Source organism: Lactuca saligna, chromosome 6, assembly GCF_052625555.1.
Source record: "Lactuca saligna cultivar CGN05327 chromosome 6, ASM5262555v1, whole genome shotgun sequence".
In the NCBI taxonomy this organism is placed as follows: domain Eukaryota; kingdom Viridiplantae; phylum Streptophyta; class Magnoliopsida; order Asterales; family Asteraceae; genus Lactuca; species Lactuca saligna.
The window spans coordinates 65,324,819-65,396,907 of record NC_136422.1 but is presented as its reverse complement, the minus strand read 5'-3'; the positions used below and the strand labels follow the sequence as shown (position 1 = coordinate 65,396,907).

Here is a 72,089-nt window from a genome sequence, read left to right as displayed (position 1 = left end):
GATAAGGCCAGACAAAGTGAAGGGGGGGGGGGGGGGAGAGATGAATATATATATATATATATATATATATATATATATATATATATATATATATATATATATATAGAGAGAGAGAGAGAGAGAGAGAAAGAGAGAGAGGGAGAGAGAGAAAGAAGAAGGATGTATGCGTCCATTTAGGGATGAGCATCAGAACCGACCCGAGAACCGAACTTGGTGGAAAATAGGAACCAAACTGGACCGCCAGCTCTACCGGTTTCGGTTCCTACCAGTTCTTGTCAGGTCTTCAATGTTGGAACCGGTCCTCGAGAGATAACAACATATTTTGAGAAATATTTCGGTTACGGTTTCGGTTTTTGCCGGTTCTACCGGTTCCAAAAATCCACAAGAATACCTTCTTGGTCCCGGTCCGATCGGTTCTATCCGGTTTCGGTTTTGGTACCGGTTCCAGTTTTGGTACCTGTTATGGCCGGTTCCCTGGTCCAAATGCTCATACATACGTCCATTTGTATATTATTTAATAAGATAAAAAAAACAAATTACTTAATGGCGCAATAGTCAATTTAGGTCAAATTTATAACAAAGTAAAACTATTGGGACCACAACCGTAATAACACCCATGTCCAAGGAACATAAGGTTAATTTTTTTTGGAAGTATGCAACTTTTGGACACAGACCATTTCTTTAGTTTCTTCTATAAAACTAAAATTGGATTTTGGATAGGGAATGTCTAAAGAGTAAGGAGTCGAACTGTAAATTATAAAGATCGAGGACTAGAATTTAAACATAGCTATTACTTGAGAGACTATTTTGTAATCATCACCTCATTCTCTTGCGGGCAGCTTTCTCTACCATGGCTTCCATGTATACACCGCCACCAAAACCCTAACAACGCCGCCGCCGGCTCTACTAAGGCGTTAAACCACCGCCGGCTACTATTGAGGCCGATAAAAATCGCCACACTCTCGTGTGGACATCTTATCACTCTACAATGGATCCTACATCCACACACAACCACAAAAACCCTAGCACATCCGACGCCTCCCTGAAATCTGCTCCGGAGGACGAATACCTCGCGTGTTCTACTTATCTATCTCGTCAACAAATTCTGCGACGACGATCGCACCACCTGAAGCAACTGACGAAATGTTACCGTGACCAATATTGGGGACTTATGGAGGAACTTAGAGTTAAGCACAGGGAATACGTGTGGAAATTCGGTAGGAATCCGTTCCAAGAGGAGCCTAATCAAGACGACAAAGATAATGTCAAAGAGGAGGAACTCAAAGACGCAATTGACGACGGAATTGTCGAATCCGGCGATGGAGACGGCAAAAGCAATGGCTTCATCTGTACTTCCAGTGGATGTACTCTGAAGGCCATGATTTTGACCAAATTTTGTCGTCTCCATATTCTATCAGACCCGAAGCAACAACTCTACAAACCTTGCGAGTATGTCTCTAAAAGGTACGTTTCCTTCTCTTTTTCAATGCCCATCAGGCTTCAATCTTATGGAGTTTGAGTAGATTGAGGAATTAGTGTTCTTAATTCTAATTTCGTTACCAATTTCTTTGTATTTTAGCGGACAAGATGCAAATGGGATATGTGGGAAGCCTGCACTACGCTCAATGGTGCCTTCTCTATGCAGTGGTCACTTCCAGCTTGCTCAAGAACATGTTATTCGTGCCTTGAGGAAGGCAGGGCTTGACATTACTTCTACAACGAATATTGCTCCAAAATTACATGTTGTTGTGGCTGAATATGTTCGAGAGATTCAGGAAAGAAGGAGGATTGCTTCAAGGGTGAATAGGAAAAAGATCATGCCTAAGGTTGAAACTGAGAGCTGACTGCAGGTAGGTAATCAATCAATTATCATACACAGGTTTTGCAGTGTTTTGGACTTTGGTAGTGTACAGAAGTTTAAAGCATAGTTGTAAATCAGATCTTATTGGTGGGTAAATGTTGAATGAAAAAATGATTTGGCAATCGGTAGATGAAAGTTGCAAATTTGATGAAAAAGTGTCAGGTTTTAACTCTACTCTCTTTGCACATATTATAATTGGTTGAGTATGTTTTATTGATTGTGTGGTTATTATCTACTGATAACCTATGGAATCAAGTGTCGAATTAGTGATGATGAATGACCAAGTTTTAGGTATTTTTTGGTATGGTAGAATTAATGTAATGATTCGTTCTATTAGATTGATAGAAAAGTTGTTTGTTTGTGTGAGATGTAATGGGATGGAGGTGAAAACACTATCTCAAGGAAGAGGAAAGGATCACCTCTACGATGATGGGATTGGTGTTGTGAATTGTGAGCCTATTGGAGAATATAATTGGAAGTTTTAAGTGTAATTTTGTTTCTTTTTTTACTTAAAAACTGTCTATTTCTTCCTAATGATATAATTGTCTGTCTTTTTAAAAAAAGAGTTTCAAATTTTCATTTTCATTAAAACCCAATTTAATTTGCTTTTGGTCTTAAATGGTGCGTACACTTATTTCTATGCATTATGGACCACCGAAGTCTTTTTTTTTTTTTTTTTTTGTTAAATAAGGTAATTTGGAAAATGCGACTTGGTGAGCCGGTAAGAGGTAAGTTTCATATTTCGCTTTGTATATGTGGGAGCACGGTGCCCATAAAGGTGCCAGAAAAATTTTATATGTTAAAAAATATTTTAGAGTACTACTAATCATGGTTGGAGAACTCGCTATTCGTACTTGTTCGGCGGACTGGCCGACTACTGCATAACAAGTATTCGAGAGTGCTTAGGAGTATTTGGGAAGTACTCGGATTCGGTAATTTATAGAGAAATATTTTTAGAGAAATTATATATGTCAAAATCATAAGTTAAAATCATAAATTAATTGAAATATATAACATAACAAAATTAGATATATGTGAATATACAAAACTTGAAAATTACAATGGTCTCACTTCGTGAATAAATATTGAAAATTTAATATATATATATATATATATATATATATATATATATATATATATATATATATATATATATGTGTGTGTGTGTGTGTGTTAAATAATAAATCATAAAGTATATTATACATAGTAATCATTGAGTTTGCTGAGTTTTACAATATTGTTCGTTTCAGTAAGGGGCCGATCGGAGAGTACTCGAATTCTGTAACTAACCTCGGTAAGGGGATGAGTAGGGAGTACTCAGCCGAGTAATCGGCCAACTCGGTAAGTTTTACAACATTGATACTAATAATAACTAATGTTCTAAATTAAGTTAGACATGACTCGGTGAGTTTCACAAAAACTAATTTTTAATTAATTCTTGATTAATATTAATTAAACAATATGATTTCTCCTTTAATATATTATTCATATAATATATTAATAAATCATAATTAATCCTCTTTCTCCATAAATCATCCTATCAAGTTGCTTTGGTGAAGGCAATCCAAAAGGACCATGCACAACCGGGTCAAGTACTTACCAAATATAGTTATGGGCTTAGACACTAATCAAACAGTCACCCACTTGGATAAGTCTAGTAACTATAATGTAAGTACAATCCGATTAGCAATCATAGCTCTCAAAAACGCTATCGAACTCTGATCTTATTAGCAACCTGTCGTTTAGATAAGGAATCATATATTCCTCCATTCTCGATATCGTATGAACTGATACATGGATTTTAATCATACTCTCTGTTCACGTGTTGTTTTCCGATTTTCGATTTATGACAACCGACAACAGACTACAATTGAACACATCAAATTAGTCCCGGCTTGGCCAAGCGCTTAGGGTGTCATCACTAAATCATCGAGGGCCCACATATATCGTTTTTATCCCACTTTGGGTAAAAAGAACGGATAAACTTCGACTCAATGCTCGCTTGTACTCACTCACCGAATCACACACAACAATACGTTTTATAACACCAAGTTACTAGTGTGTTTACATATTATCAATGTGTAACCGACTCGCAAGATACAACTCACTCGTGATAAAATCCATGAAGCGATCCAAGTGAGCTTGAGTTTAATCCAATACCCTAATCTTATAGCAACACTCATGAACCCTTCAGGAAACTTTTGTTATGTCTAAAACACTTTAGACAATCTACAATCAGATTCATGACAGTCTTCTTTCATTCCTACTTCCAAAGAATGAACGACTGTGGAGGGTTTGAATAATCTTATTATTCGGGAAGTCAAAACATGCAAAGTGAAACACAAGAATAATACTAATTGTATATGACCCCAAACTTTTGAGTAAATACATTTTATTTAATCACCATATTGATTACTCATTATTTGTTGTTTCGGGTAATCAACTTCTTACTTGAATTATAACAACAATTGTCCAATGTTGTTAGCATGCATACTATGTTTACCTATGGTCCTTACTTTGTGAAATAGTATAATTGAATAACATTTTCAATCACCCACATTTCACAATTCTCAATCCTTATCACAAGTGTGAGAATACCAAATTCTTGCCACTTATAGAATATGTTAGATTCTAACATTTTATGCAACGGTCCTTTCGTAATATCATAGCGCCAAAGTCACCAAGACTTTGCCAATGAAATTACAAAGTGCTCTATTGGAGATTGTTACAAGACAATTCCATAGTCATGAAGTTTCACATTCAAAGTACATTCCTTTCACATTCAAAATACATTCCTTTGAACATCCTTCTTGCATAGAAGTTTCTAATCTAGACATTGATTATTGATATCCAACTCCTAATATGGAAACATTTCCATATTTGTCATATGACAACTCATTCTAAATAGAGTCTTATCTACTCATAATAAAGTCAATATGGTCCATCAATTAGTATACTTCTAACTGTACACAAGCGACCAATCTTTGGCGAACCTTAGATTGTTATTGACAATTGTTTAATTATTTTAGTCAAATCCGGTTCTATTCCCTTTTTCCCTCTAAATTCGCTATGCATTTGGAAAATTTTAGAACGGTCGAATATTACAGCATATGCTATCGATCCTATAGCCGAAACATGTGAGATACGATTCATAATGAAAAATGTGATGCTTTACCAGCTTCTTGCTATAATATTGCCATACTATTTTTATTTGTCGTGTTCTCAAAATCCGAACTATGAAGAGGGATGCTGTAATCATAATCAAACTTTGAGAATTCAAATAATAAATATATGCTTGACTAAATTTAATTAAAATTTCTCGATCTAAGCTTTTTGATTGAAAATGAAGTATAACATTCTCTCCCTTAGTTATAGCAAAAACAACTTTTCAACCCCTGCAACTTTGCAAAGTGAAACTTTTGCTTTTCTATAATTAATATTGTCAACTTGCAATACTTAGAATACTAATCATGCTCCCACTAACATGATGATTATATTTATCCCAACATAACATTTATGCTCTCACTAGCTTTGACACGTATTCAGAAAACAATTGGACTTCTAAAAGACAATACTTATTGACTTCCAAAGTTCATATTTCCAATACGATGTGCTTCGGTAAGCCTTTATCTAAGCTTCTTAAACTCACACACCTTTCCTTAGACAGCTCACATGTGTGTCTAAACTAATTCAGAACTTATATTACTAAGTCCCAAATGTTCAGACTAATTGCTAAATCTCACAATTTGAACTATGAAGAGGGATGACGTAATCATAATCGAATTTGAGAATGCAATTTACATAATTGCTATCTCCTTAAAATCTCTCTTAGTGAAAGCGTTTCCTCACAATCATTTTTATGAAGGAAAGAAACCTTATAACACTTAGATTTTATGGTGCATGTGTTCCTATCCATGTGAATTTTCATAACCATAATCATAAGATAATGTTCGTGACAAATTCAAACTCTTATGGACAGAACTTGTTCATTCTTAATTTCTGGCCATTAAGGGTCCCACCATTGCTTCCAAGTTATTTAGCCGCTCATCTATGCCAGTCAATATAATTTTCATTGAACAAGGTGTTTGCCTTATGCAGTCAATTGAGAACTCGTAGAACTCATATGCATAATCACTCAACTGGATTGGCATAGAAATAAAATTTGTCAGCACGATAGATTACAATCCTCAAGTCGTGTGCTAGTGTTTAATAGGTTTACTTCTTGATTTGTTCTTGAAACTTTTCAAGATCTTTAGACTCCCACTGATCTCTTGACATATTAGATTCTCTTATCAAGAAACATTTCTTGACAAAAACAAATATCCAAGAGTTAGTGTGTGTCTATATCAAGACAAAATTACGCGTAATTTGGTACTAGTTGGTCTTTATCTTATTTAAGACATCACAACTTACCAAAATGTGCAAGTGTAAGAACATTCCTACTTAAGACTATTTTACTCAAGTCACAATCTTGGAATATTACTCTAAGACTTGATTTTGGAACGAAGTACGATACTTCTTATTGACTTAACCATTTCAACAATTCTCCATTCCTCTTCTTAGCCAAACCAGTGCACTAAGGTATCCTTAGAGGATGAACTGTAATATGGTTCTTAATCATCAAGATGATCATAAAACACGATACAAAAGTACTCTCCCTTCTTCTTAGATTGGAGAAACTTTTTATCTTTCTACCTTCATTGATTCTACTTATTCGTTCTGCCATTCATTGAAACTTTTCAATGATTTAGAATTACACTTAATCTTGTAAGTATAACCACATTTACTAGACCTTTAGTAAATTATGACGAATAGTCCTATTGTTATTTGTGGCGGATTTGACTAGTGCACAACATTGTGTTCTAGTCCTTTAGTCCTTCACTTGACTCACATACTTGTGTGATCAAGGAATTAGTCTTAATTACTTAAGTACCAAGATTTCCATACATCACACAATACAAGTTGTATGATTCCAAGCTTCTGTCCAACTGAAACTTGGGCGATGAGAATCTTTCCTTAGAGAAATTTGACACTTTCATAAATAACATAACTAAGAATCACATCCATTTATAGAAATACACAAACATCAATTTTTTCACAACGATTTCACTGCAAGGATATATATATATATATATATATATATATATATATATATATATATATATATATATATATATATATATATATATATATATATAACATCCCGAAATCCAAGTATTCTTCTTTTGGCCTTGCATCTTGGTTAAGTTGTTAATTTAGGGTTTTCATGGTAGGCGAGTACGCTGGGCGTACAAGGTGTACGCTGCGCGTACTCGCGCGCCTCATTTTGGATGCGTTTACCCTCAGGACGCAGGGCGTACCCACGGTTACGCCCGGCGTAACTTATCCAGATCTAAAACCCTAATTTCCTTTGGAGGGCTATAAAGGGAATGTGTGGCTGGACTTCTCAGCCACCATCCCTCAGAGTGAAACCCTAAGAAGTGTGTGCATTCGTTCTTTATCCATTATGTGTATATTCTAAGCTTGGTGGTGCCATTCCAAGGTTGCAAAGGAGAAGAAGAGCTCATTGGAAAGGCTAGAAGTGGTGCTCAAGTGTAGATCTGAGCTTTGCAAGGGTTAAAGCTTCATTATCAGGTAAAAAGTTCGAATCTTGTCACTTGGTTCATTTTATATGCTTAAGGTATCATTTTCTAGGGTTTAAGTCCCAAAGGTGGAGACTTTTGTGCAAATGGCCTCCAAAAGCTTAGATACTTCATATTTCTGATCTATTGGAGTTGTAGACTCATAAAAATGGCATCTTGGACGTGGATATTGCACCATGCATGAGATCTAGGTCCTTGAGTTGGAATAGAATGTTATTATGTGATGTTGGAGCCTTTACAGCCATGCCAAGGCTTAAAGGTCTCGACTTTATGGGTTTAGACGCACTAAAAGAGTCGGATCTACAAGTTGGAGTAATGGCTTAATCGATTAAGACCAGAAATGAAGAGTGTTGGACTCTGATGGTTACGCTGGGCGTAACTTCCAGTACGCACAGTGTACTGGGTGGAGACCCCGATCCAGGGGGTTGGCGATGTACTCCCCGCGTACATCTAGCAGTACACCCCGCGTACTCTCAGGGTTGACTTTTGTTGACTTTTAGGGTTTTGGTCAACATGAGGACTTTAGGTCAAGGAAGGGTAAAATAGTCTTTTACACTATGAGGAATGATGATAAGGGGTAAAGTTTTAGTGGTGGAAGTCTTTGAGTATTGAATGATATTTTTATGTTTAGGCGAGGTAGAGTCGTCGTTGGGATTCGGTGATAGCGAGGACGCGAGATCTTAGACTGTCCACGAGGTGAGTTTTCTCACTATACTGTACCCGGAAGGGTTTGACTGTGTGACCGGAAGGTCGGATATGTTATGAGATATATGTATTATGTGTGATAAGTTAATCGTTATATGTGTCATGTATGATATGCTTGATATGGGCCGGAAGGCATTATGTTATGGGCCGGAAGGCGAATATGTTATGGGCCGGAAGGCATTGTGATGTGGACAATAAGGTTAACGTGGGTAGGACCGGAAGGCTTACCTAGTCGGGACGGAAGTCCCCTGAGACACATGGACCAGAAGGTCAGGGCCTGGAAAGGCGTATGTGCGTAAGTTGTATTTTGGGGAACTCACTAAGCATTTATGCTTACAGTCGTTGTGTTATGTGTTTCAGGTACTAGCGAGGACCGTGGGAAGGCGCCAACGTGATCGTACACATTGTCGGGGAAAAACTATTTTACGATCATTGGGATGTATTTTGTTGTGATAGTATTGTTCACGTTTGAATTTGAAATATTAATCGATGTTTTTGATGTTTATAAAAATGAAAAATTAGTTTTAAAATTTACGTCGTTACAAGTTGGTATCAGAGCCTTGGTTTGAGGGATTCGGATACACCTTCGGGCGTAACTGAACTCAAACCGAGGATTTGAGAAAATCTTTTTATTAATAAAATCAATAAAAATTTGATAAGAGGTTTCGAAACAACCAAAGGAGAAGAAATGTGTACGGTCAGCTAGTGCCCGAACGGTAACATCCCCAAAATACTCTTACAATATGTGTTATGAGATGTGATATGATATGATACGCATGCTAGTAGACTAGGTATTCATATTAGGACTAGAGTGGCCTGATTTGTGATGCCTTAGTCTAGGGAAATCTGCTTCTATGAGGTGCTTTGAGAGCGATTGGGTAGCTAGTGCATGGCAAGAATAGAGTACTCATGATCCGGGGTTTGGGGAGGAGGACTTGGGGTGAATGTTGATGTCACACCCCCCAAACCAGAATGGCGGAAACATTCGGGGGTGGATGACTTCACGTAGTACCATAACAATTGAATATCGTAACGAAAGTACACAACCATCATATATATAATAAAAATGTATATTGTTGCGTTATACATATTTCCAAAAGAATATTACAATATGATGATATAAATGTTTAATGATAAACGTCCTTAGCGTTCCTTCTTCCAAAAGTTGGTGGTTACCTGTATTACTGGTTCCCTGAGAAATACAAGTGGTTTTGAAATAGTGTTAACCATTAAGTTGATGAGTTCATGAGTGTTTTGAGTTAAAAAGTATATCCTGTTTGGCAGTAAATCGGTAAATGAAGTTTTCAGAAAATCCAATATTTTCTATAAATGATTCGAAAAGTTTCCAGAGTTGGAATGCGTTAGTATTTTTCGTACTTGAATGATAAAGGTAATCTTTGTGCTCAAAATAATGTAGAAAACTGAATGCATATATGAATCTCGTAAATCAAGCTTGTTTTTATACTTTCATGTGAGTTTTATAACCATGCTATTGACACTGAATGCCTGTAACAACCTTCTTCAGGTGTTGTAGTGTTATGACATTTGTCACCCCATACCTGCCGGTCTAACTATAGCTAATAGTTTAGGTGCGGGATTGTCAATCCCGTATAGATCTATACACAAGTATCACGCCTCCCTCCAAGAGATTATGGTATATAATACAGGACTTGAAATGCATACATAAGTGTACATTGAAGTTTGAATACCTCACATTGCTTAGTGTAAATAGATTTACAATAAGAATGACTTTACTTCTTTTGAAAGTGTTTCGTTTTTCAAGATGTATATGCAAAATGTACGATTGACTCATTAACTATACCCATTATAGTTTTTTCAGAAAGTATGTTCCATTTGGTGAAAATAACTTGGTGATATAATAGCCCTTTATACATAAAGATGTTTGTATCGATATTCAAAGATAGACATTACATTTATGTTTATAAAATGATATTTTAACGTGTAATGTACTTATATTCACCCCCTAAAACATGAAAAGAATTGAAAGGTAGGGGTATGAACTCACTCGTTTGGTTCGAAGAGAGAGAGGCTAGAGTTGAGCAGAACTTCGACCGCGGAAAGCTGCGTCTTCGGGCTCTTCGGGGATCTCGGTAGCGTAGATCTTTCGTTGGGGGCTCGGGTACGGAAACCGAGGTTTCGGGATGGTCTCTGGAGCTCTAGGGTGTGTAAAAGTGAGAGAGGATCTGAGAATTGTGTGCAAAAACCCAAGGTTCAACCTCTCTATTTATAGGCTGGAGGATCCTCATACGCGGGGCGTACTACCGAAGTACGCTGGGCGTACTCGGTACGCGGGGCGTAAAAATGCATCACGGCTTACGACTCCGACCTAGCTAGCGTAGAGCACTCGAGCCGATGGGACTTGACACTGGGCCTAGTACGCGGGGCGTACTCTTGGATTACGCAGGGCGTAATCCAATCTTCCATCTTCTAAATTCCGTAACTTTCGCGTACGGGTTCCGTTTTTCGCGTTCTTTATATCCACACGTAGGTGAGATTATGCTCTACAACTTTCATTTAGACTCCGTCGGCTAGTTTTGACTTTATTTTTAATGATATATTGTTAATAGGCCGGGACTACTAAAGTCCGTTAAAAATTCATAGTTTCTTTATTCGACGTCGGTTTTTGTTTGTCTTTTTATCATTTTATTATTATTGTGGAGATCTTCAACTTCCGTTTAGGTGGCGATAGCTAAATAACACTCAATCTTCAATTCGAGTTTTTAGCCCTCTACTACCGTTACAAAACTTAGGAAATTCGTAACTTCTTCATACGAGGTCCAATTTGGGCGATCTTTTTATGTATGTTTACAGTCTAACGAACTCTACATCTTTTGTTTAGATACTTAAGGCTAAAATGCATTTTATTGAAATTTCACTTTTTACGTTAAATAGCGTTTTAACGGTGTGTCGTAAATATACAAGTGGTTATAATTTCTTCAATATAACCCGGTTTTGAACGCTCTTTATGTTTTTGGAAACCTTGGCACGATATCTAACATTTGATGTATCCCAACTTAGATATTTGAACACTTTATTTTTTAGGTTAATTTGATTAACTCCAAATAATTTTCGTTGTATTTGACTTTTGAGTGTTACATGCTTTTGGAAAAATATCGGGTTGTCACATCATCCCCCCGTTAGGGGAATTTCGTCTCGAAATTTAATCTAAGATAGAGTTTACAGGTTTAGGAAAAAGGTGCAGATACTTTTGTTTTATCTGATCCTCGCGTTCCCAGGTGTATTCAAGTCCTCGCTTGGCGTTCCAGCGGACCTTTACAATAGGTATGCGACTTTGTTTAGTCCTTTTTATTTCCCGGTCCATGATTTCTACTGGTTCTTCCACGAGTTGGAGATTATCATTTATTGCAATTTCGTCTAGCGGGATGACAAGGGTCTCATCGGACAAGCACTTCTTTAGGTTTGATACGTGAAAGGTAGGGTGTACGTTGTGGAGCTCCTGAGGTAATCGAAGTTTGTACACCACTGGACCGATCCTGGTAAGGATCTCGAATGGTCCGATGTATCTTGGATTTAGTTTCCCACGCTTACCGAAGCGTATTAACCCCTTCCATGGCGAGACTTTTAGTAGAACTCGATCTCCAACCTGGAATTCCAAGGGTTTCTGTCTTTTATCTGCGTAACTCTTTTGTCTGTCCCTTGACGCCTTCAGACGTTCCCGGATCTGAACAATCTTCTCCGTAGTTTCCCTTATGATTTCTGCTCTAGTAAGCGTGTGGTCTGTTGCTTGTCCTCTTGCTAGTTGTGTGTCCCCCACTTCGGCCCAGCACACAGGTGATCTGCATTTACGGCCGTAGAGGGCTTCGAATGGGGCAGCCTTGATACTAGTGTGGTAGCTATTGTTGTACGAGAACTCGACCAAGGGAAGAAAGGTGTCCCACGCTTTGCCAAAATCGATTACGCAAGATCTCAACATATCTTCTAGGGTTTGTATGGTTCTCTCACTCTGGCCGTCAGTTTGTGGGTGATAAGCGGTACTCATGTCTAGTCTTGTTCCTAGAGCTTTTTGTAGTGACTGCCAGAACCTTGAGGTGAATCTACTATCTCGGTCCGAGATAATGGATATGGGCACACCATGTAGTCGTACAATTTCCCTGAGGTATGTCCTAGTTAGCTTCTCCAATTTATCCGTCTCCATGATCGGTAGGAAGTGTGCTGATTTAGTTAATCTGTCGACGATCACCCAGATGGTGTCGAGTCCGCTTGCTGTCCTGGGTAGTTTGGTTACGAAATCCATGGTTATACGTTCCCACTTCCATTCGGGTATTTCTGGTTGTTGCAACAATCCTGAGGGCTTTTGGTATTCTACCTTGACCTTAGCGCACGTCAGACATTTACTTACGTAGGTAGCAATTTCGGCTTTCATGTTCGGCCACCAGTACAACTTCTTGAGGTCGAGATACATTTTATCGGAGCCGGGGTGCATGGAGTATCGTGTCTTATGGGCTTCGTTAATGACGACTTCTCTAAATCCTCCAAACTTCGGTGTCCAAATCCTATCCATGAAGTAATGAACTCCATCATTCTTGACTTCAAGCTTCTTATACATGCCCCTTAAGGCTTCCCCTGCCACATTCTCAGATATTAAGGCTTCTATTTGAGCTTCCTTGATTTGAGTGGACAGGTGTGAATGGATTGTCATGGTTAAAGACTTCACTCTGCGGCCCGAGTATTCCTTCCGGCCGAGTGCATCGGCCACCACGTTAGCTTTTCTGGGATGATATCGAATCTCGCATTCATAATCATTTAGCAGTTCTACCCACCGTCTTTGTCTCATGTTGAGTTCTTTCTGGTTGAGGATATGTTGGAGGCTTTTATGGTCAGTGAAGATCGTACATTTCGTGCCGTAGAAGTAGTGTCTCCATATCTTTAGAGCGAAGACGATTGCTCCTAGCTCAAGATCGTGCGTTGTGTAGTTCACTTCGTGCGTCTTTAGTTGCCTTGAGGCGTAGGCGATGACCTTCCCTCGTTGCATCAGGACACACCCGAGTCCTTGGTTTGATGCATCGCAATAGACCACGAAGTCCTCTGTTCCTTCTGGCAAGGTTAGGATGGGCGCACTACATAATACTCGCTTTAGCGTTTGAAACGCGGTGTCTTGTTTTTCTCCCCAATCGAAGGTCACATTCTTCTAAGTTAGGGTGGTGAGTGGCTTGGAAATCTTGGAAAAATTTTGTATGAACCTTCGGTAATACCCGGCGAGTCCCAAAAGTTGTCGGATTTCTATAGGGGTTCTTGGAATCGTCCAAATCTCTATTGCCTTAATCTTCGAAGGATCCACATGTATCCCCTCCTCGCTTACTACGTGTCCTAGGAAATCCACCTCCCGAATCCAAAATTCACACTTTGAAAATTTTGCATACAACTTCTTTGTCCTCAGTGTTTCCAAAACTTGGCGGAGGTGTTGGCTGTGTTCTTCCTGGCTTCTAGAATAGATGAGTATATCATCTATGAACACGATCACGAATTTGTCCAGGAAGGGACGACATACTCGGTTCATCAAGTCCATGAACACCGTTGGAGCATTTGTCAATCCGAAGGGCATTACTACAAACTCGTAGTGACCATAGCGCGTTCGGAAAGCCGTTTTGGGGATGTCTCCTTCCAGTACTCGCAGTTGATGATAACCAAATCTTAGGTCGATCTTTGAGAAGTAGCTCGCTCCCTGTAGTTGGTCGAACAGATCGTCTATGCGTGGAAGGGGATATCGGTTCTTGATTGTGAGTTTGTTCAGCTCCCGGTAATCGATGCACATGCGAAAAGATCCGTCCTTCTTTTTCACGAATAGGACCGGTGCTCCCCATGGTGAGAAGCTCGGTCTGATGAAGCCCTTGCTTAGCAGCTCGTTTAATTGACTGGACAATTCCTGCATCTCGGTTGGGGCTAAACGGTAAGGCGACTTTGCTACTGGAGTAGCTCCGGGGATTAAGTCGATTCTGAACTCGACTTGGCGTTCTGGTGGAATTCTTGGAAGATCTTCTGGGAAAATTTCTGGGAAGTTGCAGACTTCTGGAATGTCTTTAATGTTCTTTGGTTCTTGTTTCTGGTCTACCATGTGGGCTAGAAAGGCGTGGTATTCTTTGCGAAGATATTTTCGTGCTTTAACATAGGAGATGATTTACAAATTTGAACTAGGTGTGTCTCCATATATGATAAGAGTTTCACCGTTGGGAAATTGAGACGAACGGCCTTTTCATGGCAAAGAATGTCGGCATGGTGAAGACTCAACCAGTCCATACCGATGATTACATCAAAACTTCTTATCGAAATGGGTATAAGGTTGATTTGAAATAAGTGTTCGTTTAAATTTAATGTGCACCCTACGTACATATCACTTGTGCTTTCTGTTTTTCCCTTATCCATTTCTACAGTGAATATTTTATTGAGTGGTTGGGGTCTTTGGTTAAGTAGGTGTTTGAATTTATGACTCACGAAACTTCTCTCCGCACCGTAGTCAAAGAGTATGCATGCATAAATGTTGTCAAGAAGAAACGTACCCATAACCACTGTTGGGTCAGTTATTGCTTCATTTTGACCTATCGCCAACACTCTCCCAATACCGCCAACATTCCTAGTCTTGGGGCAGTCCCTCTTGAAGTGCCCAGTTTCTCAACACCCATAACATGCTTGGCTTATCCCAGTACCAGGAACTTGAGTGACTAGTCGCGCTGGTGCATTACAGAAACGGGCAGTGTGCCCTTTCCTGTCGTAGTTCTTACAGTGCATCTCGCGGCAATTACCGTGGTGATGGTAGTTGCATTTGCTGCACCTGGGTAGGTTCCCTGCATATCGTTTCGTTGGTGTCGGGGTAGCAGGAGTTGTGGCGGGAGCAGTAGCAGCATGAACTGCTACCATTTGTTTCTTTGAAGGTTCTTGCGAGGTTTGCCCCTTTCTCTTGTTCCAGAATTTCTTCTTGTTGTTGTTGTTGGCATTGTTATCATTGTTGTTGTTCCCTTTGGTTGGTTCAGCTACGATAGCCGTGACTCCTTGGCAGACGCCATGATCAACGAGAGATTGCGCCAGTTCCTTGGCGCTGTCGAAGGTCATGGGTTTGGAAGCTAACACACTTCCTCGAAGTTGGGGTGATTGTCCCCAGATGTACCTCTCCACTTTTTGGCTTTCCAGAATCAACATCCCTGGACAAAGTGTTACCAAATCACTGAACCTATTGGTGTAGCCTGCGATGTCCGAGCCTACCATTGAAAGGCCCCACGGTTCCTGCTCAAGCTTCTGAATCTCGCCTCTTGGGCAGTATTCTCGTAGGAGCATCTGTTTCAGGTTTTCCCAACCCATGGAGTTCTCCACCACTAGGGTTAGTGTCTTGACGTGGCCGTTCCACCATGTTAGTGCGCGTTCAGCGAAAGTAAAAGCAACAAATTTTACTATGCTTTCTTCAGGGCATGCACAAATTTCGAATACGGCTTCCCTTTTCTCTATCCATTGGGACAGAGCCAACACCCCCCCCCCCCAGTCCCATAAAAGGGAATAGGTTTTCCATTGGTGAAGTCTTTGTAAGTGCATACTCCGGAACGGCCTTGGCTTGGGCCACTTGTAAAGCTGTTTATTCCTCCTCCTGACCCATTATTGCTCATTTGAGCCATCGCCGCGGTTACAACGGCTGTTACAGCAGTTTGGAACATAGCTGCATCCATAGTTGGAGGGGGTGGTGGAGGTGGTACTGGAGTTGAGTTTCTGCGTGTTGATCTACGAGGAGGCATGTTCTGGTAGAGAAAATAAGAACGAATACTATAAGTTTCTAATGTTTTGACAATCGTGTACTAGAGGGTTAGTTGTATCTTGTAATTTGTTTTGACTTTAGTTTTTGGTCTTAAAATAGGTAAAACAATTTAGTTAATTCCATAGGTTTCGAGAGGTATATAAAGAAGTATTTCATATTTATATATATGTCACACCTAAGTTGTGTTACATTATGCTTATAGTTTTAGAAAAATTTGACCTATCTAGAGGTCTCCGTTTACAAATACAAAAGAAAATAAGGGAAAAACTTTATCCGAGGTCCTAGTCTATATCAAAATTTTTGGAGTTGAGCAAGTTCTACTTGCGGTGTGTTGTACGTTTGGAGCTAGATTCGGCCTCCGACCGCTTGACTCCCATCAGGCACCTTTCAAGATCTGCTTGTTGTTCCTTCATCTCTCTTATTTCTGCTAGTGCATTCACCATTTGATTCTGAAGCGTCCCAGTGTAGATTTGGGTATTTTCGTGTAGTCCTTCCAGACGACGGATGTCTGCGGTGTTACCCTGAGTAGTAGCATTGACCTCGCGAACTCTGGCTGCTTGCTGGTCCGCATGGTAGTTCTGGGTAGCGATAGTGCCCACAATAACAGGAAGTGCTCGATCAACTGAGCCTCCCCCACTGACATTGTAAAAATCTTGACACATGCCGAAAGGAGGGCGTACACCAAGTTGGCGGCTCCAGTTGTAGAGATGGCTTCCCCAGATGGGGATGGGTCCTGGGTGATATGGTCTGACTTTGGGAGGATGAGGAGTAGGAGGGTCGATCACTTCCGGTTCAGAGTCTGTCCCACTAGAAATTTCCACGATCTCCTCGTCGACTTCGAATTCTTCTCCGACTTCGACTTCGAATTCTTCTTCGACTTCCTCCTCGAACTCTTCTTCGACCTCTTCTTCGATTTCCTCTGGGTCTTCTTCTATCCAGCCGTCGTTACCTTCGTTTAGGTAGTAGGGGTCTCCCGGTGAAGGAAATCCGGCCATTTGTCTGTACTGGGATAGAGGTATGAGATTTTTATAAGAAAAGAAATTTCTATTTAACGACATCCTACGTTTAACTATATCTTACGGAGTGCAAGTTTTTCATTGTACTATTATTTATAACAATAGTCCTTTAGTATTTCAAATTAGCGAATCTAAAATAATTTTATAAGTTTTTGGCTTGTTGACTACTACGACCATTCCTCGACGTACATTGGTCAAATCCAGAATAAATATAGTTGATCAGGCTATATTTATTCTTGATTTGATTACATACCCCAAGGCCTAATCATGGTATCGCAACTTGCCTTAATACTTTTTAGAAAACTTGTCATGATACGAGACTGATACATGTGGGTAAAAATGTATATATTTAAAAGAAAATATATTTTTATGAAAATGTTTTGTCAGAGGGTTTTTGGTTCACGTTGTATTTATAGTTTGTATATCTTATGTGGTTCGATATACTTAGTTCACTATAAACAATGCTCTGATACCAATCTATCACACCCACAAACCAGAATGGCGGAAACATTCGGGGGTGGATGACTTCACGTAGTACCATAACAATTGAATATCGTAACGAAAGTACACAACCATCATATATATAATAAAAATGTATATTGTTGCGTTATACATATTTCCAAAAGAATATTACAATATGATGATATAAATGTTTAATGATAAACGTCCTTAGCGTTCCTTCTTCCAAAAGTTGGTGGTTACCTGTATTACTGGTTCCCTGAGAAATACAAGTGGTTTTGAAATAGTGTCAACCATTAAGTTGATGAGTTCATGAGTGTTTTGAGTTAAAAAGTATATCCTGTTTGGCAGTAAATCGGTAAATGAAGTTTTCAGAAAATCCAATATTTTCTATAAATGATTCGAAAAGTTTCCAGAGTTGGAATGCGTTAGTATTTTTCGTACTTGAATGATAAAGGTAATCTTTGTGCTCAAAATAATGTAGAAAACTGAATGCATATATGAATCCCGTAAATCAAGCTTGTTTTTATACTTTCATGTGAGTTTTATAACCATGCTATTGACACTGAATGCCTGTAACAACCTTCTTCAGGTGTTGTAGTGTTATGACATTTGTCACCCCATACCTGCCGGTCTAACTATAGCTAATAGTTTAGGTGCGGGATTGTCAATCCCGTATAGATCTATACACAAGTATCACGCCTCCCTCCAAGAGATTATGGTATATAATACAGGACTTGAAATGCATACATAAGTGTACATTGAAGTTTGAATACCTCACATTGCTTAGTGTAAATAGATTTACAATAAGAATGACTTTACTTCTTTTGAAAGTGTTTCGTTTTTCAAGATGTATATGCAAAATGTACGATTGACTCATTAACTATACCCATTATAGTTTTTTCAGAAAGTATGTTCCATTTGGTGAAAATAACTTGGTGATATAATAGCCCTTTATACATAAAGATGTTTGTATCGATATTCAAAGATAGACATTACATTTATGTTTATAAAATGATATTTTAACGTGTAATGTACTTGTATTCCCCCCTAAAACATGAAAAGAATTGAAAGGTAGGGGTATGAACTCACTCGTTTGGTTCGAAGAGAGAGAGGCTAGAGTTGAGAATAACTTCGACCGCGGAAAGCTGCGTCTTCGGGCTCTTCGGGGATCTCGGTAGCGTAGATCTTTCATCGGGGGCTCGGGTACGAAAACCGAGGTTTCGGGATGGTCTCTGGAGCTCTAGGGTGTGTAAAAGTGAGAGAGGATCTGAGAATTGTGTGCAAAAACCCGAAGTTCAACCTCTCTATTTATAAGCTGGAGGATCCTCGTACGCGGGGCGTACTACCGAAGTACGCTGGGCGTACTCGGTACGCGGGGCGTACTTCGGTTACGCGGGGCGTAAAAATGCGTCACGGCTTACGACTCCGACCTAGCTAGCGTAGAGCACTCGAGCCGATGGGAGTTGACACTGGGCCTAGTACGCGGGGCGTACTCTTGGATTACGCAGGGCGTAATCCAATCTTCCATCTTCTAAATTCCGTAACTTTCGCGTACGGGTTCCATTTTTCGCGTTCTTTATATCCACGCGTAGGTGAGATTATGCTCTACAACTTTCATTTAGACTCTGTCGGCTAGTTTTGACTTTATTTTTAATGATATATTGTTAATAGGCCGGGACTACTAAAGTCCGTTAAAAATTCATAGTTTCTTTATTCGACATCGGTTTTTGTTTGTCTTTTTATCATTTTATTATTATTGTGGAGATCTTCAACTTCCGTTTAGGTGGCGATAGCTAAATAACACTCAATCTTCAATTCGAGTTTTTAGCCCTCTACTACCGTTACAAAACTTAGGAAATTCGTAACTTCTTCATACGAGGTTCAATTTGGGCGATCTTTTTATGTATGTTTACAGTCTAACGAACTCTACATCTTTTGTTTAGATACTTAAGGCTAAAATGCATTTTATTGAAATTTCACTTTTTACGTTAAATAGCGTTTTAGCGGTGTGTCGTAAATATACGAGTGGTTATAATTTCTTCAATATAACCCGGTTTTTAACGCTCTTTATGTTTTTGGAAACCTTCGCACGATATCTAACATTTGATGTATCCCAACTTAGATATTTGAACACTTTATTTTTGAGGTTAATTTAATTGACTCCAAATAATTTTCGTTGTATTTGACTTTTGAGCGTTACATGCTTTTGGAAAAATATCGGGTTGTCACAGCTGATGCGGTGTAGTTGGTAGTATTGGGCCCGTACTACTGAAGACACCGGGTCAGTGGGCAACCCAAGTAAGAATCCCTAGGTATCGGAGACTGAGTAGGGTTGCGTTATCGAGTGCGATTATGCTCGATAGAGTCTCTGATATTTCTATGTTGTATTTCAGAGGCATCATGGTTGGACCACACCACAGACCTGGTACGAGCAATGTGAATGACGAGGAGCTTCATCAGATGATTCACGAGGAGGTGGCTGCAGCGATCCGGGCTGAGATTCCGGAGATGTTTTGGTCTATTAAGACCACACTGATGGAGACTTTTGATGAGCGGTACGCCGCGCTGACTGAGGCCGCAGCCGCCGCAGCTACCGTAGCTGTGGCCGCTGCCAGACCACAGGGAGGTGACTCGTTGCTGTTCCGGGAGTTCAGCAACACGAAGCCACCCGAGTTTAACGAGACGCAGGATCCGATCGCTGCGATGAGATGGATTGATGATATCGAGGGATGCTTCTACACTTGTTCATGTTCGGAGCATCTGAGGGTACGGTTCGCTTTGAACCAGCTCCGCCTGGGAGCAAAGGATTGGTGTAAGTTCGTGACGGCGAACTTCACTCTGATGGAGGTTTCAGCCGTGACTTGGGAGAGGTTTAGTGCTATGTTCAGAGACGAGTATGTTCCCCCGGTGGAGAGGGAACGGTTGGTCTAGGAGTTCTTGACCCTCAAGCAGGGTAATGATTCTGTCACGGTGATCACTTGGAAGTTTCATGTGAGGGCGATGTTTTGCCCTGAGCAGGTGTCCACGGAGCAGGCTCGGATGAGCCGGTATTTGGGTGTGCTGAGGAGGGATATCCAGGAGTTCGTATCGAACTCGTCATACCAGACTTTTGCTGAGCTCCAGGCGAATGCTAGGAAGCGTGAGATCGAGTTGGAGACCCAGGCCAGGGAGGAGGCCGAGTCTCAACGGGTGGATCGGCGGCCGGCTCAGTCCCAGCCGGCAGCCAATCGGACCAAGTCCGCCGATTCGAGGTCGGGAGGTCAGAAGGGCCGCACTTGCGAAAAGTGCGGCAAGGGTCACAAGGGGGCATGTCGATCGGGTGCTTGCTACAAGTGTGGCAAGGAGGGGTACATTGCTAGGGATTGCCCCAAGGGATTCATGGTTTGCTTTCATTGCAACCAGACCGGCCACCGAAAGGCCGAGTGCCCCCAGCTTCGCCAAGGATCTACGCCTGCTGCCAGGGTTACCGAGACTCGGCCGGTGAAAGCCGAGGCTCTGAAGGCTCGTGGGAGAGCTTTTCAGTTGACTACGGAGGAGGTCCGCGCGGCGCCTGATGTCTTAGCTGGTATGTATTCTTTCGTGTATTTACTTTTATGATAAGGTATTGTGCTTATATTATGATATGCGTAGGTACTTTTCTTGTGAATTCTGTACCTGCCTTGGTATTATTTGACTCGGGTGCGAGTCGGTCTTTTGTATCGTTGACTTTTAGCCAGCATATCGATATTGAGCGGGAGGTGATGAGTCGACCCCTGCGAGTTTCTATAACGGATGAGAAAGCGGTATACGCCACTGATGTGATTCGAGGATGCGTGCTCGAGATCTTTGGGGTCAAGTTCCCTATAGACTTGGTTCCTATAGCGATGGGGGATGTCTGTGTCATCGTGGGCATGGATTGGTTGAGTAAATTTGGGGCAGTCATTGACTGCGAGAGACAGTTGGTGATTATTCGAGACCCTAGTGGGGGAGTGCTTACTGTGTATGGCGAGGGGACCCGGTGTGGGTCGGCGTTTTGTTCGGCTGCCAGGGAGAGGCAGAGTTTGCAGCAGGGCTGCAATGGATTCCTAGCCTACGTGATGGATACTCGAGTGGCCGCGGGGAGGCCTAATTCGGTTGACGATGTTCCTGTAGTATGCGAGTTTTCGGACGTGTTCCCCGAAGAGTTACCAGGTGTTCCTCCAGAAAGACAAGTGGAGTTCCGTATCGATTTAGTTCCGGGAGCGGCGCCCATCGCCAAGGCGCCTTATCGTCTCGCTCCACCGGAAATGCAGGAGTCATCCTCGCAGCTTCAGGAGCTATTAGGGAAGGGGTTCATTCGACCGAGTAGCTCACCTTGGGGAGCGCCGATTTTTTTTGTCAAGAAAAAGGATGGTTCACACCGGATGTGTATCGATTACCGGGAGTTGAACAAGTTGACGGTTAAGAACCGGTATCCATTACCTAGGATCGACGATCTATTCGATCAGTTGCAGGGGGCATCTTGGTTCTCCAAGATAGACTTGAGGTCGCGTTATCATCAGATGAGGGTTCGGGATGAAGATATTCAGAAGACTACATTCAGAACTCGTTATGGACATTATGAGTTTGTGGTGATGCCTTTTGGGCTCGCCAATGCCCCGGCCGCGTTCATGGATCTTATGAACCGGGTGTGCAGGCCGATGTTGTATCGGTCGGTGATCGTATTCATTGATGATATTTTGGTATATTCGAGGTCTAGGGAGCAGCATGAGGAGCATTTGAGGGAAATTCTTGGGGTATTGAGATCGGAGAGGCTGTATGCCAAATTCTCCAAGTGTGATTTCTGGTTACGAGAGGTCCAGTTCCTTGGGCACCTTGTTAACCAGAAAGGGATATTGGTCAACCCGGCCAAGAGTGAGGCAGTGTTGAGATGGGAGGTGCCGAGATCGCCCATTGAGATCAGGAGTTTTCTGGGAGTGGCCGGCTATTATCGAAGGTTTATCAAGGATTTCTCCAAGATCGTCGTGCCACTTACTAAGATGACCCGGAAGGGTGTTGCATTTTCGAGGGGACCGGAGCAGCAGTCCTCATTCGAGACCCTTCGTCAGAAATTGTGCGAGGCCCCGGTGCTTGCACTCCCGGAAGGGATGGAGGATTTTGTGGTGTACTGTGATGCATCTATATCGGGTTTAGGGGCGGTGCTTATGCAGAGGGGACACGTGATAGCATATGCTTCGAGACAATTGAAGCCTCATGAGTCGAGATATCCCACCCACGACCTGGAATTATGGGCTGTGGTGTTTGCCCTCAAGATCTGGCGGCATTATCTTTATGGGGTTCGGTGTACCATCTACACGGACCACAAGAGTCTGAAGTACTTGATGGATCAGCCAAATCTGAATATGCGACAGAGGAGATGGTTGGACGTGTTGAAGGATTACGATTGTGAGATCCTATACCACCCGGGAAGGCTAATGTGGTGGCTGATGCATTGAGCCGTAGGGCGGAAAGCGCCTCGATCCGAGATATTTGTATGAGGTTGACGGTGATGACCCCGATTTTGGATACCATTCGAGGAGCTCAGGCTGAGGCTATGAGACTAGAAAACCAGAAGAGGGAGCGAGTTGTAGGTCAGGTATCAGGATTCGTTACGGATGGTCGAGGGCTTATGACTTTTCAGGGTCGGATTTGTGTACCGTTTGTGGGCGGTATGCATACTATTTTGATGGAGGAAGCGCATCGATCGAAATTCTCGATTCATCCCGGGTCTACAAAAATGTATTTGGACCTAAGAAAGGAGTATTGGTGGCCCTGTATGAAAAAGGATGTTGCATGGTTTGTTAAGAGATGCCTGACTTATCGTCAGGTTAAGGCCGAGCACCAGCGTCCGCACGGTAAATTGCAGCCGCTAGAGATTCCCGAATGGAAGTGGGAACAGATTACCATGGATTTTATCACCAAATTGCCGCGGACTGCTAGGGGAGTCGATGCGATTTGGGTGATCGTGGATAGATTGACGAAGAGCGCTCATTTTCTAGCCATCAACGAGAGCTCTTCTGTGGAGAAGTTGGCGGAATTATACGTGAGGGAGGTGGTATCGCGACATGGTTTTCCGATGTCGATTGTTTCAGATCGGGATGTGCATTTTACTTCCAGGTTTTGGAAGAAGTTTCATGAGGAGTTGGGTACGAGACTGCATTTCAGTACCGCATACCACCCGCAGACGGACGGGCAGAGCGAGCGAACGATTCAGATGCTTGAGGATATGCTCCGAGCATGTGTTTTGGATTTTGGAGGGAGTTGGGACACCTATCTACCTTTAGCAGAGTTTTCGTACAACAACAACCATCATTTGAGCATTGGTATGCCACCCTTTGAGCTGTTGTATGGGCGGAGGTGTCGCACCCCCATCTGCTAGGGAGAGGTAGGGCAGCGAGTGATGGGTAGCACGGAGATTGTACTCCAGACGACCGAGCAGATTCAGCAGCTCAGGCAAAGGTTGTTGACCGCGCAGAGTCGCCAGAAGAGTTATGCGGATAGGCGTCGGTCCGAGATCGAGTTTCAGGTTGGCGACCTTGTGCTCCTAAAGGTCTCTCCTTGGAAAGGAGTGATACGATTCAGGAAGAGGGGCAAGTTGGGACCCCGGTATATTGGACCCTTCAGGGTAATTGCTAGGGTAGGCCGGGTAGCCTACCGGTTGGATCTACCTGCTAAGTTGGGGCAGATCCATGATACCTTTCACGTCTTGCAGTTGAGGAAATGTATTGCAGACGAGTCGGCAGTGGTGCCATTAGATGATATTCAGGTGGATGCATGCATGAACTATGTGGAGAGACCAGTAGCGATCAGGGATCGGAAAGTTAAGGTTCTGAGGAACAAGGAAGTACCCCTGGTACAAGTGCAGTGGCAACATCAGAAGGGGTCCGAGTCTGAGATGTGGACCGTAAGGTTGACGTGGGTAGGACCGGAAGGCGTTGTGATGTGGACCGTAAGGTTGACGTGGGTAGGACCGGAAGGTTTACCTAGTCGGTACGGAAGTCCCCTGAGACACATGGACCGGAAGGTCAGGGCCTGGAAAGGCGTATGTGCGTAAGTTGTATTTTGGGGAACTCACTAAGCATTTATGCTTACAGTCGTTGTGTTATGTGTTTCAGGTACTAGCGAGGACCGTGGGAAGGCGCCGGCGTGATCGTTCACATTGTCGGGGAAAAACTATTTTATGATCATTAGGATGTATTTTGTTGTGATAGTATTGTTCACGTTTGAATTTGAAATATTAATCGATGTTTTTGATGTTTATAAAAATGAAAAATTGGTTTTAAAATTTACATCGTTACAATATATATATATATATATATATATATATATATATATATATATATATATATATATATATATATATATATATATATATATATATATAAGACAAACCAAAAAATTTATTCATGAAAGCAGCGGAAAACACGTTCTTACAAAGCAAAATCAACTGAAAAACTATGTAATCAAATATTCCTAACAAATCTATCATAACTTCCTAAGCTCAAAATCTGATCTTCGAATCCATGCGATCGTGATCCATTTCTTCGTGATCAGACTCAACTCACTTATTCCTTTAAGCTTATTTTCTTTTCTTCGATTCTACAAAACTTCAAAAATGTAATCTTATCACATAATGTATCAAGAATCAAAAATAAGAACTTATAGAGTTAGTTAATGGATTTTACCTGAAGCAGATTCAAACGTTTAGACTCTCCCATCTCTTACATCTCTCAGGTAGACAGGGCAGCTTCATCTCCAATTCCCCTTCTCTTGGAAATAAAAGTAAATTGACTCTTTTGGAACAGCATACGGAACTACTTCAGACTTTGCCTTTTTCTTATGATCAAACTTTTCGACCATGGCATGCCTTTCGTTGCCATAACCTATGTCCATAGAGGTTTGGAAGGCAGATCTACCAATCAACTTTGCTTCTCCAGTGCGCCAAATCATTGTTGATTCAACAGCAACAAGCAAATAGGTGAGATCGATGAGGGTCACGTCGTGGTCTATCATATAGTACTCTCTTACGAACTCACTATACGAGTCAGGAAGCGACTGAAGAACCCAGTCAACAACCAGCTTCTCACAGACAACGATTCCCAACATTCTTAACCTATCAATGTGTGACTTCATCTCTAAGACGTGTGCACACAATGACTTTCCTTCTTCATGTTTACATGCCAAAAGGGCTTAAGTGAGCTTGAATTTTTCAAGCCTTTGAGCTTGTGTTTTAGGGAGAACAATAGGAGGAGGTGGAGGAAGTGAAACATGATCTCGTGTTCTTCGATCGAATCATGGAATATCATCTTCATGTGGAAAGCTTGTTCCATAGGTTTTGGGAAGACCATAGTTGTCATACTTTGACATCTACAAAATGGGAGAAAATTCAAGTTAGTTGATTGATCGAGTCCTTAATAAATCACCCAAATGAGATATTAAGGCTAGGACCCAACACAACACTCTACAACTTGGGAGAGGGATGTCGTAACCCAAATTGCAGAACATTTGAAGGTAAGTGAATGACGATTCACTAATTTTCCACCATGAAAAACGAAAAAGAGATTAAGCTTTAAATGTATTGAAAACTCCTAGATCCTTTGAGATTCATTGAACTTTTTAATGACATGTTTAAATCTCGATATGCCCCTCAATTTGTGACTGGGATGCCGAGGTCACAAAACAGGCTGTGAATAACCATGCAAACTTACATGGTGCCCCCAATGTTACAGTCACCTATTCGATGTGCTAGTTAACCACACACGCTCCACCGAACTATGACAAACATCGAGTCACCCTTCGCAACCTTTGCTTAGAACCCATTTAGTGTGCCGGTTAACCACACATGCTCCACTAACGTCTTCGCAAGGGTACAAAGTGTAATTTCATGGAATTGCATCAAATTCACTTTTGCCTAAAGTAACTAAGATTGAGAATTTTATAAAACATTTAGTTACTTCATAATTCATTATACTTTTAATGGAAAGGGTTTGCCTTATCCTACCCGTTCGGCTAACGACCTTCCACCAATCAAGGAAGCGGTGGGTGAGAGTGGACACCCATTAAAGGAGCATTTTATAGGCCATAACCTTATACCCCCTTATAGACCGGCTTCATGAATGAGACATACTAACGGTAATACTAGCATTTAAGTTACACATATATAATATTAGACTTTTAATGTTATAAATAGTATAAGGGTGTATTTTACACTTTTAAAATACTAGGTGGTCTAATTTAATAAGTTACACTTTTAATTTAATCAAATGTAAACCTTTATATCACTATGAATTTATTAACTCTCTTTTAATTATACACTTAATTAATTTAATAAAATCATAAGGGTGCAATTTAAACTTTTTCAAAAATTAGGGTTTTAGAATTTAACATTTTAAAATTGAACTTTTAATTAAAATTTAAATTCCAAAACTTGAGGGCAAGTTTTGAAACATTTCAAATCATTAGGGTTTAGAATTTAAATATTTCAAAATTAAACCTTTTAATCAAAAATTTAAATTCCAAAACTTGAGGGCAAGTTTTTGAACTTTTCAAAACATAAGGATCAAATAGCAAATAATTCAAAATTAAACAATTAATTTAATGATTATCTATATTTGACCTAATCAATTTTATTTTCTAGATAATTCACAAAATAATTTTAATAATTAACTTTTATCAAACAAGGTAACAACTATCTAATTAGATGACCAAAATCTTTTATTTTGACAAAGATAATCATAAGGAATCAATAAAATTCGTATTTTATTAATTTGAAACAATTATGGCAATTATCCTATGTCAAAATAGGAAAAAAAATCCGAAATTATCCTCCGCCTGACTCCCGGACTCACTGAGTCCTTGCTTGGACTCGCCGAGTTGGGCTGACGCCGAGTCCAGATACTGACTCGCCGAGTCGGGTCGGGCAGAGGCCAGAAATTCGATTTTCAGCAGATAAACGAGCATTGCATCACATACAACAAAAACCAATCAAGGCTCTGATACCACTGATGAGTTTTATACATAAGAACATCCTATATGCTCATACAAACCCTAATGCTTGGATTTAGGTTTCTCTATTGTACATGCAATTCATCCAAGACTCAAGAACCCTAATCTAGCATATGCATTTCAAAATTATCACATAAGTGCAGATCTAGATGATTACCTCATGTGGAATGGCTTGAATCTTCTTGTCTTTGGAGCTTAGAGTCACAAGTGTCACTCCTCTAATGGTTTACAAACACTAAGAGCAAGAGAATGACTTATGAGAAAGAGGAGGATCACCAAAAACTTTTTAGGGTTCTTCCAAAAGAGTTCCACATGTTTTTGGGGCTATAGGGGTCCTTATATAGTGAGACAATTAGGGTTATCAGCTAGGAAACCCTAATTTGACTGCTTAGGCCCTAAGCAGCCCATGGACTCCCTTTAGAACAACCCTTGGACAAATTCCTTATGGGCTTCCCTTAGAATTCGTCCAACCTATGTTCCAAGGTGATCCATAGCCCAATTGCAACTATCATATAATTACAATTCCAGTCCCCTAAGTTTAATTAATGTCTTTTAGTCACAAAAACTAATTCTTAATTAATTCTTAACTAATATTAATTAAACAATATGATTTATCCTTTAATATATTATTCATATAATATATTAATAAATCATAATTAATCCTCTTTCTCCATAAATCATCCTATCAAGTTGATTTAGTGGAGGCAACCCAAAAGGACCATGCACAACCGGGTCAAGTAATTACCAAATATAGTTACGGGCTTAGACATTAATCCAACAATCATTACCATCTTTATGAGAACTGCATGCTAGATTAGGACTTTGGATCTAGGAAGGATGCCTTATGTGTCTGTTATGTGTACCAGCTTTATGAGAACTTCATGCTAGATTAGGATTAAGGATCTAGGAAGGATGCCTTATGTGCCTGTTATATGTGCATTAGTTTTATGAGAAATGGTAGTCTACTACTCAATTTAGTGTGTGTCTGTGTGATTTTTTCTTCTGGGTGTTGTAAGGTTGTTTATGAAGACTGATTTCGTTTTTTTGTTTACGAATATTATGTATATAGTAGGGGTGAGCGCGGTGCGGTTCGGTGCGGTTATTAGCCAAACCCTCACCACTAACCGCAAATGCGTTTAATCCATTTTCAAAACCGCTTGGTGCGGTTATTTTTGCGGTGCGGTTCTGTTTTTTCTGTGTTGCGGTTATTAACCGCATTGATTTGGTGCGGTTATTTTGTGTGCTTTTTAACTACAGTTTAAAGCTCAAACGATTTTAAGAGTTCAAACATATTACTTGTAATAATAATAAAAAACCATAAATATATAAGACAATTAACTTAAATCACAAACAATTAATATCTTAAAAACATCAAATCAATAGTAATTAACAATAAATTTCTTAAAATTGTCTAATTTTATCATTTTTAAAAGTTAAACATAACAAAAAACCATATTTTTGTCTTCTAGTATTTTATTCATCTTTCATTCATGAAACTTGTCTTATTTTTAATATTTAATATATTAATAATTAATAAAAAAAAAAAAAGTTGTATATAATATATGCGGTGCGGTGCGGTTTTTGAAAACTAATAACCACATCGCACCGTAAATTTGCGGTTTTTGAAAAACAGAAAACCTCACCATCGGTTTTTATTGCGGTTGTAGTTTATACGCTTTTTGCGGTTAATTTTAGTTGCGGTGCGGTTTTGTTCACCTCTAGTTTATAGGGTACTTTTAATGTTTTGCATTATCTTGGAATTTTTGTTGGTGATTTTTGTTTTGGTAGATATTGTGATTGGTATTGGTAAAAAATAAGGTTTGGTTTTGAGTATTTTACATACTGTTTGTCCACTAAACCTATAATTTTCGTCTATTAGTTTTATTTGTTCAATAAGTCATAACTTTTAAACTTTTAAATTATTCCCGATTTAATATTCTTCGTGAGTTCAAAAACAAAATTGAAAAAAAAAACGATATAGAAAACCATAGAAACACCCCCATAATAGATTGTAATTCATGAACTACAATTCCCTTTTCAATTACAATTCTTCACACAATAATAAAGTTACATTATTGATCAATTGCTATATCTACTTAAAAATCAACATGATACACTTCAGTCATGTCTGGATTGAACAAGCCAAAATGTTGTTCGACCCCTGGATCCTTTTGGTTCTCGTTAAAAAGTGCAAAAACATATGTCTCCACATTCTTGTCGGGCTTCTTAGGAGTACCAGAACCACGCACGTGGTTCAAAAGATTCTGATTATAGGTCTGAGCCAGTTCAGTTGTTGTGAAATCACCATTCCCTTGTGACGGCCACCCACTCTCACAAATCACCACCTCAACACCACTTGCACCAACCTTTTCCAATGCGGAGTAAACCGCATCAACCATGGCATCGAACATATTCTTGTACCCCAGATTTCCATCTCTCACTACAATATCAGGAGAGGTGAATAACACGAACGGTAATTGAATTAAACTTGGTTCGTGGATGTAAGAAAAGTAAGGGTATGCAGTGATCAAAAGTGGGAAACCGTTGTTAGCTAAGAAACATGCGATCTGTTCGATTGCAGGCTTGACATCACCTGAAAAATCTCCAGTTGAAGGAGGAGATGAACTTGCTAGTGCATTAATCCCGACAGTTGTACTCACCGGAATTTGAAAAAGACTAAAGAATTGTAAAGCTGCATTCATATTTTGCATCGCCGGGAACACTAAAGAATTCATATCACCTGGGATGACTTCATTACCAATGGATATGCAACGGAATTTGATTGTTTGTACGTACGGGACAATGTTGGTTTGTACCCATGCTTTTGCAAAGTTGATATCTCCTGCAAGAGTACCTACTTCTTGATTGAAGGTTCCAATGATCACTTGAATTCCGGAGTTTTGTAGAGCGTTAAGAACGTTGTGGTCAGGGCTAAAGATACGAATTTGTGATATGTTTCTTGACTTTAAGAGGGTTGTGACTTGGTCTGGAGGAGGGAGGTTGTCTCCCAATAATCCGTAGTTAATTCCAATACCACTTCCATCTGGGAATTAAAAGAAATCGAAATCATATTTACAAACATAAATGGTATTTAATGATTTAAAAATATATATATTATGAAGATCGATGAACACATCACCTGCTAGAGAACTTAAATAAATTATAAAAACACACAAGGCGCTTATTGAAAGTAGAAATGAATCCATTTAGTAACTACTTTTACTCGGACGTTGTGTGAAAAACTATTCCGCTATCGGATATATATACTGTAAAACTAGGTAAGAAGAAATGGAATTTAATTAGGCATTAAAACATTCATTACAAATTAATTAGTTGGATTGTAATAATATTACTAATAATTAAATATGTAAATTATAATCGGATTTTGTTAAAAAAAAGTATATTTTTAATTAAACAACCTAAAATAGAAAAGATTGTGTAACAGTTTAATTAGACATTAAAACATACATTACAAACGAATTAATTGGATTGTTATTAATATTACTAATAATTAAATATGAAAATTATGATCGGTCTCCATGTGTTTCTCTTCTATTCCCTATCTACTTCGATTTACTCTGTTCCACCGGCATCTGGCTTTCGCCCCACCGGCAGACTCATCAACGTCATTCGGCGGTAACCGAGGCATCAGCATCACCCAACTTTTTCCTTGCTAATGGCTTCGTAGGGTCAAATCAGTCTTTCCTTATCGACTCCAGTTCTCCTTCTCATCCTCTTTGACGGGTTCAAGGTTCTTCAATCATCTCCCCGCGAGGTGGAACCTGAACCTTCCACCTCTACAAACAAGGGCCCCTACCGATCGTCTCCAATGAAGTCGGTAACTCTGTGATCGTTGTCGATCATCATCTCCATACATCTACAACTATTGATTCGAAATTCTGAGTGGTCTTGGTGTCAGGCGCCAATTTGTCACCTCCGTCCGACCCGATTTCATATTTTTTTGGTTCTCAAAGGCTATTCAATGTCTTCATGGCAAAAACCCTTTCTGATGCATAATCATCACCAAACTCAGTTCTTGACACGAAGAAATTCTTCACGACTTTCAGAAGTAACAATTTCCTTGTGATTTTGGGATCAAATCCAGGAATTTGCAGTCGCCGGGTCGGGTAACCACAAATGGACCCGGATATCCGCGACCTTCTATGGATGCTTTGGCTTTGAGTGAGATGGGATATCAAAGATGGGGCTAATCGATTGTGGGCTCCGATTTCTGCGTGGAGAACATTCACGGGGATTCAAAGCACGAAATAGAGACAATCCGTAATTCAAACTTTTTCTTCTTTGTAACTTTCGTTTCAGGTAAGATTTAATAATAAATTAGTGTGTTGTCTCTGTTTTTTCTCACTTCTCTGTAATCATTCTTTATATCTTTCTGTGTAAGCTGCTAATGAAGCTGTTCAGGTAAAAAAAAAAACTATATTTCCCTTTTTTTTATCTTTTATATTATTTAAAATCAATAATTGTCCCATTTTTAATTTTGTATGGAGAAAGTGATTTGTTTTGCTTCTCAGACATAGATTATCCTAAATTGAGCATTGGTAAAAAGAAAAAAAGTATAATATCACTTTACACATTGGTATGAAATTTGGTTTTTATCCAGAACTAAACAAAAAAAAAATTAAGATTTTTAAATTGAGCATACGTTTCCTTCATGGGTACATTTTATTCTTTACCTTAAAAGATAGAAGAAGAGAGCAACACGTATATGCTGGCTCTGTTTAGCACGTGGAAACCAAAGAATGCAAAAGGAGAAAAAAAAATATAAAAAGCAAACCCATCAAAAAAAAATTCCACCAATGATAGAATAGATTTTGTCTTTTCCTTCAAATCCAATCATCAATTGAGTAAATATATGCATAAATTACTTTGCCCCTGTCTGATTTTTGGGATGAATTGGTTAAATGTATGCATAAGTATTACAAAGAAATTATTTATGGTTGTATAGATATGGAACTCAAATGATGGTTTTGGCTTGATTTTATTCCTGCAAAAGCAGGATTCTTCCCTAGTTTATAGCAAAAATAATTTTCATCGCCGAATATGATTATTTTTACATATTTATAACAAATAATTATCATCATCTAAATAGACTAAAAATATGAAACGGTTATGATCTATAAAATATTATTGTCATATTTTTAGTCTCTTGATCATTTGAGATGATAAAAGTTATATATATTCCATTTAAGAAAGACATGAAGTTTTATGTAGATGGACGAAAACTAAAAATATTTATCCATCCCCTTAAAAAATAATGAATGGACAAATATACTATGAAGCACGGAAACTTCAATTTGGTCGCCGTTCCCATATCCGATACGCCGTGGAAACGGAAACGCCATGGAAACGTTTCCATGACGTATCTGATAAACACGAAACGTTTCTTTGCAGTTTCTGCCAAGTTTCCATTTTTTTAGGTTTTGCATGGGCTTTTTCGGTCCAACAAAGTCTAATGGACTATATTAATCAACTCATAACTTATTGACCTACAAGCCTAAGCCGATCGACTCTCAACTCTGTCTACTGCCTCGCCAAATCCGATCACGAAGATCACCAAACAGAAGAATAAACGATCACAGTGATTACGAAACAGAAAACCATTCACCAATTAAGAAATCAAATACCGATTTTAATGGCTTCTCAAGAACAAGAAACACCGTCACAAGGATCATCATCAACGATAGACCAACCTCCATTGTGGGACTATGTAACAAAGCTGGAAAAACTTGTTGGAGCAGGAGGATGTTAGAAATTCAAGTGTAACATTTGCAGTGAAACCCAACAAGGATCATATTATAGAGTTAGAGCACATTTGTTTGGTATAAAATGTAATCTACTACTCAATTTAGTGTGTGTGTGTGTGCGTGTTTGTGTGATTTTTTCTTTTGTGTGTAATTGTGTTTGGTGGTTGGTGTGGGATCTTTCTTAATTTGAAATAAAGCATGTAACAATATTGGTATCAATTCTTTTCTGAAAATATTTTATTTTTTTCAACTTTTCAATTGATTACATTAATTGTTAACAAGAATCTTGTGTTAAAAAGTGGCAACAGCATGAAAGTGGAAACATAGATTGTAAGGTCACAATGTATGATAACTTCATTAAAAAGTACATAAATGGGGAATTAGGAGCCTGTATATACACACGTGATTGGATTCAAGAGTCAGGGGCAATTTGGTCAATTCTTTTCTGTTTTGATATTTAAGGGCATCCAAGTGCTCAATTTCCTAAATCATTACTTTATTCAAAAAAAGTTAGTTGGTGTTTGATTCAAGTATGTTTGGTTTAGGACAATTAAAATAAAAAAATTGGAATGATTCCCAAAAGCATATGTAGCACCAAAACACAATTAAGCAATTACTAAAGAAGCTAATATACACAACATTTTGCAAATTTGTAATTTAGAAAGTTAGAGAAAAACCTGAGTTCATTTGACTATTTAACTACAGATCTTCTCTTGTCTTTTGGCAATCTCAAAAGCTGAAAAACATATGCATTCTCCACCAAAACATAATTCTTCATAGCCTAACCAAAAAGAAGAGTAACTGATTAAGTATCATATAATATGGCATAACAAAAGTTTGTATTATTATTTAAATATATTACCTATAAATTATAGTTCCGAAAAATGAGATGGATTTCCACTTTTGCCCCTGCACATTGACATAAGTACAAAATACATAGCACATACTGATTTTCTTCTTCTTTACATTTTTACTTGTAACTTTTTTCATCATGTCATGTAAAGAAAACCAAAAATTACATTTTCATACATTGATAAGTTTCCATCAAAGTGTCAGATGAGAAATTCTTAACATGTTATTTTATTTATGAGTTGATCTCTCAAGTAAAGTCCAACACATTACTAAAATAAATATTCATAAGCCAAAAAACTCAAGCAATGTACAAAAGATATCATATTATCAAAACAAAGCACATTCTATTATCAATTTATCACCTCCAATCTACACTAGAAATCACCAAACTTTGTTCTATAAGAATGCATAAAAACAAGTACAAAATCTTACTTCATGAGGCAAGATTCCATTTTTTAAACCTGTTGACAAGCGACTCGATAGATTTTTGTATCCTGAAGCTTTCCATTTGTTCTACAGCTTGTGATGCTTGATGCAAGCTTTCAATCCCACGACCCAAACTAGCAATTGAAGGAGCTGAAGGAAGAGATTCAACAGCACATTCAATTCCATCACCATATACAAGTAAACTTGAACATGTAGCCACACTGCATCCAAATGTAGCCCATGGAAGCACACCAATAGGGCGAACTCGTCTTTTCCTCATAATCTCATAAAAAGCTGTTCTCATTGCTGAAAGACTCGTCTTTTCAGCAGATGCTATCACACTGTGAACCACAGTTCTTATCTTCTCAGCAGAAGCAGCTGCTTTCATGGAAGATGTAGTGTTTACTCCAGAATTGAAGAAACTAGGAGCAATAACTTTTGAAGGACCAAGAATCTTGCTGATTGAAATGGAAACAAGCTTTTGGGTCTGTGTCATTATGAGTTTTAGAGATGCAGGAACTTTAAAGGTGACAACTTTTATAAAAGTTGAAGCTGGGACAACTTTAGAAAGAGATGAAGCTCCTAACACTGCTGTTGCTCCTGCTCCTACAGCTACTACTGGTTTGTTTGTTAATCTTCTTTTTTTGTCATGATTTGTTGTTTCTCCATCTTTTGTTGACTCTGCAACAAGTTCTTCAATGGTGTCTTCGATTTCTTGAGGGACTTCTGTGTTCCAGTGTTTTCTTAAACCGGATAATGTGCTGGCATCCAAGATTGCCACTATGGAGTTGAAATTCTTTGTTTGACTACGAAGTGCATTTGCAAGAAGAGCGTGTGATTTTTCTTCATCTGGGAGAGTGGAAAAATCTGTTTTGGTTTTGGGTGTTTGATGGTTTCCTGTTTTGTTTATTGGCATTCTACCAGCATTGTTTAGAGCAATTCTTAAGCCTTCAACTGCAATTCGAAATGTGTATACTTCTGAGAGGAGTTTGGTGTCAATGCCCTCACCTTTGCTTACATCATGAAGCATCTTTTGTGCATAAGCTAGAGAACGTCCAATTGAGGGTATTTCAAGAAATATGTTGTGTAAATCTTGAAGTAAGGGGTATACAGAACGTGCATACTGTGGGGCCTCGTAATCGTCTTTTGGCTGAATGTTTATAGGACTTGGATTTTGATTAGGGTTTAATTGAAGTAAATGAGAGGATAATAACTTCAATGTTTGGGAACGAATGTGATCATCTGAAATGAGATATTTACTTGAACTTGATGGAATGATGGAACCCATTCTTTGTGGCATCAAGTTACTAGGCTGTAAACCAAAACCTTGAAAATTATTACCTGATTCGACTTCACTTGAGGAATTGTTGTTATCCCTTTCCAATTGCACAAAAGGAGACTCAAGCAGCAGAAATGAAGAACCGACTTCTTCAGCTATTCTCTTTGCAGTTGAAAAATGGCCATTGAAGCCAACGCCAAAGATCTCCTTCAAGACCAAATTCCCAGCCACATTTTCATATGTATCTTTACCAATCTTATGAAGAAAACACCTCTTAAGTACTTCCAATGAAGAAGTGGGAATCGGATGTTCACTATCACCACCATCATCACTTAACAACTGAACATCTTCAAAATCAATCTCGTTCACTTGAGCCACAACTGCTCCTGGCTTAACGCATCTAACAAGGCGTTCAACATCTATGGCTGATCTTTCAGATAGATTCTGAACACAGAGTATATATATCACTGCCTCTGATTCTGGTTCCCGAATTGCAAACACAAACCGTTTTGTCTCATCGGGTAACTCCAGTCCCTTCACTAACCGATCAGATAACCGCAAATCATCGTTTCTGAACGTTGCAAACGGCCATAAACTTTGAACGTAATACAAAACGGCCGTGGCCATCATCTAACATAAGAGATATATAAAATCATTCCCTTCGATTTCGATTAGCCTGTTTTTTCATCACTCCTCTATGCGTTACACAAGTCAAATCAAATTCCACAAAGGCAATCAGTAATTACCGAAAGGGGATTTGAAAAGATCACATAAAGAGCGCATATGAACACAGATAATCATACAAAGAGAGCGTATACGAACAGAAATGCGAAAACATTAACGAATTCACAGAGGAAGTTAGCACCTGATGCGTATCGATCGGGAAACAGAAGTTAGGGTTTATGACTTTTATGAGCGGAAGTAATGTTCATGGAAAAACACCAGAAACAACCATTTTGCTTCATCAAGACAAAGAAAAAAGATCATTATTAAAAAATAACAAATTGGATTATTATACGTCATGAATATAAATATATTATTTTTATAGTAAATTTCTCAGAATTTGGTTCTTGATAGAAAATTCAAATTCAAATATTTTTATTTTGTGTTAGGTGGATTACATAAAATATCCAAAGGTTTTTTATTTTTTTGTTCGAATTTAAACTTTTATTTAAAAAAAAAAAAAAAAAAACTGCTTTTCTGTTTGGCAAGTTGTGTGGGTTTTTGTTTTAAGTTTAAACTTAGGTGGTATTGTATGAATTATGATTTGATGATTATGATAGATGATGAAATTGTATTTTATGAAAGTACATGTTACTACAAATATATTAGGTTAATCACGTACATGTTAACGCGATGAAACGACTTTGTATAATCCACACCACACATGGACTTTGCATATTTCTAGGCTTGTTTAATCTTCCATGTGCCTATGCATGTTTTTTACAAATTTGTTATCTTAACTTTTTTACATATTCATTTTCATGCATGTAGAGTTGTTAAAACATCTAAAAATCCTCTTTTGTATATTCATTTTCACAAAACCAAAAGTGCACTCTTATATATAACAAAACCTAATTCTACTGTAAATAATATCTTGCATATTCTCAATCAAAAACTTGTTGTAGAATCGATGATTTGTTCATAACAAAAGCCAAAACCAACAATCCAAAAAAAAAAAAAAAAAAAAGCAAAGATGTAATAGACATTAAGTTCATATATATGTTGATAAAACAAAACTCAAAAAACGAATTTGAGGAGATTACAAGTAATAATAATGCTCTTGAAGCCAAATATTACAAGGAATAAAACACAGCAAAAATTCTCCTAGATTTACACTTGCACACAACCAAAAAAGTGGTGAATTTGAATGTTGGATGAGTGGTCTTTCTCTAAGGTAGGTAAAGGTAAAGGTAAAGGTAAAAACAATACACAAATAAAAATTCCCGATTTTTTTTTTATCTTCTTAACATGTTGTTTGTATACAATGATATTAAAGTTCTATCTAAACTTGAGTATACTTTTTCAACCATATCCACAATCATCATCATCATCATTGTAAAGTATCCTTTTCTTTTTTCCTTCTTCTTCACCTGGGTCCCACAAAACACTTCAAAGAAGAAACCCTGAACCATGTCCAAATAACAAGTCAAAATGTTTTTTCCTTGTATTTTATAACTTAACTAATTAACACAAAAAATTATATTATTCAGAAACTTACTTTGTTGCCATTTCAAGTAGGAAGCAGAGGCCTTCTTTCATCAGCTTCTACACGATGAGTAGCCTGAAAAGTAGAAAGAAACACAAAATAACACGTGTCTTATTGCCTACAATATAATAATATTAACCTTTTAAAAATTAAAAAATATATAAAAATCATTTTACCTCTTCGTTAGCACCTGCTGCGATATTTACGAAAGCGTCCCTATGATTGCTTTGAACTGGCTCCAACTCCAATACTCCATTTTCATCTTCCTTAACTTTAGCAAGAGGCGAAAAGAACTGGAGAAAAAAAGGAGAAGAAGCCAAGGGTAAAAATGACATTACAAGTTATATATGTAATGTAATTATTAGTGGAGAAAAAGTGTTGAATCCATATATGATATACCTGATGCATTGAGATGAAAACAATGGAAATTCCAAGCATAAAATTTATAGTGAGAGTGTGACCAAATAAAGCTGCAGATGCAAAGCCAGTGAAGATTGTAGCAACTGTTGATGAATACTTTTTCAAAATTGTGTCTGCATGTCATAAACAAGAGATATTAAAATATAATTTTTTTTTTTAAAAAAAAAAATTTAACTATGGTTGTAATGATCTTACCAGCATATTTGAAGAAAAAAGAGGATAAAATTCCTTGAGCTGCATTGTTCACAATTAAAAGCATCGTAGCTTTTGAATGTCCTTGTAAAATATCAAAGCTTTCAGGACCTGAAAAACATAATCACATGGAAATAAGGGTTTTCTGTGAATGATTAACATAATTAAAAAAAAAAAAAAAAGTAAAAGGGTAAAATGGTCAGGGGAGTAACTTAGTATATACCTTTAATAATGACAGTTCCAAGGATGCCTAGGAAGTTGAAAATGGCACCGTATCCATATAAAAACAAATTCTGAAAATTTATAGTGAAAGGGTAAAATGGTCAGAAGAAAAAAAAAAGACTGATTCTTGGTAGTGTTTTTAGTATTGATGGAATATTGAATAATTAAAATCACCTGCATGTAGATGCTAGTGTCGTATTGACTCTTGAGTGCATATTCATTGAAGACTGAAGCCATAGATGGAACAGTTACCTTGTATATTGAAGTCATTGAGAGTGAGTTTAATTTATTCATTTGATTTATTATTGAGAAATAAAATGAGAGGAAAACTTTATTTTAAGAAAAATAAAGAAACTTACAAAGATGAATGTATAGACATATGCACCCATTGCAACTGGAAGACCCATTGCTGTAGATCCCTCAGGTAAAGAACGCATTTGATTTATGCTAATTCCAATAAGCAATAAAGCAAGAGCCTCCCACTGAAACAAAAATATAAAAAGTAAAAACCAACAACATTTTATATTTTTTATGCAACAAACTTGTTTTTATTCCATAAATGCATATTTATGCAAAACATTGTTTCATATTTTTACCAGTTTATGATAATAATAAAAAATAATAATAATAATAAGAATAACTTTGGAACCTCATAACAAACCTGAATTATTGAAAATTTACGCTTCATCACCATTTTTAAGAGAACTGCAATTACCAAGACCTGTAAATTTCAGATGATATTAGGGTTCAACAATGTGTGTATCAAAAATATGTTCTGAATAACATACTAAGAACAATGAGACATATAAATCACCTTCAAATTGCTTAGCATCTTTACAGTTGCAGGATTAAAATAAAGCTGCACAAGATTTATCAAGGTCAGATAACACTATAACTTAATTAAAATCATGAGATTCTTAGAAAAGATTGTGTAAATTTTATAAATAAAAATGGGTTATGTATAAATATTACACTTCCTAATCCATTCCATGATGAAATGAGATAAAGAAAACACACCAGGGGCTAAAAGGAATCAAGAAAATATAAATTATAAATCACCTGCATGGTGAACTTCAGGTAGTTATTGATAGCATAGAGGAATGCTGGAACAGCAAGAAGCACATTGTTGCGAGCTGCCTGAAGAAAAACCATGGCAGACATGAAGATATGAGCTTTGTTGCTGCTTTATGAAAAATGAACTTATCCCATAGGTTATAAGATATAGTATATGTTTTTAGCATAAAGTAGAATTTGGAATCATTAAGAATACAATTGAGTGCTTTGTGTAGCATATGTTGTTGGAAGAAGCCTAATAATCATGGCATAATATGTTGACTCAAAACTGAAAATTTGGCAACATTACCTGTACAAAGCTGGATACAGAAAGAAGTGGCTTCTCTCCAATCTTCTGATTTCTAGCCTGAAAATTAACAAAGAATTTAGCAATTTAGTTTAGAACTTAAAAATCAATTAAGATTAACATGCAAATAATGAGAGCAAAATCCCTAGTAACCAAGCCAACAAATTAACATCATATATTTAGGTGGAAACAGATGGAAGATAAGCTTAGGTCACACAAAAGTTCTCAAGAACATAAAGCAGAAGACAGATCACAGATATAATAAAATTAAGAAGAACATACCTGAATTAGAAGCATGACAAGTGCAAAGACAACCTTTGCAACTTCTGTCAGAAAGTTAACACTGATGGGGCTAAAATTGAACTTCCCATCAACTTTGGACATGTACACCAAAATCGGCTGTAAAAGATGATGAATTTAGTGAGCTATTGATAACTTATGTAACATGGAAAGTGAAACACTACACTACTAACTATACCTAAATATTATCCAGTCAATGATTCATGGAGTTTCAAGAGTTGTTTATGTTATGTGAAAGTGAAACACTACACTACTAACTATACCTAAATATTATCCCTGCTCCCGAGTTATAGCAAAGAAAAGAAGAGAAGAGAAAAGAAAGTAAGGAGAGAAAAGAAGAGAAAAGGAAGGAAAAAGAAATTGTCATTTGTGCTCCCGAGTTGGAGAGAAATGGAAGGAAAGTTAAACATTTTGTTCTTTCTTTTCAAATCCTCCCAAATCGGGAGGAAAGATAGGAGGGAAAGTTTTCCTTCCACTTCCTTCCTTTAATGAAACTCGGGAGCACCATTCTCTCTTGCTTTCATCTCATTTCCTCCCATTTCCCATTTCCTTCCTTTAATGAAACACGTTCTTTATCTTGTCTTCCGGGATAATGAGGAGAAAAAGATTATATTATACCATCAACCTCCTTCTCAACATAACTGGAATCTATGTTCCACTGTTAGGAATTAGGGAATAATCTAAAAAAGATATAAATCCAAAGTTTACAAAAGGTAGTATATGAACAGAAAACATATGTAATCTCTCTAGCTTTGTGAGGGATATCAGTATATCACTGCTAAAGAAATTACCTGTAAGCCAACTAACATGCAGTCACCAACAACCAAGAGAACATTGAGTGCACGATGCTTTTTTGAAAGCTTGCTTCGATGTCGATCATAAGCTCGTGAGACTGTCTTTGCGGATGGATTCACCAACTTAGAATGACAGACACTGCATTCTATCATGCCTTGTTTCATCATCCAAATTCCAAAGCCTCCCTCACTCACTTTCTCCTTCCTCCAAATGTCAGGACTAACATGAAAAATCAAAGACCAACACAAATCAGCATTCATCACCCAGCTATAAACAGCATTAATAAATAATCCAGAAGACAAATTCATGATTAGATACAGTAGATCGCATGTCATGTAACTGTTTGAACATCCCAAAACATTTCAATTATCACGGCATGATTAAGAAACTCCAATAACAACTTTCACAAGGTAAATATAGTTTATATTAAGCCTCAATTGAATCAGATCTCTGCTTATCAAGATAATCCATTTCATAAAACTATGTCCATAACAAAAACAAATATGAATTGTGCTTCGTCGAGCTCAGATCTTGTCACTTCCACATCAAAATCGAGCTGCTTCCCATGATGAATCAAGTGCAAGTAAACGACAAGATTAAGACTGACCTGAATTATATGATCTGAGAAAACAAGATATTATAGATTAGGCTTAGATCTGATGGCGTAGCCACCGGAATTCAACTGGCAGCGGTTGAATCAATGCAATGAGGTGCGAAATAAACCCTAGAAGATGCGAGATGTTACAGAATTGAGTTCCCGCGATTCTGTCGATGCGAAGAATATGCTGAGAAATGGAATGGAGAGTTTGTTGTACAAATCGAATCGATCTGAATTGAATTATTTTGCTTTAGAATTACACCACCGTGGTTGACGCTTTGCTGTGATCTGTGGAAAGCTCACCGACATTTGCTCATTAAATGATAAATTTTGACGGTACGAGTCAAATCATTGTCTTGCTTCTTATTTACATGTATTTTGGATGTATAATAATAGGACAATTATTTATTTGGAAATTTTCATTATTTAAAAGAAACAGTAAAGTGGGGAAATTGTTTCGTGGTACGTTCTTATTTTCTTTTTTGTTATCATCTAAACTATTTTTTTTTTTTAAAAATCTTCTATAAAAAGCACTATTTTTTTATAGAACGGCTAACACATACGATTCGCTATCATACTTCCAAAAAATGTAACCTAAGGTTTTGAAGATGAAGGTAATTTGATCGACACGAGTGGCTTTGGAAGACCGGTGATTGTCATATCATTGTCTGCAAACATTATCCCAACACTTCACCATCTTCTTCATCGATTGGAGGGTCCTCTGAAACTTTGGTTAATGTTTTTATGCATCATGAGGTGGATCATCCGAAATAGGCAGTTGGTCGGGAACGTCACCTTTAGCTTTGACTTTCCGAGGAGGCTCATATGAAATAGGAGTTTGTTTGGGAACATCTACACTTGGTTTCTTGACTGCATCGGCAGATGGATCATCCAAGCGCTTGGGAACATCATCGGAGGTCTGAATTGCGAACTTCTGGTTTGCATCGTCAAGAATGGAGTCAACATCACCGCTCAAAAATTTGAAGTATCTCGGAAATCTGCAGTTGCACGAAGCCTCTTTCCAAGAAGAAAATTTGTGATGTCGACTATAGATTTTTTCAGATAGAGAGATTGAGGCCTATGAACAAGAGAATCCCATGAAACATTATTACTGCCCGAACACCCTTTATCCATGGAGGATATCAGTTCGGTTGTGACATCTGAAGTGGGATGGACAGTTACAAGTTCAGATTGTTGGGGATTTACAGCAGAGGCCATACACAGTGCTTATGGAAAAGGAAATTGTTTGATAACGACTCGTGAGTGTGTTCCAAGGGAGCTGCAAGGAACTATGTTCAATATCGACACCACCTTGTTGGGAGGGTGGGGGTAGATCATGTGCCAACTCCTTGTGTGTAATTGGTTTTGAGACGTCGAAGGGTACTTCAAACGAATAAGTGGGAGGGGTAGTTAATGATCCAAAGTCAGGTCGAACACCGATCTATGACTCCTTTTAAGAGGAACCATCAGTTTTGGATCTCTTTGTGGCCTTAACTTTTGAATGGGAATGAGGTTTCTTGATTTTCATTTTGATTTTACTACTTGAAGTTTCGTGCCTCTTCTCTTCTGATGGATGAACATTCGAGGTCTGGGTAGGAATTAGTAGGACAACCAATTCTGAAACCCCGTGATGTGGAGATTTGAAAAGTGAATCAGAAGGAAGAGTATCCATGTAACGTCCCATTTTCACAACCAATTTTTTTTATTAAGGTCAATTCATACAATTGTAAATTTGTGTTAAGAATACCATTCGTTCTAAATTACATTTATTGCAAAATCAAAGTAATATAATAGACGCGGAATCATCAATGTTGTTGATGAGTGTGTACAGTCACGCCTTCACATTCTCACAATCATCGATGGTACCTGAAAACATAAATTGTTGGGTAAGTACAAAGCTTAGTGAGTTATTCCCAAAATACCCCATACAACAACACATATACAATTTATGCATATTGGGTCCACAATCATCGAACTGAATTAACTTGGGTTTATTGGCATGTTACCTATACCCAACCGTTCCTTCAGAGCCTTCGTGCCTACGGCTTACAACCGGCCCGTACCTGATATCTTGGCCTACTACACACAATGGGACTTCCTCAACCTCGCCAGCCATAATATGTCGACATATAAACAAACAAGTAATCAAGTAGGCACATAAGTACATGCAACTACCAATCTACCTGTTATACAGATCATTACTGCCTACAAGGCCCCTCACAGCACACTACTCCGCTACCGCATATCTCCAAGGAAGGCATAGTCATATGTAACCAGAGGTGAGATAGACACCCGAACAGATGTTCCTACTCTAGAGCCACAACCAAACAAGGAACATGCAAGAAAGCCTATGCTAGTTAGAGTACCAGCCTACTGGTACTCTATCCAGCATATCACTACTTCTACATCCTACTGCACAAGGATATATATATATATATATATATATATATATATATATATATATATATATATATAGCAGATCACTACAACATGTCAAGATAGACACCCAGACAAATGATCCTACTCTAGAGCCACGATCAAATAAGAAATAGGCAAGCAAGCGTAGATCAGGAGTCCTTAGTCTATCATACGTGTCTAGATACAACCCCCATGACATCCTACTAACAATAACCAAAACTAGTGGGCCGACATTGGTACCTTTGATGTAACGCCCCGATCTTCAGGTAATTGACTTACATAAGAACTTTCTTGATTTCAAGGTCTACTCAACAAGTTGGTAGCCCTACTCATCGAGTAGCAACGGGTTGGTCCACGTGTTTAGTGATCTACTCGACGAGTCCAAGTAGGAACTCGACGAGTAGGAGCTGGCAGATGAAACCCTAAATCCCAGGGTTTTGGCACCCTATTTAAGGATCACATATTCTCCTTAGCCTCTCTTACTGCCTCTCTTGAATCCAAAAACCCTAATTCGTGTTTTCAACCTCAGATCTGGGCTCCTTTAGCCTCTCTTTATCATAAAGTTCAGTATTTGTCAAGCTATGACATATCTCATTGCCTAAAGCCACTATTTTTATCTTGTTTTGGGTCATACCATCATGCATGCACGTAAAGATTGCAACTTTATGTGATAATCATGTCCTAGAAGCTTAGATATGGAGTTTGGAGCCTTTGCATGAATTAAAAAGCTTTTGTATAGATGAGGTATTTAAGGTACTCGGCGAGTCGCATGGTCGACCCGGCGAGTCATTTGAAGATGGTCATGGACTCGACGAGTTGGATGAACAAATCGACGAGTCTGATGAAGATTGCCTTAGACTCGGCGAGCCTGTAGAGCAGCTTGGCGAGTCGGTTATGGTTTTCCCAAATCGTTAGATGTGTATAAACTTGTCGGGTTGCACGCGGGAAACCTCGACGAGTGGCCTCAGAGCTTCCATCGCGAGCCGTAAGAACTTGTGACAACCGTCAACTTATGGTAAAGTCAAAGTCAAATAAAGTCAACAAGTCAAACCGGTCAACTCATCTAGCCCTTGCATGTTAGGGTTTACATTATGTTACTATTGTACAACTCACTATTTTAATAAGAAGTTATCACTTGGAAAGTTCGTACATTCAAAAATTCTAAACCCTAATCAGGGTAAGTGATGAAACTATTTGATAAAACATTATTCCATACCCCTCGGGGGGATATAACCATCATAACGAAGCTTAACGGGGTGTACGAACCTTGCGTTGCGAAGCTAAACATTCAAAAAGGTCATAAATGAAATTTCTCTCAATCTCTCTTTATCAATCTCTCTCTCTCAAATCTCTCCCATAATCTCCCTTAATTTTTTATAATGATTTGGGGGCATCCCGACCCTTAACTTAGCCAAAAACCGCACAAAACGGGAAGAAATCTTGAAAAACAGCTTTATAAGGGCGAACCCTCTTAGGGTCGAAACCCTAAGAAGCGAAGCCCCTAATAACCTAAGAACCGAAGCCGAAACCGAGAGAGGGAACCGAAATAGAAGCAACCGAAACCAAAAGAATGGAGTCGAACTCGCTCAGACCGAACTTCGCATGATCGAACCCGAAACCCGGAGGACCGAACTTGCCTTTGCTCCATTTCTATCCTTCTCCCATGTTTGCCTGCGAGATTCCCCGGTAGGGGTGTAAACGAGCCGATCCGAGCCCGAGCCTGACAAAGCTCGAGCTCGGCTCGTTTAATTTGAGGAAGCTCGAGCTCGAGCTCGAGCTCGATTCGAGCCTTAAAATGAAGCTCGAGCTCGGCTCATGAATAATTTAGTGGGCTCGCGAGCCTAATCGAGCCTAAACGAGCCTCTATGTGTGTGTGCATATATATATATATATATATATATATATATATATATATATATATATATATATATATCTGTGTGTGTGTATGTATGTATGTGTGTGTGTGTGTGTGTATATATATATATATAGAGAGAGAGAGAGAGAGGCTCGTTTAAGCTCATTTAGGCTCACGAGCCCATTAATTGAAGCTCGGCTCGAGCTCATTTAATAAACGAGCCTTATATTTAGGCTCGAGCTCGGCTCGGGCTCGTTTAATTCGATCTCGAGTCGAGCTTTTAACGAGTCGATCCCGAGTAGCTCACGAGTAGCTCGGCTCACTTACACCCCTATTCCCCGGACCGAACTACCTTTCGGTTCTCTTCCACAACTGAACCCACCTTCGGTTCTTGACTCCCAAGGACCGAACCTTCGCCTCCCAATTCCGAAATTTCGCAGATTTTGTCATTTTTCGCGGTTTTCGACCACTTTCGCATTTTAAGCCCGTTTTTCATGATTTTGACGTGGGATTTTCACCAAAAATCATATTTTGACATATAAGACCCTAAATACTCATAATTTAAACACATTTTTAGGGAAATCTTTATTTAGAAATAAAATCTAGTGGGTAAGATATTGAGGTGGAGTGTTGACTTTACCTTAAAGTTATGACACAAGCAACCCACCACACCCACTCCAGGGCCATACTCAATCACTATTCATCCATACTTAGTCAACTAGTTGTCCTTTCACACTATTTCACCAGCCCATAATCAGATCAAATGGCTGGAAATCTTCACTTCACTTCCAATATTATACACTCTTTCTCAAGAAGAATCAAACCCATTTCTCTCTCACTTTCTCTCTCTAAAAACTCGAAATTGAAGGCTACTCTTGAGATTTTCCCTCCAAGTTTGGTAAGTAACCTCATCCTACATTTGGTTATCTTTCATCCTTTCACTCAAATCATGGATTCCTTACACAAATATCATCATACTTGTTGTTAGATCTTCGAATCCTCAAGTATCTCCCAAGTGTTCTTGACTTGGAAACTCCTTTTCTTCATCATCCATCTACTCAAATCACTAAAGGTGAGTTCATAATACAAGTTAAAACACCAACAACATCACTAAACTCAAACATCAGCTTTCAACAGAAAAGTTAATGTTCATTCACGAAATGTTTTGAACATCTTAAACTTTTTAGTTTTCAAAACTGTATTAGGTGAAAATAGTTCAGGTTTATACCTTTAAAATGACTACTTGCACATGTCCATACAATTGTTCTACAATTTATGGTGATTTTTACAAAACTGCCTATTACTGTTGCTACGAATTCGGACTTGTTTGTGAATATGAACATTTTCAAACCAGTTAGAGGCTTTTAAAAATCACAATAAAATTTGTGAACAAACTAGACACATTTTCTAAACTCTCAGAGCTTATGAATCTAGTTTTCGTTCTCGTATGATTTTTCTGTGATTTTTCTAAATCAATGCAGAAATAGTTAAAACAAACTTACATATTACAACTTTATTAACACTTTGTAACATGTTGAGCAAAGTGTAAATCTTTGAGGTCTTCATATTTTGCATGTGTTTTCTGTTTTGATAAAATTATATTATAGAGAAATGCTCACTAAATTGTAAGAACTCTTTATTATTACAATTAATGCATGATGAGGCATAGTAAACATAGTTACGTTTTGCTATATATATCATACTTACACAGAAAATGAATACTACACATTACAAACATTTTGATAAAATATAATAGGTATAGTTTATGCTACATATACATTACGAAAGAGTACATTTCTACAAAAAGGGGTTTTCAATTTCACACTACATAAATTTGTTAATGAATAAATTTGTGAGACATTCGCTTCTCGTTAAAAATACTTTTTGTTAAAAATGCTTATGAACTCACCAACATTATATATGTTCAATATTTTCAAAATAACTTGTATTCTTAGGTAATCATTAAGCAGGGAATCTTCAAGTGTGTGGATTATTTTCATGTAATGTCAAACATCATACAATTATTATTTTGGGATATGAAATCTAAGAAAAAATACTTGATGTGAACAATATCAGTTGTATTATGTAATGTTTAGTGATGATTGTGTTATGTTTCATGTATATTCATTGTGATGATATTTTAATTTATAGTCACATGAGCCCTCAGACGTTTTCGCGTCTAGTTCGGGGGTGTGATAGGTTGGTATCAGAGCATTGTTTATAGTGAACTGGCATATCTAATCATACAATATATGTAACTATAAATACAATGGGACTAAAACTCTCTGAATAAAATACATACCTAGGTGTACATTAATGTTACAACACTAAAAGTCTCTGGAGGAAATTGAACACCATGATTAAACCCGGACAATTATGTAACTGTATTGGGGATAAATATAGTCTGATCAACTATATTTATTCAAAATACGACCAACATGTGGCTGCGAGTGATCATGTTGGGAAATGAATCTAGAAACGTACCTCGTATCCAAAAAGCTTTTAGGGAACTCAAACATAAATAAAATTAAAATACTATAGGAATAATTGGTGTGCTATTTGTTTCTAGTATTTATACACTTTCGTGCAGATGCTATGGTCGGATATCATTAGCAAGGAGACCCTATCTCCCTAGTTAGGAGAATGCAGGGTGGCTTGAGTCAGAGGAAGAGCCAGAGGAGGAACATGAAGTAGAACTTGTAGAAGGACCCGCCAATCCAGTGGTGGACCTTGAAGAAGAAGAGCTCGAAAATACATAATAAATAAAAATAAAAATAAAAATTTAAACTAAATAAAAAAATTAATCAACAAATAAAATAAAAAATGATAACAATTAGCAAATAAAAGTAACTATTTAGAAACGTTCCCCGGCAACGGCGCCAAAAACTTGATGTGTGTGAAACCAACTAGTTTTAATCCTACTAACTTAGACACAAAATAAACACACGAAAGACAGTGTACCTATCGATTAGTAATATAGTTCAAGCAAGTAGGGTATCGAACATAGGGAATGGTAAACAATTAAAATAAATGCTAATATTATTTAAATAAAACAAATAACAAAAAGGGGGTTTTCTCTAGTTTTACAAGACTAGAAACTTAATTAGAATAACCATCACACAAATTAACTAACTAGCAACTAAAACAATTAATTACCAACTAAATCCAATAGTAAAGAGGACTTCTGTTTAGGTACAACTCATTTGTTCCCATGGATGATTTTAATGTATCGGATTAATTCTTCATCGGCTACCGATTAAGATAATTAGGTTCATGTTCGCTATTCCTAATTCTTAGAAAACAAATTAACTCAAGCAATGGCCAGTTGTCTAAATTACCGGGTTTCCTAGATTATTGATTCGGGTTAAGTAAGACTTGTAGTGGTTAACTAAATTGGCCCTTCAATTAACCTCTTGTCGTTGTTCATCCAACAAGCTTACACATTAACTTATCTATCTTCTAGTTAATTCTAGTTTCACATTCGTTATTCCTAGACATACAACTATGTGGTCACAATAAATCATATGAAATTAATAACTAAGAGATGTTCATACAACTTAATTACTAATTTATTAATAGAAGAATAGTTATTGTCAACACATAAGGTTCTTTAACAAGCTTAACAAAACATAATTACCAATCAAAATTAATCCTACTCAAATAATCAATCCATGTTCACAAAATTGTCTACCCTAACAGAAGAATAAGTTTTTAGCTCATGATTGCAGTAAACATAAAATCAAAAACGAAATCAAAGTATGTAAACATGATTGAAATCAAAAGGTTACTAAGAATAAACCAAAATTGTCTTTATTCTCTTCACAATTGAATGTAGGGTTGATTCGTCAGTTCCTCACGACCTAACAACACTTCCAATCGTTTCTCAGCCTCCTAGGGTTTCTCTCCATGCTATGATATCGATCTGAAAGTCCATTTATATAGATTTTCACAAAACAGAGGCTACTCGGCGAGTCCAGTGACCTACTCGGCGAGTCCGTCACTTAAAACCCGTGTACGGCAAGTCAGCGCGTCCAGAATCGCAAAAATTCGATACAACTCGCCGAGTAAGCGAACCTACTCGCCGAGTACGTTTCGAATTAGCATTTTCTCAAAACACGAAAGTCGTCCGAAATTGTGTCTACTTTTCAGAACATTTTGAATCTCGTCAATCGGAGTTACGGTTCATGAGATATGGCCAAAACAATGACGAGGGGTCAAGCTGTCCAGCAACATCCTTCTTTCTTCAAAATCCAAGATCCAAGCTTCCAATAGCTAGTTCTGCTTCATTTTCCTTTAGAGCATGTCTTTGTTGCTGAAAATGAAATATTTAATCTAATTAAGCACATTTTGTTCATTAAATGAGATAAAATCAACATAAAGTATTAAGATCATGCATGAATTTTATAACTAAATATGCCCATATCAAAATACCCCACACTTGACTTTTGCTTGCCCCCAAGCAAAACTGAATTTTAGTACAATAATATTACATAAGACAATCCCAATCAAACCCAACCATTATACCAAGACCGCAACGCATGCATTTGTGTCTAAAATTTTCCTAATAACCCCCCGTACTCCAAATACTCACAATCCTCATAAACATTCGCCCACTTTTTCCGAACAATGTTCATTTTATGCATCCCTCCGAATCCATCCTCAGAAAACCTCTTAACCTCAAGGTATTTTTGGTTGAGCAACCCAAGCATACATAATCTAGACAATTACAATTTATGATACCACATTGGAGCTCTTTGGAATTCTTCACTTCTTTGACATTTGATCTTTAATTTCTTTGAATTCACCACCTTGTTGTTTGATTTTTAGTATCTTCAACTTTTTAAATTCTTCAGAATTTTTGATCTTCTAATTTCATACTTAACTTTGATGCTCCAAAAATTCTTCAAACTTTTTCTTGTAATTCTCTCTTTTTTTTATTACATGTACCTCACTTTTTTTTTCACTCAAATCCCTACATGCTTAAGCATGGGCGCTCAACTTCAACCTTTATTGGTTAACGATAATAATTTTCCTGGATACATTTCTGGTACACGATGCTAAACATATTGCATCCTTCAAACTAAGCGAGGTCGTGTTTTTGTCCCATGATTTCACTTGAATAAGAAAGCCACAAATGCACTAGAACGTATATAGGCTCAACTAAACATTTGGGTTTTCATGCAATCATCAAATATAATACTAGCATGATCCCTAATTGCTTTACCAAAATTTTCTAAATTAATCCTAGCAAATTTTATGCAAAACTTTAAAAATTTACTAGTGTAACCAACCAACCCCCTACCCCACACTTAATTTATGCAATGTCCCCATTGCATATCATGCATGATAAAGAACAATAAAAATAAGGAGAGAATTGGAACAAACTCCCCTGGGATAGTAGTGGCGAGGTTGATATCTATTCTCTTCAGCTCCATCTTCAATTTACTTTAGACATGAGAACAGCTCATCCATGTATTGGGTGTCAAAATCTCGTGTGGTACAGTCTTTATAAAAGCTCCAAACATAAGGGAAAAACCCTTGGAAATGCTCGGAAAATGATCTTCAAAGAATAGAATCAATGCCCATATCAAATGTCATCAAATATTCAGCTCAAAAGTAAGAAGAATGAGCGACTCGTCGAGTAAGTATGTAGACTCGCCGAGTTGAAGCATAAATGGCAGAAGAATCGTGAATTTTCACATGGACTCGGCGAGTAGACCGCTGTGTGACAAAAATTTATTCTGCCCAAGTCCATTTCTGATGTATGGGGATTATATAAACTAATAAATTCCCTCATTTTTCTTTAGGTAATAAACACTCTATAACCCTTCTATCAATTAGACTCATAGCTTGACTCAAAACTTCGTTTCCTCTCTCGCCTAGACTCGATTTCTCGCTTTGTCAGCCTTGACTCTAGACCCTCACATGCATCCTTACACTCAAACTGAAAAGATCAAAAACAAAAACCAAGTAATAGAAAAAACATTAAAATAAAAAAAAATCCTAAATTATCCTTAAACACTAGAAGTTTAGAAAGAAAAAGAAAAGAAAACTCTAATGACGGGTTGCCTCCCGCAAGCGCTTCTTTTTGTACGAGTCTTTAGCTGGACTCTCAACTTAATAAACTTCTAATAAATTTGATGCTCATCCATCCATTGCATTAAATATTTTCTTTGGACCAAATTGTAAAATTTGGCTCTTTGCTTCAAAAATTAGCCAAACGAGCTTGAATTCATAAAACCCAAGAATCTTGACAAGGGTTGGAACCGGTTGGATACTAATCAAAAATGGATCGTGCCTCAGAACTTTCTCCAAAGTTGGAGTCGTCACCCCACGCTTCGAAACACAAACCGAAAGAACAGGCGGCCACGTCGTGGTAATAGTCAAACCACGAGTTGGTTCTTGCAATTCATCTTGTTTTTGTTCTTCATCCGAACTCTCTGCTAGCAACCTTTCCAGCTCCTCTAAATCTCTTTCTGGATTAAATTCTTCATCTTGTAACTTTAGCTCTTGTGACTCAAATTGTTTTTGATCGTTAGACAAGATGTTATCTAACCATCTATCAAATTTCTTCAAATCATCATCTGAGTCATACTCCTCATCTCCTTGCTCAATTTCCTGTACTACTTCCTCAATAAAAGCATCAAAAGCATCGAGATTTGGAAAATACATAATAAATAAAAATAAAAATAAAAAATTAAACTAAATAAAAAAATTAATCAGCAAATAAAATAAAAAATGATAACAATTAGCAAATAAAAGTAACTATTTAGAACCGATCCCCGGCAACGGCGCCAAAAACTTGATGTGTGTGAAACCAACTAGTTTTAATCCTACTAACTTAGACACAAAATAAACACACGAAAGGCAGTGTACCTATCGATTAGTAATATAGTTCAAGCAAGTAGGGTATCGAATATAGGAAACGGTAAACAATTAAAATAAATGCTAATATTATCTAAATAAAACAAATAACAAAAAAGGGGGTTTTCTCTAGTTTTACAAGACTAGAAACTTAATTAGAATAACCAACACACAAATTAACTAACTAGCAACTAAAACAATTAATTACCAACTAAATTCAATAGTAAATAGGACTTCTGTTTAGGTACGACTCATTTGTTCCCATGGATGATTTTAATGTATCGGATTAATTCTTCATCGGCTACCGATTAAGATAATTAGGTTCATGTTCGCTATTCCTAATTCTTAGAAAACAAATTAACTCAAGCAATGGTCAGTTGTCTAAATTAACGGGTTTCCTAGATTATTGATTCGGGTTAAGTAAGACTTGTAGTGGTTAACTAAATTGGCCCTTCAATTAACCTCTTGTCGATGTTCATCCAACAAGCTTACACATTAACTTATCTATCTTCTAGTTAATTCTAGTTTCACATTCGTTATTCCTAGACATACAACTATGTGGTCACAATAAATCATATGAAATTAATAACTAAGAGATGTTCATACAACTTAATTACTAATTTATTAATAGAAGAATAGTTATTGTCAACACATAAGGTTCTTTAACAAGCTTAACAAAACATAATTACCAATCAAAATTAATCCTACTTAAATAATCAATCCATGTTCACAAAATTGTCTACCCTAACAGAAGAATAAGTTTTTAGCTCATGATTGCAGTAAACATAAAATCAAAAACGAAATCAAAGTATGTAAACATGATTGAAATCAAAAAGTTACTAAGAATAAACCAAAATTGTCTTGATTCTCTTCACAATTGAATGTAGGGTTGATTCTTCAGTTCCTCACGACCTAACAACACTTCCAATCGTTTCTCAGCCTCCTAGGGTTTCTCTCCATGCTATGATATCGATCTGAAAGTCCATTTATATAGATTTTCACAAAACAGAGGCTACTCGGCGAGTCCAGTGACCTACTCGGCGAGTCCGTCACTTAAAACCCGTGTACGGCAAGTCAGCGCGTCCAGAATCGCGAAAGTTCGATACAACTTGCCTAGTAATCGACCCTACTCGCCGAGTACGTTTCGAATCAACATTTTCTCAAAACACTAAAGTCGTCCGAAATTGTGTCTACTTTTCAGAACATTTTGAATCTCGTCAATCAGAGTTACAGTTCATGAGATATGGCCAAAACACTGACAAGGGGTCAAGCTGTCCAGCAACATCCTTCTTTCTTCAAAATTCAAGATCCAAGCTTCCAATAGCTAGTTCTGCTTCATTTTCCTTTAGAGCATGTCTTTGTTGCTGAAAATGAAATATTTAATCTAATTAAGCACCTTTTGTTCATTAAATGAGACAAAATCAACATAAATTATTAAGATCATGCATGAATTTTATAACTAAATATGCCCATATCATGTACTAAGATGGTACTCACTAATGAAACAACTATTTGTTCTTCTTATATCATGTTACTACATGAATTCACTTATATGCACAATCGAACCCCCGAAACTGCTAGATACTCAAGGATCTTGAAACAAAAAAAAACTATGAACTTTATGGATAGACTTAATATCCGTGCCAAATCTACGATTACCTACTACCATAAATACATCATAAGGATGTAGATTGAAACATTGTGAATCATATGAAAAAACACGAAATTTGTATAGTACAACCAGAAACAATCGTCGTTACTTACGATATTGCTTATCATCATGCAGCAGAAAATGTAATCCACCAAAAATAACAAGCACACCCGTGAGACACCAATCTTGCAAATGGACTCTGCTATATTCCAAGTTGCTGTAACAGTTGTCATAACCGCTGCTATGACACAACTCAACACAAACAACACCAACAGAGGTGGAAATAACATCAAAAATTCCAGCCGAAGAAACGAGCACGAAAACCAGCGAGTGACAGCTTATCAAGGCACTCCAAGCCCCAAGCTTAAGAGCAGGAAGTGAAAGTCTGGGAGTAAGAGAAAGGGACAGCCAACTTAAGGGTCCTCGAAGAAGCAACATATTGTTGCTGTCAATACGACCATGACACCTACTACATTAACACCAGCAATACCATATGCTGGAAGCCTTCCAAAATGCAACAAGTGCAATTTCCATCATAAGGGAGCCTAGCAGAAGCCATATTGTAATAGACGCAACCGAAAGAGTCACACCACCAGATACTGTATAACTTATCCACAACAGAATCAACAGCCAAAAAACAACAACAACAATCGCAACAACAGTAACAACAATACTAATTATGGGCCCAGTTACACCTGCTATGGGTGTGGAGGAACCGGTCACTTCAGGCGCAATTGCCCCAAGGCTAACAATCAAGTAGCAAGAGGATCGGGAAGGGTCCTAACCTTGGGTTAAGGTGAAGCAGTCCAAGACCCGACGGTTGTTCCTGGTATGTTCCCACTTAACAACTCTTTCGCTTACATCTTATTCAATAGTGGAGCCGAGCGAAGCTTCGTTGGTAACATATTCAAACACTTACTAAAACAACAACCCCAAAAGCTAAATGAAGCCTTCACGGTGGAGATGACTAATGGGAAAAAACTGAATCAACCAAATGTATTTATGTAGGGTGCACCTGAACACTAAACAACCATTCATTTCAAATAGATTTGATGCCAGTAAATATTAGGAGTTTTGATGTGATAATCGGCATGGATTGGTTAAGTCCCCACCATGCTGATATTATGTGTCGCGAGAAGGTCGTTCGTCTTCACCTCCCCAATCACGAAGCCCTAATAATCTACGAAGATAAAACCAACGCCAATTTTCATCTCATTCCGTGCATCAAGGCACAGAAGTGCATGCACAAGAAGAACTATGTATTCCTTGCTCATGTAGTGATGAAGACAAGGAAGAAGTAAACATTAAAGACATCCTAGTGGCATGCGAATTTTCGGATGTATTTCCTGAAGACCTTCCGGGAATACCCCAGAGAGACAGGTCAAATTTCGAATCTACCTCATACCGGGAGCCACATGAATTGCAAATTCACCCTACAGGTTAGCTCCCGCCGAAATTCAGAAGTTATCCAGTCAAATTAAGAGAATGGTTGAGCAAGGGATTCATCAGACCAAACTTCTCACCCTGGGGAGCTTTAGTCTTGTTCATCAAGAAGACGGATCCTTCAGAAGGTGCATCGATTTTGGGGAATCGAATAAGCTCACTGTTAAAAACTGATACCCAATTCCTCAGATTGATGACTTATTTGACCAGCTTCAAGGAGCTAGTTATTTCTCTAAAATATATCTAAGAACCGGTTATCATCAACTTCGAGTCCGAGAAGAGGACATTCCAAATACTGCTTTCCGAACTCCATACGGTCATTACGAATTCGATGTGATGCCCTTCGATCTAACGAATGTCCCTACCGTATTCATGGACCCCATGAACCAAGTTTTCCCAACCATTCCTAGTCAACCTTTTATTTAATTTCATCAATAACATACTCGGCTGCTCACGAAATAAGAACAAGCATTGTTAACACTTACGAACGGTTTGGGAGGCATTGGAGCCAGAGAATATCGCGAAGGAAGCATTGTGTGGATTTGATAAAACTCTTGAAGTCAACAAGACGAAGCTTATTATTACAAAAGTTGGATTGGGCACTACCTGGGTGATCGTCGATAGGTTAACCAAACCTGCTCACTTCCTGCCAATAAAAGAATCATATAAGATGGAAAGATTAACACGGATCTATACCAAAGAGACTGTGTCACACCCCAAAACCATGAACGGCGGAAACGTTTTGGGGCGGAGGACGTCATGTACAGTATCACAACAATGAAAAGTAGTAAACAAGCAACAACATCATCCATTGCATTAATAATATAATTTTAATACAAGTGTGTTCTGTTAAATTATAATAGACACTAAAGCATAAATCAAAATGAAAGATGAGTCTTGAACAAGCTCCATGTTCTCTAAACCTTGCATCGGTACCTGTCTATTGATGACCTGAGGATACAAGTAATTTTGAAAGCGAGTATCAGCTTTGAAGCTGGTGAGATCATAAGTATTTAGTGTCTTAATTTGTATGTAAGAATTTGTATGTAAGAATTTGTATGTAAAAATTTGTATGTAAGAATTTTTATGTATATGAATTGTAAGTATTGAAAATGTATGTAAAACAACTATAAACGTTTGAAAAACTCTAGGAATCCCTATGATTCCTACTATTATAACAGGGAGTCTTCTACCAAGACTTAACTGATCTATATGTAGCCTTCTACTAAGGCATCTAGTGTCTGTGTGTGTCTCTTGTAAGAGTATGTATTTTCCCGAGTATAACTACCATTAACCAAAAATATAGTTTCTACATTGTCGTGCGTCGTGTGTATGTTCACGAAGTGAATGTATGGGAAAATGAAATAGTACTATGGTGTAGTGCCGAACTACAACCGTACCAATTACCTTAAGTCTAGGGTAATTCTTCTAAGTACTGTAGCATTTGTAATAAATAACTACATTGGTACTCAACTGCCTTATTTGAGGGATAAGGTATAATGTGATGTCTAGATCCCAGGCTATACGCTCCCCTATCAAAGGGATTTTGAGACCTACCCACGACCCCTGCATGTATGCAAGCCGTGAGTATCCACATTACTATGATCATGTATACTCGATATAACTATCACAATTGCGTTGTGATTCATCGGTATAGTTAGATCCTGAACTGGTTCCATGCTATAGCACCTAGTGACGTCTGTTCTATGTATATGTAAGTGTACTCATGTAAGTGTGATCATGTAAACATATCTATGTAATAGTATAATAATGTACTATAATGTTCTAGTTGTAATGTATGCTCTCTCTATCTAGCAAGTATAGTTATGTAATGTAATGCTCTAGCTGTAATGTATGCTCTCTCTATCTAGCAAGTATAGTAATGTAATGTAATGCTCTAGCTGTAATGTATGCTCTTTCTATCTAGCTAGTATAGTAATGTACTATAATGTTCTAGCTGCAATGTATGCTCTCTCTCTATCTAGCAAGTATGGTAATGTACTGTAATGTTATAAAAAGTATTAACTAATGAATGAACTGACTCATTTTATGATATCGCGTTCTAGTAATAGTTCTAGTATCTTCCTAAACTACCCATATGGTAGTTTACTAGTAATCTAACCGGTACGTATGGACATGGATGTATACCCTTGCTACCCAAGGACATTGGATGAACTGGAAGGACCTTTATGACTATATATGTACACATGATATATAACTAATATTTAAACGACCTTCAGATGGGTACCCGATATCCCACCAAACCACATCTCAAGCGCGAAAAGGAAATAGGGTGGATAGCCTTCCTAAGTCTTTTAAACATTCCTTATATAAATATACATATATAGGCATGCAATTTATAATATAAAAGCATAAAGTAAGTTTTGTAAAACCTTTGAACATAATTATTATCTAAGAAAAGATCGACGTGATGTCAATCTATAAAACGGTTTGAAGGCATGGGTTTGATAAAACAGTTTAGTATAAAGAAACATTTGTTTGAAACACAATTGTAAATAAGTTTGAAATGTAACATACAGAGTAAAATGTACAGTGTAATAAGGAGTTTTAAACACATAAAGTGTTTATGAAAAACATTTGAAGGAAACTGTTTGGTAAAACGGATAATGAGTAGCCAATCATTTAAATACTGCTTATTAATCACATGTGATGGATTTAATAATTAGCATAATTTTACTTGTATCCCCCCCCCCCAATAAAACATTTAAAAACAGTTAAAACGTTGATTAAGGGGTATGAACTCACCTGTAGCAAGTGGATCGGAAGGAAGTGTCGGATGAGTGCTTGGTGTCAAGTGAAGACTTAGACACGCACAAAGATCCTAATAACATATAAGGATATATGTATATGAACAATTAGTCTTTAAACAACTAATAAACAAAGTCAAGACACTCTAAGGCATGACAAACACTTTGTATAATTGTTATAAGTGCTAAGGAGTGCATCTAAGTGTTGCAGGGAAAGGCTAGTATGATTGGGGTTCAAGGAACACTCTTAAAATGAGTTTACTCCCTAAGGACCAACAACCCTTGAGTTTACGGTCGTAAACTCCTAACCTTTTGACCATTTGTTGGTTTGAAGTCTTCTAAGCTATTCCAAGCATTCCTACTTCATGATTTAGCCTTAGGATGTGTTGTGTGGCATCAAAACACTCTTAAATGGAGTTTACGGTCTAAGGACCAATTCTCCATGAGTTTACTACCTTAAACTCATGAGTTTACTACCTTAAACTCCTATGTTTGGTATTTGGCGGTTTTCAAGTCCTTAGCTAAAACATGGCAATAGTTTAGGTTAGATTTAGACATAAGGAACAACCGTGGGACATTTATGGGACTTTTACACCTCATTTGAGGTGTTTACGGTTTTGGGAGCTCCCCAAACCGTAAACACATAAAAATATATGATTTTGGTGCTTTTTTTGTGATACACTCATCAAGGATGGATCTAGACAAGTCCCTAAGGCATTGTGAAGCATCTAGACACCCTAAAGCACCCTAAGACACTATATTTGGTGTTTACGGTTTTGGGAGCCTCCCAAAACCGTGAACACCTTGTTCTTGGTGTTCTTGGGACTTTTCCTTGGTATAAACATGTATAGCTAGCTTTAAATGACTCTAGGATAGAAGTACTTAGATTGTGAAAGCTTGAAATGAACTTTAAGTCCAAGAACACTTAGTGTGTGTTCTTGGTGTTTTTGGAAACTAATCAAAACACAAAAATGGATGGATTAAAGGATGTACAATCACTAGATTAAGCGATATAGTAACTTGAAAGGGCTAGAAACACTTACTAGATTGAAGATTTTGAATAAAAACTTGGATGATACTTGAGAGGATATTTTGGAGTTCACTCTTTTGACATTTGGTGAGTAAACACAAATGACTAACTTTTTGGGGAGTAAACTCATACATAGGTATGAGTTCACGGTTTTTGGGTGATTTTTCAACCCAAACATAAAAGTTTGGTCGGGAATTTCTAAGACGCGAGGTGTTTGCGGTTTTTAAAATTCAAAACCCGTGACGACACTTTCTTTCACCCGTTCGTTTAAAAATAATATTAAAATAATCAAACGAACTTTATATTTCTTAAAAATAAGAAATAATGACATTGACTTATGATACGAAGTGGTTGAATTTTAGGGTTTGACTGAATGGAAATTTCGGGTTTTCACAGACTGTGAGACTCCAAGGAGTGCCAACATCTATAATCTTGGATCAGGATAGTAGATTTACCCCACGATCTTTGGCAGTCACTCCAGAAGGCAAGGGGAACACAGCTAGACATGAGCACTGCTTACCACCCTCAAACTGATGGCCAAAGCAAAGGAACCATCCAAACACTCGAAGACATGCTCCGGACTTGTGTGATTGATTTCGGCAAGTCATGGGACACCCAAATGCCCTTGATTGAATTCTCATACAATAAAAACTATAACAAAAGTATCAATGTTGTTCCATTTGAGGCCTTATATGGTCGCAAATGCAGATTGCCTTTGTGACATCTCCAAAATCACGGCCAGAAAAGACCGGTTTAATTTATGCTTTTAAAATGATTTCAGAGTAATCCTTTGATTAAAACAGTTGCGGAATTTGTTCCCAAAACGAAATATGATAAAAATAAGATTTACCAAAGCATTTCTTAGAGAAATGTATTTTTCATTATATTACAATACTTGGGATGTCATGTTCCGATAAACATACCAAAAGCATAACCATTTCAATACTGACCTTACAACAGATAAATATAACAACGGGTCTATAATCCAAAAATAACTTGACAAGTCATCCAACTTATGCTCCAGCGCCACTACCTGTAATACAAAGAAACTGAGTGGTTCAGGCTTGGGAGCCTGGTGAGCATACAGGGTTTTCAACCCACAATAAATAATTATATTTAATTCTACCAACCAACAATAACCCAATTACCCATTGTCGTTATTCTCACTTTACGTCCCTAAAACAACTAACACAAGGGATCTAGTCTTAGAATATTTCATCGGGGCGACAACACATGGATTCGGGGGTTTCCCGACAATATATGTCAAATAAGGCAACCATGAGGGGGATGGAGTATAGCGAATGAACACCCAATTTCATTAACACTTACAGGTGGCAAACCTACTAGCGTTCCACAAGATTGTCTAGAAAAGTCTGTGGTCGTCATCTAAACTCCGCTAGATGACTGAATAAAAAACAACATCGAGGCCTCTCATCTGTTTATCACACAACTATCTACCCATGTTCTACCCGACATATTAGTAGATAAAAATATATATTTGTATACATAGTTTAAAACCTGTATAGCATTCTCATTCAATACATATGCCAAGCAACAGATGAGACACATACACATAACATGTATTTCATAGAGAATAAATCATATATATGAGATAGAAGAAAGTGAATATACATTCACACATATAACAACAAAATATACATATAACACGTATTTTGTATAAAATACTTCATAATTATGCGTTAGAAGAAAGTAACCACACACTCACTTGATCAGAAGATGATCGGACAACACTACGACTTGTAGAAGTAGTATTCTTCGGTAGATCTGGAAGATCTTCACAAAAAATGGACTCATCGCAGGCAGAGCTTCGACTCGGGAATCTCACTTCTTAGGATCTTCGGGGCTTCGGGACTCGGGAATGATATCGGGGCTTCGGGATAATTCTTGTACGAAAAACGAGGTAAAAACGCGAGAGAAAGGGAAGAAATGATCAAAGAACTCGGCTGCCTTCGCATCCCTTTCATAGGGGCTGAACCACCGAATAAAGTTGGGCGTAATTAAGGTTACGCAGGGCGTAACTTGGATCAGCTCGCTGACTCCCCCCCCCCCCCTTTTGGATAATATCGGGCATATTTAAATTAAATATTGAAAATATTTAATAAACTTCAAAAATTCATATCTTCCTCATATCAACTCCGTTTTCGACGTTCTTTATATCCCCGCGTAGGTGAGACTATGCTCTACAACTTTCGTTTAGACTCTGTCGGCTAATTTTAACTTTATTTTTATTATTTATTTTTAGTAGGCCGGGACAGGAAAACTCCGTTATAAATTCATAACTTCTTCATTCGACGTCTGTTTTCGCCTATCTTTTTATCGTTTCACTACTATCGATGAGATCTTCGATTCTCATTTAGATTGTTTCGGCTAAAAATCGTTCGGTCTCAAATTGGGTATTCAGGCTGCATACTACTAAGTCGAAACTTCGAAAAATCATAACTTCCTCGTACGAAGTCAGATTTGGGCGTTCTTTTTATGAACGCTCTCGGTTTAACGAAATCTACAACTTTCATTTAGATCACTAAGGTTAAATATCGCTCTAACGTAAATTTCACTTTTTACGTCATTCAACGTTGTTGGTTCTGTCGCGAAACTTCGACAGGTCATAACTTCTTCGTTATAACTCAGATTTCGACATTCTTTATATCTTCGGCATCCTTGTTTTGACCACTACATCTTTATGCAAAGATATCGGGCTTATCTCACACTTTAAGTTTGATGCTTATTTTATTCTTAATTCATTAAATTATAATAATTAAGAAAATAAATACATAATTCACATAATACTCAAATATTTCATCATTAATACTTCAAAAAGAGTGACAAGGTTAACCTAGACTATTACATTAATGATAATGCCTAGCCTGGAAACGCGGACGTTACAGCCTCTATGTTAGGCTGAGGTGGGTGACACCCAGCTAGCGAAAGGGCAATCACCAAGAAGCAGACTTATGGGACCAAAAAGCATTCGCAAAACGATAGTGAAGATAATCCAAATCAGAGCTCGACTTCAAGCATCGCGAGACCGACAGAAGAGCTATGTTGATAAATGACGAAAGCCTTTAGAATTTCAAGTCGGGGATCGGGTGTTATTGAAGGTCTCTCCCTGAAATGAAATGATCCGCTTCGAGAAACAGAGAAAACTGAACCTGCGGTACATTGGACCATTTGAGATTCTTGCATGAATTGGTCCAGTGGCTTATAGGCCTCAACTGTATGCAGAGCTCCGCAACGTACACCCCGTGTTCTAAGTTTCAAATTCAAAAAAGTGCTTATCCGATGAAACTCTCGTCATTCCTTTAGAAGAGATCGAGATCAACAAGAATCTCCTATTCATCGAAGAACTTGTCGAGGTTATAGATAGGGAGGTGAAGCGTACAAAGCAGAGTCACGTTCCAATTGTGAAGGTTCGGTGGAACGCTAAGCGTGGACCGGAATTCACATGGGAACACGAAGACCAAATGAAGCAGAAGTACCCTCACCTATTCTCTCATCCGTGAACCTATTTTTCGAAAGAATTTTGGGACGAAATTCCCTCTAACGGGGGGATGATGTCACAACTAGCATTTTGCTAGGAAATTTTGTGCTCGTGTAAACGCTATCTATGATAATACTTGTAACTCTAACTTGATGATATGCACTATGTTCATTCTATGATAACAAACTTAATCAAGACTCACTAGTGAAGTTTAAAACCTAATACGAAACATTTCAAAGGGTTAATTATTAGTTGAAAACCCTAGATATCTCGATTCAAGTTCATTATAGACTAGGATTTTGTAATTGGGCCAAATGGACCGACAAACATTCAACTCGACCGTTTTGGGCCTAGAAACCCTAATTGGGCTCTAATTGGACCCACATTCATAAAACTAAAACATTTTTGGGTCATTTGGGCTTAGAATTGTCCAAATTACCCCTAATGGGCCATGATGGGCAATAAACTCCATTTCTTTGGTTCTAATGGACCGTGAATATCCAAAGGGGCCTGATGGGCTGAGAACTATACAATTGGGCCTTAAAATATCGAGGTCAAGCATGTACGGCCCAATCTACTTATCCTTTTCTTCTCATTTTTCCTCACATTTGGCCCAACTATGTAAAAAAGAAAAAAAGGAGGATAAATGAGGTGCCACCTCATAATTACTTAAAGGATTTCTATGCTAATTACCCTTTAAATAAACAACTAGTCTCATGTTTCCAAGCATCTATCACATCTCAACTTCTCACTTCTTTTTCCTTCTTCCTCTAGTCTCGGCCGAACACCTTCATCACCACCTTCAATTTCTCTCAAAATATTTCAAGAACTCTCTCAAGAATCACCCTTTTTCTCTCCAAAATTCCATGGGTTGGTGTGTGTATTTCAAGAGAACTTCATCAAGAATTCATCCATTTTTGTAAGCTACTCTCAACTCAAGAAGTTTAACTTCAAAATTTCATCGAAACTTGTTACTTATTAACTCTAAATCCTTGATCATGCTTCATTTGAACCATCTAAGTTCAAAAATCATCTCAAGGAGTTTTCTAGGGCCGAGAATCACATCATCTTCTCCCATATCTTCATCAAACCGAAATCAACAAGCAAGGTGAGTTCATACCCCCCTTGTTTTCAGTTTTTACATATTTTTTTTTGGGGGGGGGAGAATAGAAGTATTATGTGTAGATCTATGTATTTATGCATGTTATGTGTGATATACTTGGTTTATGTTGTGAATATGTGGTGAAACTTGATAAATCCTGAAAACTTTAGCAAAAATGGGTGAGATTCATAAACTAAAACACTCTAGTCATCATACTACAAAGATAAAAGTGTTATACGTGCTTAAGATGAGAAAAACAAAACAAAAATCTTGTATAAGGATCATTTTTGACAAATAAACAAAAGTTTGAGACAATTGTGACACTTTCGGTTTTATAAGGATAAAAAAGGTCGCATTTGTATAAAAAACGAGTTTTTATAATAATTATATTTTTCATACGGCAAAAAGTGTAAAATTTTAGCATTATGGGCCTCAATTTGGGCCTTGCGGCTTTTTGGGCACAAATTGCAAAAATATCAATTTTTAGGGATTTAAAATGCTATCTAATCAAAAGTTAAGCCAAAAATGTTAATTTATTCAAATAAGGGCTGAAAATGTAATTTTATGAAAAATGGGCCGAAAATGCCCTTCTTTTTAAAAATAGGTTAAAAATGTTATTTTTATAAATATTGGGCCGAAAACGTTACTCTTTTAAAAATTGGATTAAAAATGTGATTTCTTATATAAATGAGCCGAAATTAATAATATTTTATTAATTGGGCCAAAAAAATGACCATTTATATGTATTTGGGCAAAAAATGTTAATATTTATGATTTTTGGACCGAAAATGAAAACTTTTAACCTTAAGGGATTTAAAGTGTAAAATTTTACATGTAACACCGTAAAAATTTTAACAATTTTTCACTTTTGTAACCCATAAAATATCATTTGGAAACATAAGCAAATCGTTATAACAACATTGTATCAATACAAAACCCAAGATCAAAACATATATAAAACTCCAGTATGCGTCTATGTGTATCAGTGGGGCCCTCCAGCCCTAACTCTCTATGGGCCCTCTGACCCTAACTTTGTGGACTCGAAAGTCCTAATTCTGTGGACCTGAAGGTTCTAACTCTGTAACTCTGAATCATACATAGCACATAAATAACATGCTACTACATTGGCACATAACTCTAGAATACTCTATCACATAACTCTGTTACCACACTAGGTAAAGTATAGTGATAAGACTCACCTCAGGCGTCTCGGTAAATCTCTGACTCGGTAGGAATACTGCCTAGTCTCCGCCTATTCACATAAAATAAATACTAGACTCAACCTGCCTTTGGCACTCTCAGGAGGGAAAAAGGCTATTTTACCCTCCTCTCAACACAAGTACTCCATTGACCAAACCCTAAAAGTCAACGGTTACACTTTGACCCTACTCGCCGAGTGCACTCTAGTGACTCGGCGAGTTCACACATGTCCTTTACACTTTGTCCTGCTTGGCACGCCGAGTCCCTCCCTATGCTTGACAAGTCATACTCGACACGAATCGCGGGGCCACCACAACTCAACTCGTCGATTCTCAAGAACAACTTGGCGAGTGTCGCCTTGAACTCCAGTCCTCAACTTCCTTCTGACTCACTAAGTCACCCCCAACTCAGCAAGTCTGTATACTGAGCAATTTATGTGAAACCCTAACCCTACTCGCTGAGTCTTAAGAACAACTCGGTGAGTTCATGCCATGCACAAACTCTACTGGCCTCCTGAGGTCAGATTTGTTTCCCTAAATCAAAGATATGGCCTTCCCAAGCATGAATGTCATGTAAAGCTCTAAAATTGATGCTTGTATAACAACAACAAGGCATCAAAAAGTGATTTAGTCCCAAAAATGGCAACCTAAGTCCAATAACTCCAAACTAATCCATAAAGCTCCAAGGGTTAAGGTCTCTGGGCCTCTTTGAGTCCAGATCCAAGGCACAAACTCGAAGAGGGACCATTTGCTCCACATAATCACTCTCCAAAGGGGTTAGAAAACCCTAACTCCATAGATCAACACCAAAACTGAAGGAGGTTCGAATTGTTACCTCAAAATGAAGTCTCTAAATCCCTGGAACTGCTAAAATCGCACCTCCCCTCTTGCTCTTGCACTTCCTTCTTGCTAAACCAAAGATACAAGGATCAAAAGTGTCTTCTTCTCCCTTACAACAATTTGGCTCTCTAAGGGTTCTCTCAAGGGACTGGTAGCCGCAATGAGAGGCTATAAGTGCCCTTATATAGGCTCCAAACCCGGGGATTTAGGGTTTCATTAAACAATGTGGACTCGCCGAGTCCATTCATGGACTCACCGAGTCCAAAGCAAATCTGGATGAATAGTCGCAACCCTACTCGGCGAGTCTACGCATCAACTCGCCGAGTTCCTTCCCATAATTCAAAATAATTAAATAAAATAATATATACCTGGAAACCCGACTGTTACATTACAGGTGACTAAAATTGTATATTTTCAGTTTGATGGGCCAAAAAAATGCCTTTATTACAAAAATTAGATATTTGGTTATTTTATAAGCCTCGAACAAAAACAAAACAACGAAATAATAACAAATGGACGATATACTTCGATAACATGTTGTTGGGCCTGATATTCTCGTTACATGGCTAATGGGCCCTAGGGGCTCATTTAAATGTATATTGTGCCTAATATTTTCCATGACATGTTTAATGGGCTTTGCGACCCATTTACACGTTCATTTGGGCCTGGACTATGGATCACATGTTTATTGGGCCTTAGTGGCTCATTTACATGCCTACTGGGCCTAAATTACCCTTTTACATGTTTAATGGACCTTCGTGGCCCATTTAAATGCTAATTGGACTTGGACTGAAAATCACATGTTGAGTGTAGGATCATATCATGTAGTTATTATCAGAGTCTCCTGGAGGGAGAGCAAGAGTTTATGTATAGATCTATACGGGGTGACCCCCCAAGCCTTAGCTGTTCGCTATAGCTAGACTAGGTCAGTCTAGGGCGATAAACCTTACTTACATCAAAACCGGCGTCTGAAAACGCCAAGATAGGCGAATTAGTCATTATCAATCATGGTTGTAACGACTCACTTAGAGACTAACTCCATCAAAGATTTCGGTATATTTATACCGATCTTGACGATACTAAAAGCATACATACATCAATACTCGGTCTTGGGATTTTATGATTACGACACTTCTAATAGCAGAAAATATCGGATTTTCTGGGTTGAATACATTATACATTACTTTCTACTTACAACAGAAAATATAGGATTTTATGGGTTCCATTTCATACACATTTTAAAAACAGAAAAACACACATGCAATAATACTCAAATCGACACATCATTTACAAAAATGGTTTTTTACAGAATATATCAAATTTTCTGGTGGTGTACATATCATACTTTTTGTTAAAAATGCTTATGAACTCACCAACATTATATATGTTGACCATTTTCAAAATAACTTGTATTCTCAGGTAATCGTTAAGCAGGGAATCTTCAAGTGTGGATTATTTTCGTGTAATGTCAAACATCATACAATTATTATTTTGGGATATGTAATCTAAGACAAAATACTTGATGTGAACAATATCAGTTGTATTATGTAATGTTTGGTGATGATTGTGTTATGTTAATGTATATTCATTGTTATGATATTTCAATTTATAGTCACATGAGCCCTCGGACGTTTCTGCCGTTTGGTTCGGAGGTGTGACAATAATAAAGAATCCACAAGATACAACAACCCATGTCTTCTGAAAGATTAAAAAATACATATAATATTACACTTAAATAAAAGCACAAAAGAATAAAAGAAAACAATGTAAGAATGATTATCATCAAATTACCTCAAAAGAAAGAAGGAGGCAAAATGACGGAAAAGGAGCAATTTCATGCTTGAACCGAGCCTAGATATAGAATGGAACCTGTAAAATCGTAAAAAAGAAGAACTACAAATGAAAAAAAATCAAAAAGAAAGTCGGATCCATATATGTTAAGATAATCTTTAAGTCATAGAAAGCAACCATATTTGGGTTTCATATACTTAGTTGTTGATATATAGGAACTTAGGGTTTTCTAATCAAATAGTCGATATCTGTATAGAAGAATGAACCAAAGTTGGAATTGAGTTTCGGTATAGAAGTCGATGACAAGTAGTTGTTATGAGAGGGGGAAACGAAGATGTCAGCTGACCTGGATGACAGCCATGAGGGATCAAAAGGGAAATCTGGTGTCCTTTAATCTCATTATGAGTGCCTCAATTAAGTGTCAATAGAAGAGGAGTCACAATCAAGACAATCAATTCAACAGGATGAAATTAGAACAATCCAAACAAAGTCTGCGACTCGGTAGGTAGACATTTCAGATGGCCTGACCAGAGGCGACGTCAGCTGACTGGAAAGATGTAAACATGGAGCGATTCTTAAACGTTTTTTAGATATTCGAGGCATGGGAAGGAGAAATCAAGAACCGATGAATATATTATCAAATAAAATATTACCTTAATCCACTTTCAAATAAGTGTATGACGGTGTATTGAAACATACCTACATAATAACTGCACGTTTGAAGGAAGCTCCACATGTGACCATCAATGATTCAACTATTTGAAAAGGAAAAGGAAAATTTAGGCGGTGTGAACCAAAGGCCTCAGTGTGAGGTCACGATGACCGGGTAAGAAAGTTGGAAAGGAGCTTACCACAGTATACAATACAAATCGCCGCCCACTTCTTATTGGAGGATGGAAGAGGTTATCGATGTAGATCTTAGTTGAACTCGTTAACATATAGGTAATGGTAATGATATATATATATATATATATATATATATATATATATATATATATATATATATATATATATATATATATATATATATATATATATATATATATATATCCATTTCCAATTTTCTTTTTGTTAGCTTTACTTAAATATTATAAATTGATAGCATTATTATTTTCATGTCAACCAGTATTTTAGAATTTTAGATTTCTAGAATCCAACATATCTAATCATAATGATGACATTATTGAAATATTGACATATCGTGTGACCATCATGTTACATTTTAATATTTGTTTAGCATGATGATAATATACCGTATCTTTATATATATATATATATATATATATATATATATATATATATATATATATATATATATATATATATATATATATATATATATATATATATATATATATATATATATATATATAGAGGTGACGTTCAATACAGAACAATAATTAACCAAGGAACCAATCGTGAGCATCGAAAATCATAACGATCAACGGCCAAGGAAATAGATGTACACTTTTACATTGGAGGCACACACACCGGATTATACCAAAAAATCAATCATTTACATAAAAAATCCACCACTTTTTTTCGTTTAAAATTTTTTTAGGCCATGTTTTTTATAAAAAAAAAAAAAACGAATATACCGTTGTTCACGATTTTTCGTCCTCTTTCCATAGAAATCAATTGTGATATATATATATATATATATATATATATATATATATATATATATATATATATATATATATATATATATATATATATAAACGAACTTTTTTTTTCGAAAAAAAAACGACTTCATTTTTTTTAATGAAAAAAGTTAAGGTTTATTTTTTATAGAAAAAAATTAATAAATATATCAAAATTCATATTTTTGTACTTTTTAAACATAGATTCATATTCATGTTAAAAAAAACAACAATATTTCAGTTCAGATTCACATTGTGAACTTGTTCAGATTCATATTGTAAACATGTTCAGATTCACATTGTTAACCTCCTCAGATTCACAGTGTGTATAATAATAAATCAGATTCACAATGTGAATCTGAACTGATCGGATCTTTTTCACATTGTGAATGTTAAAATTTGAAATACTTACAGTTTAGATTCACAATATGAATCTACACTGATCGAGGGTTTTTTTTTTTTTTTTTTTTTTTTTTTTTGTGTAAACCTTCTCAGATTAAGAGTGTGCATAATAGTAATTCAGATTCACAATGCGAATCTGAACTGTTTGAGATTTTTCATGTTGTAAATGTTAAAAATTAAAATATTTACAGTTTAGATTCACAGTGTGAATCTACACTGTTCGAATTTTTTTTTAATCGGTGTTGATGTTTATTAATAGAGTACAAAAAACTAATATTTTTGGCATAATTAGTTTTTTTTTTTATAAAAAAACTTAAATATTGAAAAAAAAAGAAACTAAGTGGGTTTTTTTCGAAAAAAAAAATTCGTTTTTTATATATCATAATGGATCTCTATGGAAAGATGACGAAAAATCGTGAACAATGGTATATTTAGATTTTTTTTCGATAAAAACGTTGGCCTAAAAAATATTTTAAATGAAAAAAGGAAGTGGGTTTTGTTATAATCCTGTACATGTGCGTCAATATTAAAAATTGACAACCATTCCTTTTGCTGTTTATCGCTTTAAATTACGACGCTTTAGATAGGTTCTTTGGTCCTTGAATAATAATGGTTCTCTATTTAAATTCCGACGCTTCGGATAGGTTCCTTGGTTCCATGAATAATAATGGTTCTCTATTGAACTTTTCCATATATATATATATATATATATATATATATATATATATATATATATATATATATATATATAAAAGATGTGTACCCCACATATTGAAGTATACTGCTATTTAATTATATTAAGTAAGATTTGCGAGGAAAATGATAAACACCCTCAGTTTATATATATGGCTTTGTAAATAAGAAGTTTTCAATGGAGACAATCCAACCAAGTGTTCCCAAGTACTTGCAAAATTTTGAAGTGTCCAAAGAGTGCAATGATCTGATTTCCTCCTTGCCCAAAGATAGAGGATGGGCTGTACCCATCATGTACCAATACCAAGGTTTTTGGCATCATACTTGGCAGCTCCAAGGAGTTCTAGCATTTCAAAAACATTTTCTTGCACAAGACACTGATATTCTTCTCGTTACAGCTCCAAAATCTGGCACCACCTGGTTAAAGGCAATTTCTTTTGCTATCATAAACCGAATTCAATATCCTATCGCTTCCAAAGACCACCCTTTACTCAAAAACAATTCCCATGTAGTTGTGCCTTTTGTGGAACAGGTCTATGCTGATGATAACTCTAATCCCGACTTCTCTGAGACACCTCCTAGACTCTTTGCCACTCATGTGCCTTATGTTTCACTACCTGAATCCATCCACAATTCCAAGGTGAAGATCGTTTATATGTGCCGAAACCCAAAAGACTTATTTATTTCTGCTTTTCACTTTACAAACAAGTTGAGGCCCCAACATATGGGGACCAATTCCATGGAAGAGATGTTTGATTTGTTCTGTAAAGGAGTGTTCCTATATGGGCCCTATTGGGACCATGTGCTCGAATTTTGGAATGAGTCTCTAAAGAAGCTTAAAAAAGTGTTGTTTTTGAAGTACAAGGAGATGAAAGAGCAGCCAACTACTCAAGTAAGAAAATTAGCAGAGTTTTATGGTTGTCCATTTACACTAGAGGAAGAGAAGGAGGGGATTGTGGATGCTATCTTAGGTTTGTGTAGCTTTGAAAGTTTGAGTAATATGGAGGT

The 72,089-nt window shown here is 37.4% G+C and overlaps 4 protein-coding genes and 1 pseudogene across 5 annotated transcripts; 2 read left to right on the top strand and 3 right to left on the bottom strand.

Annotated features, from left to right (window-relative positions):
• Positions 1-799: 799 nt before the first annotated feature.
• LOC145003499 (uncharacterized) lies at positions 800-2,035 on the top strand. Its single transcript, XM_078962629.1, has 2 exons — positions 800-1,464; positions 1,580-2,035. The coding sequence occupies exons 1-2, from the start codon at positions 989-991 to the stop codon at positions 1,842-1,844; spliced, it is 741 nt and encodes a 246-aa protein (XP_078818755.1). The 5' UTR covers positions 800-988; the 3' UTR covers positions 1,845-2,035.
• Positions 2,036-29,469: 27,434 nt separating this feature from the next.
• On the bottom strand, positions 29,470-34,311 carry LOC145000475 (putative glucan endo-1,3-beta-glucosidase GVI). Of its 2 annotated transcripts, XM_078959710.1 has the most exons (3): positions 34,093-34,311; positions 33,908-34,011; positions 29,470-30,508 (listed from the first exon to the last, which is right to left on the bottom strand). In XM_078959710.1, the coding sequence occupies exons 2-3, from the start codon at positions 33,915-33,917 to the stop codon at positions 29,562-29,564; spliced, it is 957 nt and encodes a 318-aa protein (XP_078815836.1). In that variant the 5' UTR covers positions 33,918-34,011; positions 34,093-34,311; the 3' UTR covers positions 29,470-29,561. The 2 variants fall into 2 exon arrangements, with proteins under 2 accessions (XP_078815836.1, XP_078815835.1); XM_078959709.1 differs by lacking the exons at positions 33,908-34,011; positions 34,093-34,311 and adding an exon at positions 30,605-30,694.
• Positions 34,312-34,406: 95 nt separating this feature from the next.
• Positions 34,407-36,773, bottom strand: LOC145000473 (uncharacterized). Its single transcript, XM_078959707.1, has one exon. It carries the CDS (start codon positions 36,415-36,417, stop codon positions 34,516-34,518), a length of 1,902 nt encoding a protein of 633 aa, XP_078815833.1. The 5' UTR covers positions 36,418-36,773; the 3' UTR covers positions 34,407-34,515.
• A 766-nt stretch (positions 36,774-37,539) lies between these two features.
• LOC145000474 (CMP-sialic acid transporter 3-like) lies at positions 37,540-42,234 on the bottom strand. The gene is made up of 15 exons (XM_078959708.1): positions 41,893-42,234; positions 41,282-41,504; positions 40,473-40,589; positions 40,194-40,250; positions 39,890-39,967; positions 39,645-39,689; positions 39,492-39,551; positions 39,190-39,312; positions 39,005-39,082; positions 38,832-38,901; positions 38,612-38,719; positions 38,396-38,529; positions 38,173-38,289; positions 38,009-38,071; positions 37,540-37,913 (listed from the first exon to the last, which is right to left on the bottom strand). Exons 2-14 carry the CDS (start codon positions 41,450-41,452, stop codon positions 38,021-38,023), a joined length of 1,209 nt encoding a protein of 402 aa, XP_078815834.1. The 5' UTR covers positions 41,453-41,504; positions 41,893-42,234; the 3' UTR covers positions 37,540-37,913; positions 38,009-38,020.
• A 28,979-nt stretch (positions 42,235-71,213) lies between these two features.
• LOC145001958 (cytosolic sulfotransferase 12 pseudogene) overlaps positions 71,214-72,089 on the top strand; it is a 1,046-nt pseudogene continuing 170 nt past the window's right edge.

Excerpts from the sequence above, each read along its gene's own strand:
- LOC145000475 (XM_078959709.1), bottom strand. The coding sequence starts at position 30,671 with ATGGATTCATTTCTACTTTCAATAAGCGCCTTGTGTGTTTTTATAATT. Across the intron at positions 30,509-30,604 it reads TTATTTAAGTTCTCTAGCAG|ATGGAAGTGGTATTGGAATT; the intron begins GTGATGTGTTCA and ends TTTAATTCCCAG.
- LOC145003499 (XM_078962629.1), top strand. The coding sequence starts at position 989 with ATGGATCCTACATCCACACACAACCACAAAAACCCTAGCACATCCGAC. Across the intron at positions 1,465-1,579 it reads TGCGAGTATGTCTCTAAAAG|CGGACAAGATGCAAATGGGA; the intron begins GTACGTTTCCTT and ends TTTGTATTTTAG.
- LOC145000474 (XM_078959708.1), bottom strand. The coding sequence starts at position 41,452 with ATGATGAAACAAGGCATGATAGAATGCAGTGTCTGTCATTCTAAGTTG. Across the intron at positions 39,968-40,193 it reads CTGTATCCAGCTTTGTACAG|GCAGCTCGCAACAATGTGCT; the intron begins GTAATGTTGCCA and ends GTTTTTCTTCAG. Across the intron at positions 39,690-39,889 it reads ACCTGAAGTTCACCATGCAG|CTTTATTTTAATCCTGCAAC; the intron begins GTGATTTATAAT and ends AATCTTGTGCAG.
- LOC145000473 (XM_078959707.1), bottom strand. The coding sequence starts at position 36,417 with ATGATGGCCACGGCCGTTTTGTATTACGTTCAAAGTTTATGGCCGTTT.